Source organism: Saccostrea echinata, unplaced genomic scaffold (assembly GCF_033153115.1).
Source record: "Saccostrea echinata isolate AGI-Se365-2 ecotype Australia unplaced genomic scaffold, CSIRO_AGI_Sech_v1 ptg000058l, whole genome shotgun sequence".
NCBI classification, from domain to species: domain Eukaryota; kingdom Metazoa; phylum Mollusca; class Bivalvia; order Ostreida; family Ostreidae; genus Saccostrea; species Saccostrea echinata.
The window spans coordinates 1,142,708-1,214,796 of record NW_026889807.1 but is presented as its reverse complement, the minus strand read 5'-3'; the positions used below and the strand labels follow the sequence as shown (position 1 = coordinate 1,214,796).

Genomic DNA, 72,089 nt, shown 5'->3' with positions numbered 1-72,089 from the left:
AATAATCGTTCAATTGTAAAAAAAAAAAAAAAAAAAAAAAAAAAAAAAAAAAAAAAGAAAAGAAAGAAAGAAAAGAAAAGAAAAAGAATAATAAAAAAAATTTCCAAAGATTCAGACCATAGGAAACAAATCCAGAGCTGCAGTTACCTCTATCACAGAGATATGGCTAGTCAGTTCCATTATTAACTCTGAAATAAATATTGATGGATACACTATCATTCAAAAGAACCAGAAGATGGAGTGGAATTTGTGCCTTTATACGAGAAGACATAGCATTTATCCAAGTAGAAATAATGGGTGGGGATGCTAAGAGTGATGAAGTGTTGTTCCTGGACATCTTATTACCAAAACTAAACCCATCATATAAGAAACTTGTTACAGGCCCCCCACAAAATCTAACTTCCTACAGAGACTTGAACATTTTCTTATTCAACTACGTCAATTTTACTTGGTGATTTTAACACATGTACTTTTAGTGTTAATAACTAATTTTCCCAATCCTATCATCAAGTTCTTACCCTCTTCGGTATAACCCAAATTATCAAAAAACCTACTTGAATTACAAACCCATCTAGGTCTCTTATTGACCACATTATCTGTAATAATACTAACAAAAATATCAAACTGGGATTATTTGTGTTGGGGTTAGTGACTACTGTCTTATTTATTGTACAAGACAAATAAGTGAAACCCTTTTTTTGAGAAATACCTTATTTTATTAAGATAAGGTCAACCAAAAATTATGATAAAGATAATTTTTACCAGACTTTTAACTGAGGCAGACTGGGAAAAATGTTTTTATGCTAGCAATGTCTGGCGTCTGGTGTGCTTTTACAGAATTTTTCATAAATATCATAGACAAAGTTGCTCCAAATAAAATAGGTTGGAATAAAAAAAATGAATCATGGATTTAAAGTGATATTTTGGAAAGTATACAATTACGGGATCAACAGCTTTGAATTTTAGAAAATCTTAAAATCAAGATGATTATAAAAGTTATAGTAAAAGTAGAAATTTGTTTCAAAGACTGTAATAATGCCAAAACAGAATATTTTAATGACAAAAATAGAAGAAAATAAGGACAACCCAAAGAAAGTTTGGTCCTGTTTAAAGAAGTTTGGATATCAACAAAATAAAAAAAAGAACCAAATGGTAAAACATGTATCACATTATCTATTAATGAAGAAAATTGCAAACCATTTTAATTTTCATTTCACTACAAAAGCAGAAAAACTAGTCAGTCAACTACCTACCTACTATGGTGTTTATAACTCTGTTTCAACGGCTGTCAAACATTTTTATGAAAAGAGGAAAAGTTATTATTTTTTTTTTTTGTTTGAAACATATATCTGAGAGTTTTGTTTTCAAAGAGCTACGTCAAATTAAAACCTCAGAAAGCACAGGACTTGATTATATCCCTGTCAGATTTTTGAAAGATGCTGCCCCTCAAAAAAGATTACCTATTACATACTTAATCAGTGTGTCAATATATGAAGAAACTGTGCCTGATGATCTAAAAGTTGTTTAAATAAAACCCTTAGTCAAAATAGGGGATGAATTAAAATCTGAAAATTATAGACCTGTAAGTATTCTACGCATTGTTTCAAAGATAATGGAAAAGGCATTTTACACACAGTTTGAAACTCTCCTCTTTGAAAAAAAAAATTGCTTTATGAATTCCAATCAGGATTTAGAAGTTCTTTTTCTGCTGACAGTTGTTTAATTTGCGTAATTAACAGATCACATCAAATCTAAAACAGCTCTACTGGAATGTTTTTTTTTAGATCTTCAGAAAGCCTTTGACTCAGTAGACCACTAAATCTTATGTGAAAAACCCCAAGTCATTGGTGTAAAATCAGTTGGATGGTTCAAACCTTACTTATCCAGTAGAAAACAAATTGTAAAAGTTAACAACACTCTTTCAGTTGTCAATAATATTTTCTGACGGGTACCTCAAGGCAGTATACTTGGGCCTCTTTCATTTTTATTGTATGTAAATGACTTCAGTGTCAGTATTGAATCTGAAAGCAAAGTTCTTTTATATGCAGGTGATACAGCTTGTTTCACACACCAATCCAGAAGGCTTTAGTAAAATGCTATCTGAGATGTTATAAGAATGCAAGAACTGGTTAGTTGATAATAAGCTTTCTCTACATTTAGGAAAGACAGACAGTATTTCATTTGGACCTCCTAGAAAATTGAAGTCATATAATATAAACACCTTTTCAGTAGTATGTGATGGAATCAAAATTGAATGAAAAAATTGTGTTAAATATTTAGGAGTTATTTTAGACAACTTACTATCTGGTGAGAAAATTGTAGAAAGTATTATTAGTAAAACAAACCAACGGCTTAAATTTTTATATCGACAAAAGTCATGTTTGTCAATGCAATCAATATAATATTTGTGTACTGCTTTAATTCGATGTCACATCGATTATATTATCACTTGTTGGTATGAAGGACTATCTGAAAAATTAAAAAAAATAGACTTCAGGTTGCACAGAACAAGATTATTAGATTTATTCTTGATGTTTCACCTAGATCAAGAGTCAGTGTTAATGAATTTAAAAAATTCTTAATATCAAAAGTAGATTTTTTTTTTCAAATACGCCTCAACCATTCTACAAAATATTTCACAATAAAGGTCCAAATTATATGTGCAGCAATCTTAAGCAAAATGTTTCTACAAATTGTACAAAGTCAGGTAAATTTAATTTTTTTTTTTTTTGTGCCAAAGGTTAAAAAAAAGGGAAAGTGAAACTTTTTTTTACAGTGAAATTAAAGATTGGAATTCTCTACCTCATCAAATTAAAATAATTACCAATAAATCAGAATTCAAAAAAGAGGTCAAAAATTATTTTATGGAAAAACTTAAGGCAATGCCTTAAGAAGACTTTTTATATTATTATACTTCTGTTAAAATGTTTCCTATATAAAGTTTAAAAGGTAAAATAACTATCTTTTATAGTCTGAAAATTTGCACGTATAGCAAAGCTAAATCCCGGGGTATAGTTTGTGCTACCCACCCCTCGGAAAATGTTCATGCAATTTTTGCCGCCAATTTTGATTTCCTGTAATCAATCCTTAGACTGATGAAGTCATCATGACTTCAGTAGCATTGTGATGTCATCAGAATTTCAGCTCATTCTTTTACAAAGTCTTTTGATGTTTTCATGTTTTGTCTATGAAACTGTAGTGCTTATCAGGTAATTCAACCCTCAGAAATTATGATATACATCAGTATTATAAAACACTTATCCACTGGTGGTGAGTGGGATAGCTCTTTCATCTTTCATCAAACCCTTGACAGGAACAAGCCCTTTACAGGAACAAGCCCTCGGGGAATAGTTCCTGTCGCGGGTTTGATAAAAGAGCTATCCCACTCACCACCAGTGGATGAGTTTACTATTAGATTTATAACCAAACTGATCTTTCTTCTTGTACAATGAGATATGTGGAGATAAGGATCAGTATTCGAGCTCAAAAGTGCATTAAGTATTACAAAATAGGAGCAGGGCAAACACAGACCTCTAAGACATCAGAGGTGGGATCAGGTGCCATGGAGGAGTGAGCTTCCCTGCCGACCGGTCACACCCGCCGTGTGTTCCTTGTATGATCGGGGAATAACGGAAAAATCCCTTGGCAATTCAGTGTGTAAATAATGGCCTAACAGTAAGTGTAAGAAAAGTCAGTCAGCATTTGACTTAATGATAGATTGTAGTTGCTGACAAAGTCATTGTATCGACCTTAGATCTTACGAAATGATTACTTTAAACGAGATTGCTGATATTCTTGATTCATCAACTTGTTTGTCAATAACTTACCTCGTTTTAGAAATTGTTCACACGTACAGGATGCTCTGGCGAATCGAATCAACTGAGAGATATAAACCCCTAATGCAGCTGATAAGGGTAGATTGCTGCTTAAGTAAAGGAAGTTGACGATTGAAAAGTTAGATGTGTCAGACTTTGTGGTATCTTTTATCTCAAGCTCACCGGGATATATCGTGCCGGCATAAGAATGGAATTAACCATTGTTAATTGACAACTGTCGATATATTTATATGTCGAGTTGAAAGGCACAGCAAGTTTCTTCTTCTTTTCATGTAAAAGATTTTGGACAAATTTTGCTTGATATAAATCAGAAAATAGGTCTGCTAATAACGGGCGCAATTGGTATCCATGGGAATTCCAATAGATTGTTGGAAGACCTGGTCTCCAAAAACCACATAGATATTGTCAATCAGAAACTCCAGCAGCTTTTTTAATTTCAACTTCAAGTACTTGTGTGTACAATTAGATTGTTTTTTGACAGTTATTTTGCAATTGACCAATGACAAGGTAAGTAAATTTACGAGTTCCATTTTTATTGAAAAAACAGCTGTCAACGATGTCAGAAAGTCTGGACTTTAATTTATCGTTAAGAATAGTTGTATATAAAGTTGAAAAGTCGTAAGTTTTTATGCTGTTGATTTTTGTAAAAAAATTTGAATTCAAATATTCGAAATGTTCCTTTAAATTTTTCAGTATCGACATCTGATTTACACCACTTCTCGAATATATTATTGCACAGTACTCTTTAAGTTTCTCCTTCACTACTGTTAATATCTTAGTGAGGAGAAAAGGCTTGGTAGAACATTTACTGGAACCCGCTATGTATATTTGTTTGTAAGGACTTTTATGAAGTTTTGGAATCCAATATATAAATTTGGTATTTTGAATTCATTTTGGTTGCTTGGAATATCAAACGTATTCAAAACTGACACATGATTTTGAAGAATTTCTTCCTTAGAAAAGGAGCTCTGAGTATAAGTTGGATTTCCACTTGTAGAATTAAATCCCAGTTCAATTAAGAACTTGTGTTTTAGATGATTTTGCATATTAAGTTTTATTCAAATCTTAAGCCATCTTGTTTATAGTAAGTGTACCATGTATTGTTTATATAAAGGAATGGATAAAGCACGCAGTAATATGATATATTTTTTAACAAATGCTTATAAGCCATTCAAATTTGACTTTTTGACATGAAAGTATGGCAATACGTTACTTAATCTAGAAGAAGGTTTGTAATATCTTAGAAACAACACCGGGATATATTTAAATATTTAATCTAATATGTACAGCCTGACTACATTGGATGTCAGTTAGCTAGAGTCTTTGTACCTAAATAATTTCATATTTTAAAGTCTTTAGAGCGTGAACAACAGGACATTAGATGACTTACTTTCAGATTAATGTCAGTAGGTTTCTGAACTCTGGAAGAAACTAAAAGCTAAATTTGCTTACGTGTCAAATCAATTTTAAACAGATTGTGTAACGTGTAACAATTCTAGTAAACTCTAATACATTACACGTTTTCTAAAGTATAGTTTTTTCTTTAATTTTCGTTAATATTTTTTAAGCCCTTTTACAAATAGAGATGTACATACAAATTTAAAAAAATATATATGCCTATTTGAGGAATAGCAAATTATCTTGAATCTTGAGGTTTATAAAAAAAAAAAAAGTATGATTACATGTATATGCACATTGTATGAAACATTTGAAAGTTTTCAATACAGATTATTTACATATATGACAAGAAAATGTTTACATTTTTTTTTCCAAGTAACTTGAATTTATCGTTAAAGGAGATACATTATATTCTGTTTAACTTTGTCATAGTATCTTTAAAAATGATATAACCCCTTCCTGATTTTCGCGATATATCAATAACTAAGTCTTGTATTTTATGACTTTGTATGACTACTGTACTTGTTTGCTTTAACAAAACACAAGGCAGATTCAAACAAAGTACAAATGTATTCATTGTAAAAGAAATACGAATTGTGCCAAACATCTTATGTGGTCTTGTTTGAATACTAGGCTGAATAATATTTACCATAAAATAAATTAAAAAATACAAAACCTTTTCAATCATCGAACCCCATCGTATCTTTAAAAATGATATAACCCCTTCCTGATTTTCGCGATATATCAATAACTAAGTCTTGTATTTTATGACTTTGTATGACTACTGTACTTGTTTGCTTTAACAAAACACAAGGCAGATTCAAACAAAGTACAAATGTATTCATTGTAAAAGAAATACGAATTGTGCCAAACATCTTATGTGGTCTTGTTTGAATACTAGGCTGAATAATATTTACCATAAAATAAATTAAAAAATACAAAACCTTTTCAATCATTGAACCCCGACTTTTTTCGTTAATGTGTTAAACACTTACATGTATACATTTTTTTTTGGGGGGGGGGGGATAAACAAAGAAAGAAATCAATATTCCCTAAAAAAAATTTGTAAAAAGCAAAAAAAGAAAGTTTTAAAGATTTTTAAAACGTTTTAAACTTTCAGCATATATGTAATATCAAAAGCGTGATATGTTTTGAAATGAAAGAAAAATGCCCCAAATGCGATTTTGCAATTTTGTAAATAATAACGTATAGAACTTAGGGTGAAAGATTCGAAACTTATCCTGGTCTGATATTTATTATTTCAACGTCTTCAAAATTAAGACACAAGAAGAAAAAAATAAAAAAAAAAAAATCACTATGATACTGTAACTTTACAAAGATTGGGTCTTGTATTTGTAATTTCATTTTCTTGCAGTTCTAGAGATTTGAAGGACCTTTATTGCCAATGCTAATCAATATGTTTTTAAATATGTGCTTGAAAATTCGATGCACTTATCAACTAGTTTTGAGTTGGGCATCTCTTTTAACAAACTCGTAACTGAAACTATTCCCCGAGGACTATTTTTTTAAAATATTTTTCAATGAAACTATCATTGTGGCATGGTTTTTATATAAAAAAGGTCAATAGATCAAAAAGAGAATAAACAATGTCTCCATGGTGTTATTTTATTTATTTATTTATTATTTCTTTATTTTTTTTTTTTTTTATTTATTTATTTATTTTTTTTTTTTGTATTTTCCAAAAGAGACTTAGGAGAAAAAACGATCCTTTGCGTTTATTTAATAAAAATTAATGAAGCTATATTTCATAAAAGTAATACATATTCACTTGCTATTAGCGCCTTAAATCAAATTACAAACGTATATATCCATTATATTATGAAAGATGCACTACTCCGTTAACTTTGTTTATTGAAATAATGAATACAACTTATTTTGCAACTTTACCGTTCAAGGTACCTCAGTCGGTAGAGCGCTCGCTCCGTGATCGGGAGGTCGTGAGTTCGAATAGTGCTCGCGACTGATTTAAGTCGAAAAAAAAAAGGGCAGCAACTGCTCCTTTGCCATGTGCTCGGCACTTTGAAGTGAAAGTTCCGGGTCCTTCGGATATCGATGAGACCTTAAAAACCGAGGCCTAGTGTCACGGCAGGCGTTGGCACGATAAAGATCCCTCACTGCTCAATAGGCCTTAGTGCCGAAGGTCAAAATTTGAAGCCCTTCTCCGGTATATGGTGACGTCTCTATATGAGTGAAAAATTCTCAAATGAGACGTAAAACAACATAAAATCAATCAACAATCTATTGCAACTGATTTCATGGTCTATATTCTTCATTTATACTTGCAACACATATCTAAGAAAAAAAATAAATTTTGCGGAATGTGCTTATTTAAAAGTATGATTTATATGATGAAGAAAGACTTAAACATATTTGAACCTCTGTTAGACTTTTCTATTCATGTACGTTTATAAGTAAAAAAAAAAAAAATAAAATAAAAGCAGCAACCTATTAATAATGTGTGTTATTTATCAATGCAGTTGCATATGCCTTTTAAAACACAAAATTTACACTGATACTGTATACAGGGTTATTTTCGCCCCTAGTTATTTTCGCCCTCTCACTCTTGCAAAAAATTTTGCCCCATTTAAATTCACCCATATCATAATTCTGTTTAACAAATTATACTGTGATTTCTTGAATTCGCCCCGATTTAAATTCGCCCACTTGTGTGTAGGGCGAAAGGGGCGAAAATAAAACGGTGGCGAAAATTTCCCTGTATACAGTATTCATAATGTGAAAAATTGTAGATATAAAACTGAGGAAAGTACCGGTCAAAACTATTTTTATAGGAATGAATTTGAGTTACCTAGATCTCTGACAAAAAAGGTGGGGGGATGGGTTGGAACAGTGAGTGTTATTTATTGGCTAAAGCAACACAGAAATACCCTGTGCTAAATGTATTTTAAGATTTCAAACTGTGCCAAAAATATTAATAATGTGCTCCGAAGAACTCAATGATGATGTAATCTAAAACAAAGATAATGTTCAAAATCTTCAGTTAGTTATCTAACGTTTAATGTAGATGTCCTGAAGATAATAGCGAGATTTAAATTTCGGTTTCCAGAACAGTTCTTCACAGCGCATTTACATTTAAAAATTGGATTATTTTGGAATCACGTGTTCTATTCCTGAACTGTCGCAGTGGATCAGATTGAATTGATTCTCACATTTCCTTTAGTTCCTGATAATAGTCATTGGTATTTCCTTCATCATTTTCATAAATTTGTTTACTGTTTACAGGATTACATTTCTCTTTTGGTGTTTGAGATAGTGTCGTTCCCTTTTGTCGCCTATGGAAAAGAATAATTTGCAGATATGCCATAATTCATAGTTTGAGGTTTGTTAAAGTATGCCATTTACTACAATAAATGAAACTTAAAGAAGCAATTTCCCTTTGAAATTGTGCTAATTCTACATACCTCTTTTGACAGATATAAGCAATTAAGACTGCGTTAGCTGTTACTGCAACAAAGAAAGCACCGAACATGATATAAAATCTAAACTGCCAATATGATTCTTCTTCTGTTTTACCTGCAATGGAAAATCAAACTTGGTCTCTTATGTATACCGAACCATGAAGAAGAAGATGGAAAGTTTCTTGCAATCCATGAGAATAAAGCAGTTTCTAATGCTCAACAATATATTGTGAAACTAAAATAAATTAAATGAGATAAGTGCTATGCAACTATATTTGCATATCTTTTCATTTATAATTGGGTCATTTCTGGGTATATACATATACATATATTCAAACTTCTGTAGTATAAACATAATCAAAATTTCTTGCCAGATTCGCACTGCTGTCCATAATACCCGGGTTTACACCAGGAACACACTCCAGTCTCAATGTGACAATAACGACAGTTATCGGGACAGGAGAGACAGCAGTTAGGTCCGTAGAATCCAGTCCTGCAACCTTGCAATGATCAGAACAAAATGAGAAAAAAAAAAGAATATAAATTACATCTCAGAGTTGACTGATATTTGTAATCAATTTTCAAGAACACATATACTGTACACTGTTTATAACTTAACAATTCATACGTATATTTTCATTTTACCAGTGTATACAACTTTGTAATATGTGTTTAACAAAAGCACTTTTGCGGCAATTTGAATTCTACGTCACCTAATCAGATTTTATTTTGATTTCTCTTCTCTTGCAAAAAAAAAAAAAAAAAAAAAAAAAAAAAAAAAAAAAAAAAAAAAAACCTTTTCCAACCTTTTCCAACCTTTCAAAGGTGTTTTTGATACATCTGTGTGGAATAAAAATGCACTATAGTGCACCGTATCTGCTACGTCTTAATCGATTAATCTTCATGTATTTCTAACTCATCTCTGAGGTGAATCAACATTTTGCAGGTGGATGCGTTCACACAAAAGTAGAAAAATAATACGGGTTTCTTTGATCATTTTTTTTTAATTGTAATTCTTGATCTTTTTTTTTATTTTTTTTTTTTAATTTATTTATTTATTTTTATTTTTTTATTTATATATATATATATTTTTGTATGTTTGTTTTTAAAAACAATCTTATTTATAGATATGTAACAATAATTAATTTTAGACATATAACATTTTGAAAGACTATATTGTTGTCTTTCTCATGTCACAGAGAACTAGATTATTCTAAATTTTTGTTTATGCGACAATGCTTAATCCATGATTGAAGACTATTCCTAATTTTTTTTTTTTTTTTCTTTTTTTTTTTTTTTTTTTTTTTTTTTTTGAAAATTATTTAGAGTGTCCCGGGATAAAGGGGGAGTTGGTTAGGTAGTTTTCTTCAAATATTACTATTTAATTGAAAAAAACAAAAACAAAAAACAAAACAAAAGCAAAACAAAACAACCCCCCCCCCCAAAAAAAAAAAAATCGCTTATTTGATCAATCGTCTTCATCACATTTAAAAAGAAATATTTTCCAGATCCTCTCCAAAATATTTCGAAAAAAATATTTGTTTTGTAATCCATTGATTCTGCCCTCTTTCTGGTGAAATCAAAACGATCATTTAATTAGCGCATGATCTAACAACTTTTTCTGCAGGACATTCAATATCAAACAGAATGCGCTTTCAATGGTAGGAAAAAAGGTTCATGTAAAAAAGAAAAAAAAACAATCAGATTTATATTAAATATTACGTTAAACTGCTTATTTATAAGGTCATTTTTACATTTTTTTTTCTTTGAGTGAAAAAAAAAAAATCTTGAAGGGACATTAAACAAACAATCGAACATGTTCACTTGACTAAGTGATAACTTTGGGTCTTTTTTTTTTTTTTTTTTTTTTTTTTTTTTTGAGCTCACAATATAAGTCCTACCATACACCTCCACTTCACAGAGGTCATTGTATGCCTTACTGGAGTATTCATCAGGATATTTATTTTTGGAAAGTCTTTCATTATAGTAGATGACGTATTGCCCATGCACATGGCAAGTTATATTAACAACGGAGGGTATTGTAGATCTGGTATAATTTGTGTCATGGAAACATAGGTAACCATCTAGTCGGTTAGTCGTGTTTGATACATAAACATAAAACCCCAGGAATCTTTTTGTGAATTTGTTAAACTCATCTGAAATGTAAAAATACCCAGTTTAAGAAGAATTAATTTTGTTTTTATTTCATGCTTTTAACTTAAAGATAAATAAATATCTAATGTGGCTATTTTAATCCACATCAGCATTTTTCTCAGAATGTTTAACATCAGCTGCATCAATACATATAAAAATTATATTTTTTGAAGAATGATCTATCTGACCACAATACCGGTTTCATTTGTTTTTTTTTTTTTTCTGTTTGTTGCGTACATTATCAGTCTTTCTATGGTATTAATTCTTTTGAAGTGAATACATTTACTTTGAGATTGCAAAACCTCAGACATTGTAAACATTCTCCAATAAATGTTGTTTGAACCTACCCCACTCCATACTTCCAGTCCTGTGATAAATTCTAATTTCATAAATGCTGTAGACTGATGTCAGGTTTACCCACAGAGTAGCATTTTTGTATCCACCAACTGATTTTACACATTGTCCTCCTCGCTTTGTGCTGATTTCAGGTTCCAGTCCATCCACAGCATTACTGGAGTGGTACTTACTGTCTTGATAAGGATTTGACTGCCATGTCGGTTTATTCAAAGCCAGGTTCACTAAAATGACAATGACTTTTAGTTCATACTTTGCATTATATGTATTACTTAATATAGGCATTAGATGTTTGATAAATTAATTTTCATCCGGCAGTTATACTTTGAAGGAAATAAAAAATGTCGAAGTTTTTCATATTTGTGTTTGTTTTAAACATTCCAGCTTTTGTGCTGGCCTAGTCCTGAACATGGCTTGTACAAACATGTATTTACATATCATTATGAAGTATTAAAATACAACGCATTTTATTTAAATGCTCCATTGAATTTTTCAGATTATATAAATCTTTCCAATTCAAATACGAAGATTTCCGGAAGTTAATGATGTTGTTTGACTACCATGCATGCCTCTGATCAATAGAGTTCTACGGTTAAAATCTGCAGTTCTGCTCTCCTCTAATATTGCACTAGATGGGAGCTGACGCCATAAACAATATTTAAAAATCACTTGCAGAGAAATTACGTAGACTTTATCCAAAAATAAACTTTAGTTTTAAATAAACAGACGAGAAATAGAAAAAAAAAAGAAAGAAAAGTGTGCATATTTGCTATTGAGAAGATCAAGTCAAAAACCTAAACCTCAATTTGTATGTATCGATTAACTTGCTTACATGTAAAGAGAAAATGTCAAGTAATGAAAGGCTTATGGCATTTTCATATACATGAAGTGAGAGTGGTGCTTTCTAGGTTTTCAAGGATTTCTAGGAAAAAAAAAGGTACCAATGCTTTACATAAAAAGAAATTTGAACAAGACAGGAGTCATGCTTTGTATTTAGATGCAGTTGAGCTAAGGTAAAAATGCTTGATTCAAGGTTGAATTTGAAACAAATATTGGTTGTATGTTGCTTTTTTTTAATTTTGAAATTAAATACAACAAGTTTGATTCAAATGCTGGTGATAGATTAGAAATTATAATCTATCCACTATAAGTTTTTTTTGAGCTTAAAAATATGAATAAAATCTCGTCAAAAGACTGAAACCATTTTCGAAGGACATTTATGTTTATTGATTGAAAATAGTTTGATTGTTGAAAAGGATTACTTGATGATTTCAGAAATATTCTTTAAATTTTGTCGTTAATTCATAAAGAATTATTGCATATTTGAAAAATCTACATCATCATGTTCCAATGATCGTTGATAAGTATTTAGCTCTAACTTGTTGAGCATATTTTTTTTCAAGAAATTCCTATATGGTATGCAGTAAATCAGGTTACATTTTAAACTTGTTCAAAACTGTAAAAAGAAATTACCTCCTGGGATGGATTAGTAAATCTTAAATTATTAAATGCTGTTCTTAAGCTATAACAGGATAATGAGTTTCTTAATTTTCTAAGGAAAAATGCAAATAACTCTAACTTACCATAACCATCTGTGCGGCAAATTGCGAATGCTAAGCAGAATATTATCATTATTATCACCAGCATGTTGGTTAAATTCTAATAACCTCGGCTGGATGCTAAACAAGTACAATTCCGCTCTGTGTACAAGGATAGTAGACAATGTATATTAAAACAGTATCTGACAGGAGGAAACTAAATTTCGCAGAAAGCTTCCTCAATAATATATTAGACAATACTTTAAAAAATAAATCTGTCTAGATCGCATGAGCAAGAATCAGTATAGGAAGAGGGCATTTCCTTTATGATAAGCTAATGAATATGCATAACTTGTATTCATTCAAACAAGAGAATGATTTCTTTATTATATCATATAGGACATATCAGTTGGAATACAGTGCACTAGAGAAAACAAGATTGAAAGTTTCTATATTTTTATGTAAAGTTAAAGTTTCTCAAATGCAAGTCAAACTTCAGGTCAAGAGATCAAAAATTCTGGTACCCAAATTAAAGAAAGGTCTTGTCTCTAGGAATATACCTGTGAAATTTGAAAGCCCCAGCACCAACTGTTCAAAAATTATGGCAAATGTTGTTTTTTTTTAAGTAAGTAAAACGTCAAGGTCAAGGTCAAATGGGGCCCTAGGGAAGGTCTTGTCAAAAGTGAATCACATGTTCGTGAAATGTGAAAGCCCCAGAACCAAACGTCCACATGTTATGGCCAAAGTTAAAGTTTTTAAAAGTAAGTCAAACTCCAAGGTCAAGGTCAATGCCAAAATCGTTGGTATCCAAAGGAAAGTTTTGTCACAAGGAATGCATATGTGAAGTATGAAAGCCCTAGCACCAAATGTTTTAAAGTTATGGCCTAAGTTAAAGTTTTTCAAAAGTAGGTCAAACTCCTAGGTCAAGATCAAAAGGTCAAGGTTGTTAGTATCATAAGGAATGTCTTGTCACAAGAAATACACATGTGAAGGATAAAAGCACTAGCTCCAACTGTTCAAAGGTTATGGCTAAGGTAATAGTTGTTTTCAAAAGTAGGTCAAACTTCTTGGTCAAGGTCAAAGGGTGAAAGTTTTTGGTTTCTTGAGGAAGGCCTTGTCACAGGAAATAAACGTCAATTTTGAAAGCCCAAGCATTAACTGTTCACAAGTTATGGCCAAAGTTTGATAAAAATGGATTATGCGTTGCAATTGTGCCAAACAATAAAGCGAAAACTGTTGTATTGTTGTATTTCTTTGCAAACCTGCAATTAAATTAACAAGGTCTCTCTTTTTTTTTTTTTGGGGGGGGGGGGGGGGTATGGGGGTATTTAACATAGTCTTATGCATTTTTTTAAATTTCATTGTGTATTTACTTTCTGTTTATCAAAGGTTAAAGCATTATTAATATCTCATTTTGGTGATTTTTTTCCATTATATGTGATACAATTTTTTACATCTCAGTACATCAATGAAATGTTCTAAATTTATGTATGGAATACCATGATAAGCAATTTTCAAGAGTTCAATTAATATTAATTTAATTTAGTCTTAACAAAGTATACTATTTTCCCTATTTTTGTGAAAGTATTATAAAAAAAAATCAAAAATGTGTTTAATTCCTTTTGTCAATGAATTTTGTGGTTCATAATCAATGCATTGTCACAGACCATCATTAAAAAAAACAAGTGTCACCATTTCTAAATTATTTATTTATTAAGTTTATTAAGTTATTAAGGTTCGCATCGTATGGCCACGGCTTACTGCAAATCGATTAAGATGTGTTCAGTGGGTGCAGACCTAATTGGTTTTTGGCACACTTCCAATCAAAACAAACAATCAAACAATCAATCAATCAATATATAAACTGTACACATGTTATTTTTACACTATAGGCTGGCGGTGCGCCAGTCTTATCATAATTTTTTATTATTGAATGTTTCATAGAGGTTTCATGGGGGTCCTCTTTTAGGTACATGTGAAACAATATCATTTAAGATTACCCCACCCCCCCAACAAGGGGAAAAATAAGGAATACTTTTAGATCAATTTTGTTTAGAGCCAAGAAGATTAAATTTACCAAATATGTTTAGAAAAAAAATAAGGGTTTTTTTATTCTTTTTTTTTAATTCTTTAAAAAAAAAAAAAGTAATCCTTAATTTTAATGTATAATATCTATGCTATCCAATCCAAAGAGCCGTAGGCACACCTGTCGCAGATTAAAATGGGGTCTCTGAGGAGACTTCACCCCGAAATATTTTAATGTAAAAGACTGAATAAAAGAGAGAGAGAAACTATTTTCTTCCCTTTACTAATGCATGTTTTTGAATGATAATAATATACTTTATTTCCAAAACATTTTTTGTTCTCGTCGAATTTTTCTGTCCTAAAAATTGTCTTAATTTGATACTTTTTACCCCCCTCCCTAAACTTTTTAAAGCCGATTCTGCATCTCTGTATATCGTACTGAATCGAACGGGATGGGAGCGTTGCTAGCAATTCAACATTGATAACACCATTTCTTTTTCTTAAAACACACTGAAGAATTAGTATATAGGCCTTAGTTTTGTCGACATGAAAAATTGCGCTGGTATGCATAATATATTGTTGTTTTAAATTGATTACCTTTTAATGAAAGCTATACATGTATCTCTTTGATTCGCTCCCTTCATATTGTCTATGACAACTGTATACAATAGCCCCTAATAAACTGTTCATTTGCCACAATTCAGCAAAAACATACATATATATCTAATGTAATCAAATTCATATTTGATTTAGATAGCAGAAATTTTCGGTATTTGAATTCAATTTGCCGACGGTAATTGGCAATATAAAAAAAAAATATGCATACAACGTATTGTTCCGATTTTTTAAAATTTAAAGTTTGTCCCATATCGTTATCTGTTTATAATCATACTGTATACGTAACATGTGCGTCATTCCAAGGGCGGATCCAGAGGAGTGGTCAGAACCCCCCACCCACCCACCACCACCACCTCCATCTTTTTGCAGACAAAACTACACTTGAGAAATGAACAAAAGCCTTCATAAAAATTAGTATGTACTGATGAATTGTAAGTCTTAAAACTTTCCCATGTCTCCCAAAGAGGAAAAGGAAATGTAAATTGGATGTAGACTGTAAAAACTGTCTAAGCAGTCAGGTTGTGAATTCCCTCTACCCCCCCCCCTCCCCCTTTCATTTTGTGCATCCCCTCCATTTACAATTTTCTGGGTTTAACAATGAATGTGTTGATGTGTCTTAATTAAGGTGAATCTAAACCGTGAACATCTGCGCTTTTTTGTCGCGAGACGTCATAAGTGCAGATCACGTCAAAATCCTGTAGATAGACAAATTAGTAGAACAATTAAACTTCTTCATTAATTCATTGAATATCATTTCTGTTGCAAAACAAAGGAACAGGAAAGTCTAATATGGGTATAATTTTTAGAGAATAAAGAGTTTTTTTGAAAACTTATCAAGTGTTTGAAATAATTGTTTTCAAAGAGTACGAGTTCGGTACCATAGCATTTAAAATCACAGAAAAAAACATTAGAAACACTGTCGAGGGCATTTGAGTAGACAGAGATTCAGTTAGAATTTCGTATCATATTTTGAGACAAAAAACGTTTTGGAACCAATTAATAAAAAGCATAGTAGGAGATTATAGACCATGAGTAAAATAATAGGAATTGAAATATAAATAAGTCTTATAAACTTGGACTAAATAGGGCTAGTTTATATTATGAGACGCCATGAAACCGTGAAAGATTTCCTGTGACGGACAAGTAAAAACATGCGAAATTCCACATGAGCTATTTTTATGCATTGAAATTCATAAAATAATGTTTAAGCAGATCCTTGATACACTCCTTTCAGAATTAAATTGCATATTTTTTTCTGAAATTTATACGACGGACTAAAAAAATCAAACAGTAAGGGTTATATGGAATCACAATGTTTAAAAAAAAAAACATAACGTGACATAGGGGTTTTATATGATATGAGTTTCAAATAAATGCTAAAACGTTTGAAAAGGATTTAAAAATGAACCTGAAATTTTTCAAGAACTCTTGTAAGCATCTGTTTTTGATAGATATTTGTTTAAATCAAATTTCCAGTACTTTAAAAATATACAACACATCTCCATAAACACCCTTACCTGATCAAACTTTGAATTTATCCCCTCTTTTTTTTCCGAAGTCTACCTTCTATCTTCATGCGTTAAAGGGCGTATTCACTCAGATCTAACGATTTTTTACGTCAAATTACTTATGATGTCATAAAGACGATGCTTTTTCCCGCCGACTGATATAAAAACTATCAATATTACAATTTTATAAATCGCTCATATATGTATTACAATTTTGAGTATATGCCTCAAACGTTACCAGTCTACATGTGTGTCTATGCATAAATATCAAAGGTATTAATATCTTAATGTAGATAAAATAAAAAATAATGACATATTTCCGAGTTTCAAAAGATTTTCTAATTTATTTTGAAGCAAAGTACTCAAGAGGTATTATTTATTTACACAATTATAGAGTAATGCATGCCGATATTCTCATTAGAAGGAAAATCAATTCAAAGCGTCACCAACACCGTGCTTAACGTCTTAATAATTTTATTACTTATTTAATATTTTATATACAGAAGACACCCTTTCCCAGTTTATTTCTTTCTCTAGAAGTAATTAAAATGGAATCTTACGACAACAAAAGGAAACGTGGATGCAAACAATGAAATACAGAGTTTAGGTGAGCGTAAATAAATGAATCCATTGAAATTGTATTATTCATCATTTAATTATCATTGTATCAAGACATTTCAGAGTTATCCAATAATTTGATTCAAATGTTTCATAAAGTAAAGTTTTCATCTTCCAGTACGACTGAACACAACTCTGGTCAAAGAATCATTTTTTCTCACATCTGTCCGTAGGTGGAGGTGGCGGTCGTGGTCGTAAAGGGGCTTTAACTGGACCACTTCCTGAATGTCCAGCATGTGGCCGTGGTAGTCCTGGTGTGTTTAGCTTCGGGACGCTTCCGGCACCTCCAAAACCCTCTGGTAAGTAAAATATAACTTTTCAAAATCATTTGTTTGAAATCACTGTGCCCTCTGGTAATATGAATTCAGAATAAATTTATAATAAAATAATGTATAAAGCTAGATATACTCGGATAGATATGTATTTAATTTGTATCTAATATGTATTTAATTGCAGCATACTTAAGCCTTCTTTTCTGTTTATTTCTCATAATCCAGATCTGACACTTAAGAGAAAAAAATCACACATAGAAAGAGGACTTGATTTGAAAAAAAAAATGTTTTCTTGACATGGAAGGAAAGTTGTCTGTTAAGCTACGTATAGAATAAAACTATCAAGCATTTGAAAAGTCGTTTTGATTATATATTTTATAAATAAATGAATAAGACAACAAACTAAATGGCTCTGGGAAGAATTGGTTTAAGATGATAGAGTTAAGGATATCTAATTTAAATATTAGTTTTATACCTCAAAAGAATGAACATAAAGTTATTCCAAAAAAATCAGTTTCATATGTGACATCAAAGTTTATTGATTCGATGTTTATACATTTTCAAGAAATCATTAAAGTGCGTGTTTTATTCTCTTTTTTTTTTTTTTTTTTTTTTTTGTCCATCGTTCAGTTTAGAGGTTGAATTGTATCCAAAAGACTTTGATGTAAGTCATGTTTATTTACCTGAAATGAATGTTTAACCATGTAGATTTTATTTTTTTACTCTCAATTTTACAATTATGTTATCTAAAGTGACTGCGATTTGAATAGATTAATAAGGATGGTTGCAGAGAGGTAGATTTTTTAGCTTCATAGAAAGTTTCCATTTTATAAAAAAAAAAAATGTTTTAGGAATCTGTTATTTGCATCATTTACAACCAAAATAGGTCCAAAAATAAATACTAATCCAGACATTCCTTTTTATTTGTTTGTAGCATCTGTCCTCACTAAAAATAAAAACACTTTAAAGGAAATATGACTGGTCAAAATACTCCCACTTGCCCAGGTGAGAAACTATAAAGAGATACGGTTTTTGGAAGTCCAGACAAAATGTACATTGTAGCAGTCAATCTTTTTAAGACACGGATTACAATTTACTTAAAAATATAATTATACCTTAGCGTACTATTATATAAGCAACATATTGAGAACTCCACAAAAACAAGTAATATAGGTGCCATTTTTCATTGACTGAACTTGAACATATTCATATTTTTTTTATTTCTTTAGAATCATTAGATTTGATATGAAAATATTTTGTAAGTCAAGTATACACATAATGACAAGAAAAGTGAAAGTAAAATGAATTATAGACTGAAGAAGAAAACGTCACTTATCGATAAAAGTGATGTACTGGATATTTGTTAAATGCTCACATCTTTTGCAAATGTTCACGAACCGAAATAAACTGGACACAAATTAAGGAGAAAATAGAAGAAGATATGCAGTAAGATATATATATATATATATATATATATATATATATATATATATATATATATATATATATATATATATATATATATATATATATATATATATAACAAAATGTCAGGAAGAGCAAATGCTTACTAATTGAGAAAGGCATCGCCAACTAAATTATTTCCTTCACAGTAATTGTTTAGTTAGGGACACCTAAAAAAAGAAAGAAAAAGAAAGAGCTGATTGATGAGGTGTGATTTTTTTTTAAAGGGACTCTCATGCATATTTCCGTTTTCTACAATGTTAAAGATCATTTGAGATTTACACTGCCTGATTTAAAAAAAAAAAAAAAATCAGATTGAAATTTCTTATAGTAAATGAATGTACTGAATCTCAATTTTAATTGGTTTTGAAATGGAATATTGGTCTTGGCTAGTTAATTTGTTTATGAGCAGGGGTTTTTCTTATATACAGTGTATAAAGCGAACCTAGCTGTTTAGAAAATAATAAACTTTCGTTTTGACCATTTCTGCAGAAAATAAACGGTTTTTGTTATTTCACTGAATGCCATTGAAATAAATTCTTATGGTTCAGTCACAACATATAAGATTTCTCTGACGTAGGTTAAACAGATGCCACTTTTCTCAACCGGTCATTTTTGTTCGCTAAATAATTTATTGTCCTTTTCCATTCAACTAAACTGTTTATTGTTTGGGTCTTCTTTAAGGCAGATGATACAAACAAACTCATCAAAAATCTTGAAATTAACAAGTCAACTGAATATTAGTATATTAAATATGTTTAACCGCCTATATAATTTTACAATTTTTCTATCAAATTTTCACAATAGTTGGATATAAAGTGAAAAAATTGCATAGATTAATAAGGATGGATGTAGACAGGTGAGATTTTGAACATCGTATAGGTTTAACAATTTCTTAATATCAAAAAAATATTCTAAAAATTTACAACTAATATAGGTCAAAGATATATACCAATCCAGGCATACTTTTTGTGTTTTGAATCATCTGTCCTCAACTTCAAAACCTGGTAACTAAAAGATGCCTACAATTTTAAAAAGTTGAAGACATGAATTATTTTGATGATGCGCGTTAAAAAATTCACTATATCTTGGTAAAATACGATATATCGGAACATATAATTTTTACGTAAGCTCAACGAATAAAACAATTTCGAATTCTTAATCCGTCATATTTAATGAAAAAAATGAGGAAAAATCTATTATAAAAATGGGAGGTAGAGAAATGTGTCCAGATTGCCCATATTCTCTCAGAAAACGGAACATTGTACTTTAAATTTTCTTGACCTCCTCTTAAAGATAATACTTGAATATATACGTAGGTGCCGGGATTTCCTTTGGCAAGATTTCAACTTTAGCTCAATGAAAAGGCTTCTTTTTTTCTACATTATTCTATTAGACCTGTAGCAGAAGAAAAATTTATTTTCCCTTTTATGTTATATATATGGGCAAAGTTATAGGGTTGGGGGATTATGACGACTCAGTTTTTCGGGTCCCTGTTAACTATATAATTATATTTTTTTAAAATTATATCTTGAGTATACATGTACTTTTCACAGAAGACTTAGTTTGTTTTAACTAAGATTCACTAATTGATATATTCATTAAAAAAAACTTTATTTACTATGTTATACCACTAAACTTATTATTTATATAGCATTAAAATGTCGTTGAACAAGGGACGTCTCCAAGAGTTAATCTAAATTGATGTTCCTGTGATCTATAAGGATTATTGATCTTTGTAGCCAAGGTGGACATGTATTTGTTTAGGTCAATGTCAGGGAATTTAATAAATATCGCGAATTGTCATAAATTAAAAGTACAATCACACGACACTTTTAAGAGAAGATTAATAAAGGTCATGAATGTTTTTACCAAAAGTAAATATTTTAATCATGTTTAAGAAAAAAAGAAGACTAATCATTCTTGAAAAAGATTTGTTTTAAATTGAAAGAAAATAGGATGAACAATTGAAATATATTGCTTGTTGCTTGTAATACAAGTATAAATTTTCTTAGTTACTCTTTGAATGGAACAAAAAATGGCTAAGTATTGGTAAGTAGCAATGAATTAAAGAATCTATAAATCAAATTAAGTAAAAGAAGTAGCACCTACCTATGATGAACACAAACCAGTCACAATAGTCGGTTTAAAGGGAAGTCCCCGCTTGTTTCGTGTATACTAAAAATAGATGTTTTATCAAGGACATTTTTATCTATAAATAGTGCATAAAAAGCTGAGTAGAATGGAGTGAAGTAGAGTGGAGTGGAGGTTTGTGGAGTCATGGAGTCTGCACATAAAGTTAAAAAAGTTAAATGCAATGCTTTCTTTGCAACCTCATTTTGGATTTGTGAATGAAAAATGAAATCGATGCAGCCAGAAAAGCCAGTGACCTTTAAATGCCATACAGAGGATCATCTGGAATATTTTTTTTATAACAAAGGCTAAGAATTATGACACTGTACTCCTATCCCAAACAGACAAACCTAGTAAGAGGTGTTGACAGCTTTAGTATCAAAGAGAGAAATAGCAAACAACTACACTTTGGATTGAATTATAATGATATATAATTATTTTTATTATTATTTATTAATTTTGGTTGAAGTTTTACTATTAAAGTGCAAGCTGCCCTCTTTGTTGATATTTGAAGGTCATTCTTTTCTTATATCTCATTTCATTCTTTGTTATTTCTCCTTTTGTGTAACTATTTACATATCTCCCTTTTTGGGGTGAGGCGGGGAGGTATCGGTGAATTGTAAGAGACACTACGGAAGCTTGGATGTTCATGAAGTTATGGCAGTTGAAAAAAAAATATTCCTGCCATTGAACACAATTCCCCCTCCTTCCCTCTCTCATTTCGGTATACATTAGCTATAGCTGATGTCTGCGATCCCTCAGACACTTGGAAACTCCCTGATTTTAGAATAAATGTTACAATTAGTCAGACACTAGTTCATGTTCTATGAACCATATTGACAATGAAGTAAATGAATGAAGGAGTAAATGAAAAAAAAAATCAGGACCTTCAAATGTCAACTCAACAATGGGAATAGTTTTTTTTTTTTTTTTTTTTTTTTTTTTTGGGGGGGGGGGGTGTTTACAGAGATTAAGCGACCCACATGCACTCCTATCCCAACAGGCGAGTAGTCTTGACCGATTTAATTACTGCATTAGAAATGTTTGCACAGTTGTTGCTTGTCAAAACAAATATGCTTAAAATGAACTGAATCAAATGTAACTTGTTTTGCTTTTGTCAGTATAAAACAATCTAAAATTGTAGTTGGCCATAGTTTACAATTTGGTATCAATATATCAGAAACAGGAAATTACAGTAGAAATATAATCACACATTCAACACGCAATCAATTTTTCAACTTCGACAATATTGGGTCACATACATGTAGGTACTTTTTACCTAATAAACATTTCCTTATTCAATATGTCCACTAGGTTATAATTTTACAACAAACATGAGCTGTAGTGAAAAAAGAGCATTTAATAACTGATAAGATATAATTAACTTTTGTACCAAATCTTTACGGTCAGATAATTGAGACCCGATTCTTCAAGGGACAATAACACGTCTGGGTATTTCAAACAATGAACATATTTGCAGGAAAATCTTCCTATACATTCTTCGAAATAGGGGAAACAACCTCATAAGACTCCTTGTGTCTGTTTCACAAAAGAACTTATATGTATGACTAAGACCAACATATAATATTGAGATTAACTTATTGGTTTAAAGTCAACATTTTGGAAGTTATATCGTCGATACAAAGACCTTCTCAGAAAAAGCAATAGATCATTAAGACGAATGCTAATGATTTTTTCTTTCTTTTTTGCATACTAATTCTTAGGTCAATCATTTACACACTGAATTATCAACTGAGTTATCAAACTTTTGGTTAACCCCATCATGACAAGGGCATATGGTAAGCACATGGCTATCGACAGGAAATGTTTATTCCTCCATGCATATGGCATGAAATCCTGCCTCTGATATTGCAGAGGTTCGTGTTTCATCTTCTCCAGTTTTAATGTCTGCATGGACTTTCAAGTTTGTTTATTATTTGTTATCTCCATATTTTATTTGTAAAGATTTATTGATTGTATGTTGCTTTACGTCACGTTCAAGTATATTTCACTCATATATAGACGTCAACATTTACCGGTGAAGGACCTCAGATTTAGACCTTTAATCGGGACTCAGAATCATTGAGCAGTGGGTTTTTTTTATCGTGCTATCGTGACACGGGGTCTCCGTTTTTTAAGGTCTCATTAGAAAGACAACTTTCACTTCAAAGTGTTGAGCGCTTGGCGAAGGAACAGTTGAAACTTATTTTTCATCGACTACATGTAGGTCAGTCGCAGCTGTGATTCGAGCGCACAATCTTTCGATCACTGTGCTAGCCATTGCAAAAAAAGATACATTTCAAATTTATTTTTTTTTCTTTATTAAACGACCTGAAAGGCAGATATATTTTTAAGGATGGTAAATTTCAAATGTTGGTTGAGCTTTATTTAAGAGTTGTGAATACCTTTAGGGCTAGCAGTCTAGGGAGATCGTATTGTCTCCCTATTCCAATCTTTGTCAGCTGATTCTTCCGTTCCTGCTGAATTTATTTTAGTTGTCATTATCTTGAAGCTACTTTACTGTATGAAAAAAGGACAACGCTATCGGAAGTAGCATTAAGCTAGCGGAAATAGAAAAATGATAAATCTAAGCATTAACATTGCTTCATATCATTTTATCATTTGAAGTTTTTCTTATATCAACAGTGTTGTATTTGACTGTATTCAATTGTTTACTAAAAATGCCGTTTTTTTTTAAATACATAAATACTGACTTGAAGAAAATCAATTCGATTATGCTTCTTATATTATTTTGCTTTCTGATGCTGATCCTGGCAATGACATTGAGTTATATTCACATCATTCTGTTGCTGTTTTATGTATCAAAATTAAATCCCTGTACTGTGCAAGGCAAATTGAATATAAAAAATGTTTTTATGCAAATTTGAAGATCAAACGCTTTATTTGAAATACATCTGAAAAAGAATAATGATAAAATATAAAATACATTGTATATCAATCCTTGATTTACAGATAAACCAAACTGACACTAATAGTTTTTCTACAAATAAGTTTTAAATAAAGCGATTGCAATATTACTCGAAATACCAACGGGTGTTCCTAAAATGCTTAAAGAAGTGGAATTTAAATGTAAAGTCAGAAAACATACTTCAGCATTGCAAAATGCAGATTACATAGAGAATAAGTAGAAAGTCTTTAAAGAGATGTGTAAATAAACATGTTAATCAATTTGATTAAAATTATTGCTTTCAGACATGGAACTTTTTTTTTTAAGTTAATCAAAAATAATAGTAAACATTAGAGATATTTGTGGCTGTATAAATATAATGCAGGCAGTGTATCAAGTACAAGTGATATCTACTTCTGATTAGAGATTTTCTAAAATATTCCTTGAATATATTTACCTTTTATTTACAAAGACATTTGAAAACTAAATTTTACCAAAATCATATCATCAATTTATTCTTGTCTGAATAAAATAAAACCTAAATATAATATTGTTCGAATAAAATTAGCAGTTTCTTGCTTATTGTCCTCTTTAGATTCGTCTTCTCATTGGTTGTAGTAAATACTAGTCGCAGTGCTTTGAATGTGATCATAAACGGCCTTGATCACCAGGCAATATTCATTCTGAAAGGAAAATTAATGAATAAGTAATAGTAAGTATAACCATCAGAGGTATATTAAGAAACTTAAAATATCGTTAACATCTTTTATGGGATCTAAAAATTAAAGGCCAGGTTATGAAATATGTTCTTTTTTATTGACTTCAGTTGCTTTTTTTTAAAAAGAATAACTGTCTAGCTTTTTTGGTTTTATCATCTGATCAATTCATTGCCTTGCGTGATAATTTGTATAAACGGCCTATATCCATAAAATTATCACGCAAACATCATCTTCATAAAACCAAGAAAAAAAAATCTGACAGTTATTCCTTATAATTACATGATTCCGTGAATTCACACTCCTTCTCAGCACATGATTTTTTTTAATCCACTCTAATCAATGAATTCGAACCAAAAAAATTGTGAAGAAATAAATAAATGTTGTAGATAATTTTTCTTTAAAAATTGAAAGGTAAATATTTATTAATCATAAATCCGACCAGGGATATATTATTGCATAAACAGCATTGTCTCAAAACAACTCACAAGGTTGGAACAAAATTCAGGTCTTCGAACTTGTAGCTGTCTGACAGCTGTGAAGACGTCCGCACTGTCATCGATGTTAATTTGTTGTATCACGTTATGGATGGCACAGAAAACACCACACAAAGCTGCACCATCACTAAGAAAAAATTTGACTATTTGATACTTCAAAAAGGAATATCAAGAAGCGTTTTTCATCAATATCAATTTTAAAAAGCATTATTAGCATCATGTAATAACATTAACAAAATTGCAATTCTTTCTTTAATATCATCGATGAGAATTGCATAAAGTAAAGGAAAGGAGATCTTAATTTAACCGGTATATCTCTCTATAGTTAAACTTTAAATATAAGCTTGACTAAAAATTCGAATTGTAAATAAAATATTAGTAAACAAAAAGAAATAAACCTGCTGACAATAGTGATAGGGTTATCTGTCTCAATGCTCAGTGTGGCAGAAACCAGACTCCGAAGTTGAGAAGTGTCAAGAGGAGCCTCTGATGTTTTTATGCTGACTTCCAGTTCTATTATTGTCACGGGATGAGCCTCCTCTTCATTCTAAAGAAATTCGCCATTGTTGTACTATTACATGAGATGTCCTTCATTTTGTTTCCATAAGCACATATCAAGTTTGAAACATGTATCATTGAAATGTAATTGCATAATATTAACACAATGTTTAGGTCCAAAAGAAGAAAAAAGATAAAATATGTATATAACTAGCGAAAGACAAATTTTCCTTCATACATTTTTCTCCAGAATGTGAACAGTAGTGCTGTTGATGCCATTCTCAGATCTAGTCGTCTGGAAATGGACGGTAAAAGGGGGCACAGTTTTTAAAGATGAGGGACTTGGTAACCACGCCTTACTCTATATTGAAAATTAAAAAAAAAAAGATTGTATAATGAAGGTTCGAAGCTTTACAATCGGCAAACTATAGAATATTATACACTATGACTAGGATATACTACTTACAAATAATATTACTATCTTCATAAGACCTACTGGTAAAATGTTGAAATATTCTTGATTTAAAATTATTGCACTATCAGATGATCTTAATCCAAGAAAATAAAATTCCTATTCTTAACCAGGTTTTTGAAGGTTATGAATGCTGAAAATGTCTTTTTTTATTATTTTTTTTAATGTAAAATAATAATAACAAAGGAACATGCAAAATATTTAGTTCCAGCTGAAGTTTCTCCGAAATGTGTTTTAAGAAGATGTTTTCAGCATCCAAAGAGTCATATACGGGTCTTTTGCGTATAAAAAAAAATCTTCAAAGGCAAGGACCTTGAAAAGAAAGTTAATAATCAAATTATATACATCTTTTCAAAAAGAAAGTTATCCTGGAAGATTTACAATGTAAATACTTTTACCTTTGTGACGCAGCTCTCAAGAAAAGAGACACATTAATTAATATATTTTAGATTCCGTCCAATTAATAACGTTACAAACCGAATCAATCTTGTCCTGTGGATCCATACAGATGACGGTGTCAGACTCATGATCATTAAGCAGGCGCAGGAAATCGACAGTGTCTTCTACCAACGGATACCTTGTCACTATAAACGCTCTTCTGTTAGTGTACGACTTTAAAGAAAAAAAGAAAACAATACTTTGCCGAGAAATATTTCTTGATGTGAAATGGTATTAGACAAACATTATTCAACTAATTATCTTTCTTTGTGAATAATACAAAAAAAGAAGAAAAAAAACACATTGTAGATGTAATACTAGAAAACCACCGTAGCTAAACACTTCTTCTAGTTTTCTAAGAAATGAAAGGGGGAGTTTCGATAAGGCCGCTTATCGGCCCACTTATTTTCATAAAAATAAATTTCGTTTTATTTTTTGAAAATTGGTTTAGAATTCAAGATATATATGTTAATTTTTGTTATTTATATTTTAAGAGTTTATATGAGATGAATTCACGCCTTAGTTGAGTGTCGCGTGTGCACTTCATATCCAAAAATTTAAAATTGTCTAAAATGTGCATATCTAAAATTAGAAGCTCCTGGTTACTTGATCTTACGCCGTGTTAAAATACAAAGCCAAAAGTAGCATATTTTTTTTTTCTAAACCAAAGAGAACTCTCGAAAATATTAACATTAGAAAACATAATCGTATCCTATAGTTATTTCCATACTTATTTCGTCGCCCGCTTATAACGTTAACGTCACATATTTAGCTCACCTACACGAAGTTGGGGAGCTTTTGAAATACCGTCCTTATAGGCGTTCCAGGTTATTAAAAGTTTTTAATCAAGTTTTTCATATCATCAGAGTCGCCTGGTCTAGTGTGTTTTCTTGTCATCCGTCGGGTTTCAGATGCTGCATTTTCAGTATAAGAATGTCCAGGTTAATGTTTTTAAAGCATGCAGGTTAATGTTTATGGAGCAGTGCAGCTATAAGCACTTGTTGAGAAGATGTGCTTCATGATGCATCTTCGGATGCACACTGTCAGACTTGCTTCAGACGCTAGATCTGATTTTCTTGATGAATGCTCAGGGTATATATTTTGGAGCATGTCTTATTTTCATGTAATTATAATCCCTATCTTGAAGAAATATGCACCGATGATGCATTTAGGGTTTCACATTACCAGAACTGTTACAGATGCCGAATCTTAGATTTTCCGAATGACTGACTGAACTAAAGAGAAGTTTGAGGATTAGTCCATTCATTAACGTTCTTTATCAAGGATATGGTTATAGCCATTCCTTTGAATAGAAACCCTCCTCGCTTCAATCTGTTAGAGAAGGTTCACATATATTTCTGTGTGGTCTACATGTAGGAAACGTAGAATACTTTTAAGACTGGATGTTGATTTGTACGTTTCTGCAGGATATGATTTAACACATACATTTGGTATTTACAAATGTATTTTAAATTGCGGCTATGGTCTAGCAAATCAAATAGTGACTAAAGTTGGTGAAACAACATAAGCATCAAAAGGAAGTTGGGAAGCGCGAGGAATTTCATGTAGGTCCTCGCTTTCCTGAATTGTCTCATTTTTGCTGAAAACATAATGCATCTCTTTAAGTGCGTAAATACTTTTAAGTTTAAGAATGAATAGAAGACATGCACTCAATGTATTTAACTTTTTTTTGTCATTTGGCTATATATTCACGCATTCTGTAAGCACTGCATTAGCACTAATAGTCCACTATCGGCACACCAAGCATAACCTGGTTTCCATTAAAAATTGAAAATGCCCTATTTGAAAAATCATTGAAGCGGAAGAAAATGCCAACTTGATCTATAACTCATATACCAAAACAAAAATCAGCTCAATATATGCAATTTTTATTTTTTAGAAAAAACAAAACAAAAAAACACCGAACCCCCCTTTTTTTAATTTGTAAAGTGCGAAAAACTAAGTGGAACAGACTGACAGATAGACAGAGGGACGGACGGACAACGGACAGACGATGTGGAAACCTATAGACTCCTCCGGCTTCATCGGTATGGGACTAATAATTACTATCTTGATGAAATATTTTGACTGGTAGTAATACGCTTGGTATTATTAAATACAATGTACATTGCAGAATGATTCTTTTAAATATACTTTAAAAATATAAACAGCTGCATTTTTTAATCGTACCGAATTCCGAAATCTGTTTATTTCAATTTTTTTAAAAATTCAATTTAATGATATTACGGTACATTTTATTAATACTATAATTAGCACAATAACTTTAGTTGACAAAAATGTGTTGCAAACAGTGTCAAACACCTGTCAATTACAGTTTATGTTTATCTATCTCTTGTCTATATATCTTTACATTTACTTTTCTACGTACGGGAAAATGTTATATATTGATTATTAAGTTTAAGTATAAACTATCGATTAATATTTTTTTTTGAAAATTCCTGTCTTTATTATTCATATACGTTTTATATGTTACATTCATCCTCTTTGGATGAAGAGTTACAATTAAAACACGAGAAAAATCTTGCACCTTAAAACGCATTCAAATAAAATAAATATCATTAATTTTCTGTAAAGAAAAATATTGAAATTGGTTATTTGATGCCTGTATTCACATTTGTAATATTTCATTTATGATTTTGACGTTAAATAAACTCCACTACCCCTTTTAAATATGACGCCTCCAAAAATCTAGGGAAGAGGGTATACTTAAATTTTTAATTATCACGTGACCAGAAAATGTGCAGTATAATTTTTTTTTTTTTCATATTTTTTGGAAGATAACACTTTTATCTACAACATATCACAATTTCATTATATTTCTTGAGGGGCCGAAAAACAGCCTTATCGACCCCCCCCCCCCCTCCCCCTTTAACATGCTACCTAAATTTTCAAATATTATGAAATTTAATACTTACGGGAACAGTTACTGCATTGATGAAGTTTCCTCGTTTATGGACAACAGACGACAGATGAACGCTGTATTTATCCACTGTTTTAGAAAAAAAAAATTATAACATTTTCTACAAAATTACGAAAGTATATTAAAAGTAAAACAACTGATCCATAAACTTGACAGTCACCGGAGTATCTTGAGTCTCTCTCTCTCTATATGGCAACTCCAGCCAACATTTAAACTTGAACTCTGGAGTCATCGAGAGAATGAAAATCAAAGTGAACTTGGTATTATCTTTTCATTTAAATAACTTGCCCAGAAGTGAAGATCTGATGCTTTATATAATAAAGTTTATAATTTGCCAATTTGAACACACACTTGGGTATGTTTATCCCTGGGAAAGAAAAAAAAACGCAACTTTTTTGTCGAAGGCTACCTGCTTACTACAATCATGTCCAACTACATATATGGATCCAATGGAAATGGAGAACATGTCACAGATGCAGTGTATACGTACTTTCAACTTATGAACAACTTGGCCACACCTTGGACCTGGGCAATAGAATTTAAAAGTTTGGGAGAGGGCTTACTGTTTCTATTAATAATTTAGAAGTATATCAAATCAATACCTATGTCTCGAAATTTTTCAAAGATGCAAAGCAAATTCCACGTTTACCAAATTAATCATACTCTGTGGTCCGAACAAAAATGGACCCAGAGGACGTGAAACTACATTGTTGTTAAAATTTAGTACTCGTTGTCATATGATCAGTTTGCCAAATGTATATCCTTAAGAAAAGAAGAACAGTTTTAACGATGCATTTTTATATAATACCAAATTAAATCCCTCAATTGGGCATTGGCCGAGGCCCATCATTTGTACAATTTAGAAAACTTCAATGCACTTTCAATGCAGTGAAAATATTCTCATTCGTTAACATTAAGTTCTTTGGACCGAACTTTACTGGTCTTGGGGAGTAATATTGTGGGTAAATTGAATATACAAAACATTCAATGAATCGATACCTTGGGTATTTTTGTTTTTGTAGGGATAAACTTCTTTGGGTAAGGGTACCAGTAAATTCATCGAACAGTGGACCTCAAGAAACAATGCTTTTCCACAGTATACGACTGATTAAGCCCCGACTTTACGCTGCTTACGACCCATCACAGGATGAAATTACACCATTCAGTCGACGGAATGGTAGCTGAATGCCCACTGAAAGGTCACTGAAAAAGTCCTTTCCAATAACTTTTTTCCGTGGTCTTTCAGTTACCATTCAGTCGAATGAATGGCGGATACATTTCAGTGACCTTTCAATTATCTTTCAGTTGAATCTTTTTATTGATAGTAGGCTTTCTTTAACCTAGGAATTTTATTTCACGTTTTCTTATTATAATGGTATTTGATTAATCTATTTCCGAATTTAAAAAAAATGAAAAAAAGTGAATATAAGAAAAAAAATCGTGTACGAAGCAGGGGTCGAACCGAGGCTTCCCTCGTGATAGTCCGCGACTTTATCCATTACGCCCTGAATAAAACGTGATTTTAAGTCAATAAATTTGTAGAAATCGAATTGGGACACTTAGTTCACCTGTTGTATCGAGGAGCTAGAAATGTGTGTGTATCTTGTATACATTTTGTATATTCTATGTTAATTGCGCGGATTTTTGGGGCTGACTAATTAAATACACATCTCTTATTGGGATAATGACAATTATCGGGGACGGACACCTGCTTTTTTCTTTCTCAAAAGAAATAATTCAAGATGGATCTTCACCCTGAAAAACATTGTAAATTTTTAAAGCGATTTTAAGGTATGTCACTCGTCAGCCTTTTAGAAAATTTCAGTCAGAACCTCTTACTTAAAACCTATTTATTACAATTCAATCTTTATAACATATTTAAATTAAACAATGTAAAATGTTCAACATTCAATTAAAAAACTGCTCAAAAATTCACAAAGAAGCAAGATTTATAAGGGACTATTTCTTGTGGCGGAAGGATATTAAGCAGAAAATTCTGCAAATCCACACATTTATTAAATTTAATATCTTGGAATTTTAGCCTCACATATTTTCACTCAGAGAATATAAAATATATATGTCTCAATTTATATTTTTATAACAAAATTTACACCTTCGCTCAACAAACATCCAAGAAATGAAGATATATCAAGGAAGTCGAGATAAAATTTACACAGTTTTTTGCCTGAAAATCGCATATTTTTGACCACTATTTCAAAATTTACATCACTGGCCCCAACTTTTTCTTTCATTATTTTAAACTACTCGATACTTTTGACCGATCAGCACTTAAGTCGTAAAAAGTTTGATACAAGAAAATATTCTATTGCCTATTTAGATTTTTAATACCCAAATATGAAACTTTTTTTAGTGCAAAAAGATCACACAATAATTTACGCGCATTAATTTGCATGATTTGTTCAATGATAAATATTATTCAAATTATTTTACGTAAAATAAGATTGTTTATAGCCATGATTACATCTTATAAAATATGATAGCGGTTTAAGTGATTAACCAACGAGTTACAATTCAAGTGCAAAAAGGTCATCTTGATTGTACCGTAGCTCAGTTAGATGCACACTGACCCCCCATTTTCTCTGCAATTTTGAGTCATACTATATGAGTACTTATCCAAAATATACTTCTTAAAAAATCCTTGATATAACAAATTTCACGAGTGACATACCTTAACAAACAAGAAACAAAATTTACAATATTAAGGTTTTTCCACAAGAGGCATAAATAATTATGTCTGTTGATGTAAAATAATTTTAAAACGATATCTTTTAGAAGCTAAAATATTATGCGATATTAACAATTAAGAAAAAATTACAATATTGAAGTTTCTTCTTGAAAAGACATAAATAATTAATTCTGTCTCGTTTTTCATAATCAGATATTTCCATAAAAACTAACCGCATTATATACTGTTTTAGATGGATATAAAATAATGAAAAACTATTTTAAAGCTGAAAAAAAGAAAACTTTTTTTCTTCTTTATTTTAAGAGCATTTTGACCGATATTCTCGATTTTTTTTTCCGATGGACTGTCTGTTTATTCATTTAACAATTATCAAATTAAATGAGCTTGTGAAAATATTCGTCACATATTTAGAGATTTTAAAATAAGAAGAAAAATAAGACAATTCTATTCCCACTAATTAAATTGATACGAATATTATTTTTCATCATTTGACTATTTTTTTTTCTTACTCAATTTTCACGAAACAAATTAGAAATTCGAAAATTATTTTGAATTTCATAATTCCACTGTTGAATTGTAATCTTCAATGTTAATAATATCATATATAGACATAAATGTTATATTAAATAATAACAATTTAACATTTAAGTAAATAATTTAAAGACAATTGAATATCTAACCATTACCAGTACTACGTATCTGAATTTTATCACAATAATAAAACGGATCTGAATTTTATCACAATAATAAAACAAAAACGTTTAAATATGTGACTAGTTTTATTTATTTTTTTTTAAAGAATAATTACTGATAAACTAATGAAAAGCCGATGAAAAGGCCGTTAAATAACGACTGAAAGGTCACTAAAAAATGACGGAAAGGTCACTGAAAGACGACGGAAAGGTCACTGAAAGGCGATGGAAAATCACTGATAGATAGCTGAAATGTGTCCGCTGAATGGAGACTGAAAGGTTCCTGAATTGTTGCAGAAAGGTAACTGAAAGGTCACTGAAATGTACCTGTCATTCAGTGACTGAATGGCCAGTGAAAAGTCACTGAAAGCCGCCTTTCAGTTTTAACTGAAAGGTCTAGTTTCTTCCTGTGCATGGTCACGGATTTCACATTTGTTTTTTTTTACAAAAATCTAAATACTCATGACTGTTGTAAACAGATGGCATCTAAATATTCAAGAACAAAGAGGAAACGGTTCTGCAATTTAGAATATATCCATATATTATCAACTTAATCCATCCTAAAGCCTGGACCCTAAACCAAGAGTACACGAATTCTAGTAAAATTAACATTACATGTATAAGAATGCAGTAGAGTTTGCCGCCTACTTGTCCAGGAGTAAAGGAACATATTCCTGAAGATTACATGGGTTTTTATTTTTTGGCCATATCTGACAAGTTCCAATGAGGCAGAGATCATGCAATTCACAATTTTTGTTCCTCTTTTCCAAATATATACCATGCATCAAAATTGTTTAAAATTGATACGACTATTCTCCATGAAAAGGACGACACGGGAAAAAAGGAGACGTATAAATGTAGATCACATTAGTCACTTAGGTGGCCCGAAAATGTTTTCTTTCCTCAAGATCTATACCATGGGTTTTGAATAGAAAGTTCACCAGCTTTATATTTATCAGTACACTGATATTTAAGCTTATAGATGAAGTTTAATGTTTGCCGACCTATATCATAGTTCTGAAATTTATATCAGAATGAACCTCTTAAATATAACTTACGGGGCAAAATACCATTAGAGGATATATCCCCACAGCTTTCACTTGCTAGCTTGAAATCATCATCGTTGTATGCTGGTCGTATTTTCATTAAAAGCTGATAAAAGAAACAGATGGAAAAACTGGTGAAATGAAATGATATTGATGAAAAAAAAAGCATTTGCAATAGCGATAAAGATATAAATCATCAAGAAGAAATCATCTTGTTTCAACTATTTCAGTATTTCTTGTAAGGAAGGCGTTGATCTCCATTTTTCAGTACTTACGTGTAATTCTTCAAAAATAAATATAAACAAATATATAAATATAAAAGGTATATTGTAACATGTTTTGTTGAAATTGGCTTGGGAAATTTTAAAAGAAAGAATCTATTCTGAGAGAAAAAAAACATATAAAAGCAGACGGCAGAGAGATAGATTTAAAACAAAATAATTTAGAAATTTTGTTCTTTAAAGTGACAATCGGTTTTTTAAAAATCTAGATGTGCGGTGTATCCATAGAAAAAAAAAATACTTCAAATTTAAAATAAATAGCGATGTGACTTTCCTCATCTGTCATATAATTCTTTTGATGTACTCAGACTGTTTATGCATTACCAATCCTGACGTATATTGTAATATTTGTATTAACCTATCTTTCATTCTCTCAGACCTTTCCTTATTTCAATCAAAGTATTTACCATCATAAAATCATTATTATTATCTAAAACATTGCTCTTATTACTATTCTTTCTTTTTCAAAGAGAAGTTATTGTCAATATAATATGTACCTGAAATTCTTTTCGTAATATACTGTGATTGGCTGGTTCGTCCATCGTCATGGTTTTAGCATTTTTAGTAAATTCTTCAATAGTACTGATGTTTACTGGTGATTTCAATATTTCATTCAAAGCAAGGAAAATGGTCATATATTGCTCCTATAAATATAAATTTGTAATGACAAATCTAAAGAGAAAAAAATAATTCAATCTACATGTATTATTTTCAGTTTTTTTTTTTGTTTTTTGTTTTTTTTTTGTTTTTTGTTTTTTTTTTTTTTTTTTTTTGTTTTGTTTTGTTTTGCTTTGTTTTTATTTATTTATTTATTTATTTTTAAATATTTTTTTTTTTTTTTTTTTTTTTTTTTGTTTTTGTTTAAGATATTTGACATTTCAAAATTACAGCTATAAATTATTTAACTTTAAAAAGTTCTTGAAATTTACAAGCTAACTAACTATTATCATCATTATGACCTTTACTTGAAAAATATAGTTCATGACTCTAATGAATTACGATCACTAAGTCGTTTTCATTTCTGAACGCTTTGCATACTATTTCGCTACATGCAATTTTCACACTTTCATTTCTGACTTCAAGTAATTGCACATTTATTCAGAAGGTCACTTGAAGGAAAGAGATATAGAAACAAAAGATAGGTATAAAATTGTAGAAGAAAGTATAAAAATAAATAAAGGGGCTTTAATTTTGGTGGGGATACTTACCTCATTCCATTAATTTTTTCCGAATTTAAGTGGTAAATTGAAACACGGATATCAAGACATAATAATTTTTTTTTTTTTTTTAAATTAGAAATGGAATAAGACTAACGTAGGTCTGGACCATATTCATCCTGTTTTCTCTCATCTTCTTGACATATTCCGCTACGTTGACTTTCCCTGTATTTCTTCCTATCTGGTTTAAGACGTCTATTGCTATGTATGTCCCCGTTCTTCCTATTCCTGCACTGAAGTAAGGAAAATATTTTTTTTAAATATAATAAGTATATTACACTGAAAACACTCAAAAATACAATCGATTCAAACCATCGAGTTAACAATTTGTTTTTGAACTCATATAATTTTTTTTTTCTGTATAGGACAAGATTAAAATTATTAATCATTATCTAAACCATCCTTTAACATATAAATACTATATGTTCTGATGTAATTATTAGGTGGTAAATAATTAATAATATCATTTTTAAAACAATTCATTATTCAGTTCTACCTGCAGTGGACTACTGCTGGATAGTCTCTCTGATTGGTCTCTGTTCTCGTCACATGATAAAGGAAGACAACAAGACAGAGAGGATCCGGAGTTCCATGATCTGGCCAAGCAGTATAATGGTATTGTGTCACCACACGTGACCTTTTTATCTGTAATTTGTAAAATACTTCAGTTGGTATAGTTTAATTCTCATCTATTTTATTCCCAAAATAATATTTGTGGACGGAGTTAGCCTTAGTGGAATAACATTTATTTATTGGTATTTTTTAAAGGTGCAAAGGGGGGATTCTTACTATGAAAATAATTCCCACTAAAGGAGATTTCGTCATTTTAGGTTCGCAATGAACCTAAACTAGCTATTTGAGAGTTCTTATAATTAATTATGCCAGTAGTTCAAGAGGCAAAGTTTCCATAGTCTTTTAGATCATAATGTTTAGTAATCAAGTATTTAGATGATTGAATAATCAAAATCACTTTAAAGGAAGTTCGGTTGCGGATGCTTCATTGAGAGTCATTGGGCAAAGACAAATAAGATAACTGATTGACACAACAGATAATCGTATCGTACACCTATTAAAGATTGTGTGTAACAAAAACGTAGATCATTTGATTATGTAGGCGGATTTTGCTGCTGTAAAACTACATTTACGTATCTACATGCATAAACCAAGTCTTATCAAAGGAATTATTTCTCAGCCTTTTGCAACCCTTTACCAACATTATCATCATTGAGTTCGAGATATATATATATATAACGAATTGGCTGTCTTACATTATGGTTGAAAAACTTCAACACAATAGATTAATTTTAAAAGAAATAGATTTTACTCTGCAATATTGTGTTCTGATGCTAAATTTCTTGACTGCGATGTTTAAAAAAAAATATCTTATTTTTTTTTTTAAGTTTTTTTTTTTTTTTTGTTTTTGTTTTTGTTTTTGTTTTTGTTTTTTTTTTTTTGTTTTTTTGTTTTTTTTTTTGTTTCCTGCATCACATATAACTTTCGTTAATGTCTTTGTAGTTACCTGGATCTTTATGCAATTTTAACACCAAATCTGACAAGCGTGACATGTTACCTATGAAACTGATGTAATGAAGGAATATTATTCATGCATTCTCTTTACTATCTTACCTGTTTATGATTCACATTCAGTATACGAATATTGTAGAATGCGTACTCTTTTTCCTCAATCATTTTCACAGACACAGTTCCGTAGTTAATGTGTTTGTTTGCATCCGGCCAGTACTGGGTACATTTGGTCTAGACATGAATTAAAACAAGTAAAATTGAATTTAAAATAATTTTGTTTGTTCTTTGTTCGTTTTTCTTTCTTTCTTTGTAATAAACATTCAAATTTATTAGATAAGTAAACAATAAATGACAAAGAAACCATTTGATTTTAAGATCAATGTTACCTTATTTCCTTCTTTAAGGTTGGTCAGCATAACAATTGTTGTGACGTGTTCTTGCCAAATCATTGTCCAGAAATCAACAACCGTGTTCTGTCTCGGTCCTACACATATAAAATTGAAATTTACATAAAAAAGATATTGAAGATAAAATTCGAAAAAATTACATACTGACATAAATAAAAGTGTTCAAAATAAAGACTGGGTAACATAAGATACATGTATATAGTAGTCTTTTTATACAGATTAATTCACCAAGAATACGTTTAAAAATGTAAGTCGCAAAACAATGGATACATCTCTGCAATCATTAAACATTTTACAAAGTTTTATTGTGTTTTCAAATTAATTTACCTTGTGTGGCAATGTATTGTTTTCCTTGCTCTGCACCCTAAAAAACAACGATAATTATTGATTCCTGCATTGAAAGCCATTTAAAAAAGAGAAGCTTTAAAAACAGAAATAACGCTTAACACATACAAATAAAAACTAAATTTTAAAGATTTCTAAATACACTTCAAATGAAAAACCGATTGCTTTTGGAAAGGTATAATATAATTCAGTTTTCTAAACCCCGATTTTGGATAGAAAAAAAATAAAGTTATGTATACGTGTTTGCAAAATGGTTATTATACATGTACTAAATTGGTGATTATCGTTTTGGTTCTTGATCAAAGTATGATTGGCATCTATGGTTTAAGGGTATTTGTTGACATAAGTATGTTTTACCTCTATGTAATTAGCGTTAATGTAGTCAGATCCTGATTCAGTTCGAAGTATTACTCTTGAGTGGTCATCTAAATAAGAAAAAAATAGCTACAATGGTGAACTTATTCCACCAATGAAATACATATACTTGAACCAATTCTACCAATGAAATACATATACATACACTTGTGGAAGCGAAATTTAAAAAAAAAAATCCTCTAATACTCAATACTTACATGGAAACGTTGTTTTAAATCTATTTTTAACCATATTTTCTTTATTCTTTCCAACGTCACACTTGTATCTTTCCCCGTATGGTAATGTCTTAAAAAATCAATCAAAATACAATAAAAATAAAATTAAATAAAAGTCTTGTTTCAATGTTTTGCTTTTTTTTTTTTTTTTTTTTTTTTTTTTTTTTTTTTTTTTTTAATTTCTAATATTTTTTTACCATAAAGAAAAGGCAATGTTTCCTAAAACATTATTCAAAAAGATGTTTTGTTTTGTTTTTTTTCTGAAAAAAAACATCCATCTGTGGTTTTAAGGGCGTTTAAATGGTGATTGCTTACCGCATATTCTCTCTGAAACCCATCATCTTTTTTCTTTCTCTTTTCCGCTATATAGGTTTCCAGCTGATCTAGAGGTATGTCCCGAATTGCTGCTTCATTAGCATAAAAATCTCCGTAAGGATTTTCAGAGTGCTTTTGCTCGTCGACATCTTCATCAGCTTCATCATTCAGTTTTTTAATGTTTAGTGGTTTTAACATTTTGGTTTTAATGCTTTTGTTTCCATGATCAAATGATGTCTCAGGTTTTGAATCAATACTTGAGAAATCTGTATCAAGCACTCTCCTTTTAGCTAAATCATAAATATAAAATTGAATTTATTCTTGTATGACTATCCTGTAAAAAGGAATCAGAAACAATGAGAAAAGCAATTAATCACTCACAATTTTTTTGGCTGTCTTTGTCTGCATTGCCTCTGTTATTCTTCTGTAAACTGCGCCTTCTATTTATAAAGACGAAAAGAAAACGAGAAAACGAGCAATTTTGAAATGGATGAGATAATACAACAAGGAAAAGACCTACATGTATAACAAAAGAATGCCAAAATGAAACTGTTTTCAAAAGTATGCTAACCGTTTTAAAGTAATAAATGCTATTACAACGACAATGCATGCAATAGCAAATCCAGAAATTCCACCAATGATTGCCCGAATATTATCACCATCGCTGTTTTGAGGAGACGTTTTCTGAAATATTGACAAACATAAAGATCATTTTCCAAAAGAGGTAAGTTGAGCTTTACCTCTATAAAGTTAATCATATTCATTTTACTTATATGGAATGAAATTTACCTATTCTAGATACTTATTATCTTTTGGAATAAATAATTGTATCTGAGTGCATCACATATGTTGACTAATTATTACAATAGTAAGGTGTGTTTTTTTTTCAGTTTGCTTAAAGGAAACTTGTAATCAGAATCCGCTGGACCGTTTTACCATCAGCTCACGACAATTTCCGTTAATTGGGTCACATGAATTATTAACGCAAAGTCTGCTGCAGTTCTTCAAGCAGTCGAAGCCATAAGTTCCTGGGCCACATACTTTTAATTAAATTAATAATTAACCATTTTTAAAATGTTTCAGTAACATATTAAAATATTAATGTACCTCTATCACAGAATCGCACAAATTCTTTTTTTTTTCTCAGAAATAATATGTGTTGAAATAATTATTATACCTGTTGAACAAAAAATGCCTTTATAACCCTGGATACATCCATTTGAACATGTCCCATTAATATGGTGACATTTTCCTCCATTTCGACAGTTACCACAACGTCTACTACAGTTTCTGCCATACATATTATAAGTGCATTCTAAAGATAATATAACAAAAAATATTATAGGTTTTAAAAAGAAATATTTTTTTAAAAGCATTATGCGTTTCTTGAACACTCATGACCCCGTATGACAGTTTATGGCGAAGGTTCAAGTTTCTCAAAAGTAATTCAAACTTCAAGGTCACAAGATATAAAATGTTGATACCTAAAGAAAGCGCTTGTCTCAGTGAATATGTCTGTGAATAATGAAAGCCCAAGCACCAACCATTCAAAAGTTATGGCCAAGGTTTAGGTTTTTTTTTTTAAAAGTGGGTGAAATTTCAAGGTCAAGGCTAGAGGGTCAAGAATAATAGTAACCAGGGGAAAGCCTTGTCATAAGAAATACACATATGAAATGTGAAATCCTTGGCTCCAACAGTTCAAAGGTTTTGGTCAAAGAATTTTTTTTTAAAACGTAGGTCGAAGGTCAAGGTCAAAAGATCAAAATTGTTGGTATCCAAAGAAAGATCTTGTCACAAGAAATACACCTGTAAAACATGAAGGTTCTAGTTATAACATTTTAAAAGTTATGGCGAAGGTTAAAGTTTTGCAAAAGTGGCCTAATCTCTTAGGTCAAGGTCAAAAGGTCAAAAATATTTAAACCCATGGAAAGGTCTTACCTAAAAAAATACACATGTGAAGTACAAAAGCCCTAGCTCCAACTATTTAAAAGTTATGGCCAAGGTTAATTTTTAATAAATTTTTGCAAAGCGCCTCAAACTGCAAAGTCAAGGTCAAAAGGACAAATATGTACCCGGGGAAAGAAATTGTCTTAAGGAATACACTTGTGAAAAATGAAAAGTCAATGCTCCATCCAATCAAAAGTTATGGGCAAGGTTAAACTTTTTGCGGACAAACAGACAAACAAACAGAAAGACCGACGGACGGACAGGACAAAAACTATGTACTTTCGAATCTTTGATTACGGGGGCATAAAAAATTGTTCTTTTTGCCTTATAATTCTCAATGAAATATTTTTAGTTCTCTACAGTGTTGTACTTATTTACACAAGCCGATTATGCATAATAAGCATGTACATTAATACCATTTTGGCATTGAGGTCCTTCCCAGCCAGGCTGACAACCACCTTCACATTCTCCGGTTTCTTTCTTACAATTTTTTTGTTTTCACTACAGCTCCTAATACAATTTACACCAAATTTTCCACTCGGACAACCTGATTTGAAATCCAAATTGTATTGTCAGTTAGTTTTGAATATAAATGTCCTTATAAAATTTGAAAAAGAAATAACAATAAAACTACCTGTAATACCTGTAATACAGAACACTCCCATATACCCAGCATCGCAACCTTGAAGACATGAACCATTGATATGATGACATTGTTTATATTCCAAGCAAGCTCCACATCTCTCCCGACAGCTATCCCCATATGTCTTATTACCGCATTCTATTTTTAGAATTAAAAAAGAGAAAGCGAAGCAAACGTTTCATTTATTTAAGATATTTCCTTTATGTTAATTTAAATACATTTATTTGATCTTCAGACATTTGGTAGAAGATCTAAAGGAGATGATGACCATTTTCCGTGAAATATTGATAACTTTTCAGAAAATACGTCTTGTACCATTAAAAAAGAATTAAAATATGAATAAGTAGAGCATATTTTAATTTTGTTCAAGGGGTGTGGCCAAATCGAAATTTTTACTTTTAGTTCGATTCCAATCTCTAAGCACCGACTACCACAGTGGAAATTAGGGGGTATACCTCACATAAATTAAAAAGAAAAAGATTTTGTATTGCTTTTGTAAATACGAAAAAGTTAAGAAATGTTAATGTTCTGTCTATAATATGTTATGTTGTGTTATGGTGCAAAAAAGTACGAAAAACTCTTGTTAAACGAGACCGCATGCAGATGCAATAATATATGTCGACTTTTTGTATTACATGTACGTGTACTACGTTCCTTAGTCCTGGCCCAAGACTTTTTCCTTACGTAGCTTATCTCTGTTTAACTCATCAATATGCTGAAATGTTTAAAATAATAATTCCTAGCCTATTTAATCGTATTTCATGTTTTCCAAACTACCGACTCCTCGTCACCATGGTCACTATGTAATCAAAGGGAGATCACCCGAAAAACGTGTACATCAGTGACGGAGTCGAAATAGCTACGTTACAAGTTGATTACATCAGATGCAACTTCCAGGACTTATATATAATGATTGTTTCACCACCTTACAAAACATAAATTATGTATGTCGAGAAGTTAGCATCGACCATCTTCGCTAGCCAAGGGACTCTCGGATCAGAAACCCTTAGCTAGCGAAGATGAGCATAGGAAGGCATCACAAACGTCATAAAAATGGTTAACTTTGGACAATATTCCATACTTACATGCGTTTCAGAAATTGCCGTTGGCATTTTAAGACAAACGATTGATTAATATTTATTAGTGAAGGCGTTTATGCAAATTATCACGCAAGCCAATCGATTGATCACATCATGAAACCAAAAATTTAGACAGTTATTCCTTAGCTAACATGCATTTTTTTTTTTTTTTTTTTTTTTTTTTTTTGGCTGCCGATTTGATGCTTTGCATCAATCTTAACTTGCTCAAAAGTCTGTAGTGGCTTCTTTCCTAAATATACTACCTTGTGGAAAGCCCTCAAACTTCATCATTTTTCGTGTATTTCGATCATGTACATGTATTTTAATACAAATTCATTTGAAATGTCCGGGAAATGCCTCAAATTTCGAAAGTGTAGTGAAATCTTCAGAATGACAATATAATAGATGGTCACTTCAAACATTCTCATTTTTAATGCAACTTTTTTTTGAATTTTATGTATTCCTTATTAAAGAGCACTTGTGAATTCTTTTATAAAACCTCTTTTTTGTATGTACGCCATAGGACCATACTACAACACATTAAAGAACGATAAAATCTTTATCCATGGCTACAAGTGTATATTTTACTACAAAATTCAGTTCAACTCAAATATGATAGATTAACACTTGCTGTAATTTTCAGTTTAATGTGTCCCCTATTTCATTTAAATCGTGCTACATATATCCACGATTTTACGAGACAATTGTTGTAAATAAATATATCGTTAAAATACAAATAGATTCAATTTAAATATAAACCCAAAAGTTTTCAAAACTTCTTGAAAAATTCATAATAAAATGTTCCTAAAATTTTAAAGAAGAGCATAATTATTTTGGTGATTTTTATTCCATTAACGTACATGTGTTACTTTCTTATGCAAAATGTCAACGTCAGGACGTTAAAGTAAGTAACGTCAACGTAATTACGTGATAGTTTTATTAAGGAAAACAATACTAAGTTTAAACGTTTGTAAAAATAAAACCAGAAAAGATATTGTTAAAAAATAAATTGTTTTACAACAAACAAATCCTAGAGTATTATGTGAGAAAGTTTCATTTATTTTGATGACTGAACCGATTTTGGCACTCCGTGGATTTAGCTCTTTGATGGTGTTCAAAGATGTGGATAAAACTTCGACTACTTTGTCAATTGATCTTCAAACAGAGTATGATCTCAGGTGTTTCTGCTAGATAAACTGCACGTTGTTCTGCTTGCAAAATTATATTCAAATCTTAACGTTTTGATGACATAAAAATAAAGGAATGCTCTGTATAAATGATAGGGTAATGCATAGGAATAATTAATGTCAATTTAAAAAAAAATACTATACACACATAGCCACATCTTTTAGAAACTAATGTGTATTTTTCTAATATACAGTCTAATAATGTTTCATGTTTATCAAATTAAAAAGAAATTTACTTCATAATTTTAACATTCGCCGACCTACACACTGATGACTTTGAGATTCCAAGAGTATAACCGATGACTCTCTGTTCTGTTCCCGAAGCCAAAAACCTTAGAGCAGCGAAGAGCTGTAGGGATGCTGGCAGACTTTGTGATCGCTGTGTCGGTCTTTCCAACTGCTCTCCAACAATGTCTAAAATTCTTAAGATCGACATTCTGTCCAAACGGAACCTCTTAATAATTTCGTCATCACTTTATGAATTCAGTGGATTCAACCTGTCTCTAAATACACGCTGCCGCTGAAAACTTTTCCGAGACGCTTGATCGTACACCCGCAAAAAACCTGCCATTTTCAAGTACTCACGTTACGACGTAATTTTACGTCACCTCCGAGGTGATGTAAAATTACGTCGTTACGTTCGACGCAACATGACTTAAGACGCTTTCGTGAAAGGCCGAAATTTATCTACGCATTACTTACGTTGCACTTATGTACTAAGTAAAGCTAACGATGCTTTTGTGAAACGATACCCAGGCCTTTAAAAATAAGTAAAGCATGCGCAGATTTCATGTAAGGGTTTATATATTGATCATCTAAATAGGTTTAGTTTTGTTTACTTACGTAGTTCACATTGAAGTCCCTGATACCCAGTCCTACACTCCTGACAAGCACCTGTCTCTATGTGACAATAAGGATGTTTACAGTTCCCAGGACAGGGAAGGGAACAATTTGGTCCATAGTATCCCTTTTCCTCGCACCCTTATGATTAAAGAAATCATAATCTAGTTTCAAGGAGTGCATTTCTTGACATTTAATATTACTTCATTCTTTTGTGACTCTTTACTATGTACAGTTGTTTATTTGCTTAATCTATATATATCTGAAATGTATTTTCATTTAGCTATGTCGACTATATTTATCAATTAACAATAGTTATTTCCAGTCATATGTCGACTTGATTTATCCAAATAAACTTGAAAAAAAAAACAACAACAATGTCTGCCACGTCTGTTCCATGTGTGGATGTTTTACTGACTAAAGGCGACAAAGGCAACTAAATTATTTGACACCTCTTAGGTACCTGATCCGACCTCTGGAATTTCTGGATGTCCTTTTATGACGTATTCACAGAATTATGTTGTTTATAGTTTTTATGAGATAGAACATTTCTTGTTATCTTCACCTTTTTCATTGTAGTAAGAGGGGTGATAGAAAGTTTGCGAACTAATTGAATAACTTCCATAAAAGAAATAAAATTAGATTTCGATGTTTATTATTATTTAAAGTAGTCGTCTTCAATTTTAATGCGCATCTGCAACCGCTCTGCCCATGCGCGAATCATGTGATCCAGGCGGTCACGTGACATCCTTCGCAGCGTTCTGTTCACAGAAGCTAGACTATTTTTACGAGTCTTATATTTCTTACCATTCAAGTTATTTTTTGAAACAAGAATTGTCCATTTGTCATAAATAGCCAAATCTCGGCGATAGGAAGGGTTGATAAAGATATCTTTTCCCACTTTGAACATGGTATCTATCACAACCCGACTTCTCTGTCTTGGGTACCTCGTTTTCCATTGTGGATAAAGTATAGACCCCTTCTTTTTATCATATCTGATATGTTTAAAGTCTAAAGTAAATGGTACTTTAGGGATTTAATAATTATAATATTATTTAAATATTCAACTGCATTTCTATCTGTAACTTAGCGATCTTTCTTAACAAATTTCTCAGCTACGGACAAATCTCTTCCCCAGCCTACTTTCACTGGATACCAGAATAAACATCATTATTAACCATCTCACTTCCTTCACTAAATAAATCAGTCCAATTAATGATTCAACTTCTGGCAAGTCATTTGTCTTCATAAACATTGTACAAATTACTATATGTTACTGCAAAGGAATTCCCAAGATGTACGTTAAACTTTACAATCTTTCGTTGCTCGAGTACGACTAAGTCAGCCATTTTTTTTTGTTACAAGTCACCTACATATTGACGTAATTTTCACATTGTCACTTCACAAACATGGAGCAATACATTATGTACCATCTGCTATCTGTAGAACATGTTTATGACTATCTGGGTTGCAAATTTCACTCTGATCTGAATAGTGGGTTTGTAAAGATACAGATAGTTCGAGAACTTTTTGATCACCCCTCCTATAAGACACTCATTATGATTGTGGAGTAGGACAGTATAAAATAATTATTATTTCTCATTACACCAAAATATTTAGTTATTATAAAAATACTTTCTTTGTTACAGATGCATGATATAAAATGATCGAATCATACCATTGACCTCCACTTCACACAATTCATTGTGTGCATAAGGGGATAACTGAGTGGGATATTGTGGAATCTGTGGTCTTTCGTTGTAATAGATGACGTACTGTCCATGTATAGGACATGGTATATCTATGACGGCGGATATCGATGTCAGACTGTAGTTTTTGTCATGAAAACATAATTGACCTTCAAATCTGTTTGTTGTGTTTGACACGTAAACATAAAATCCCAGAAACCTTTTCTTTAAGCCAGATATAGAAGGCGAACCTTAAAAATAAAACATTTTATGATATGAATCGACAATTTTATTGCTCTAGTTAGCTGAGATCTAGCATTATAGAAAAAAAACCTTATGTTCACCCGCACGTGACCTTCCAGGTGAACATAAGGATAAGATTATTTTTTTCTGTATTTAGATTGGACTAAACGTAGATTGAAAAGTAAATAAAAGCAAATTAATACAAAGAGTTCAAAGAAAGTATTTAAGTTTCATGCATATTCCAATTGCATAGACATAACAGTCATAACATTCACATGGAATAGGATGGGGTTGCCCCAACTTGCAGCACAAATTTTGTTATCAATTTGGTATCAAACTATTCATTGAAAGGCTTAATTATGTTCCCCCACCACCACTTCTTTCTAACATAGTACAGGCAAATGCCTCGTACATCTGTCCCTACCCCCCCCCCCCTCCCCCTGTAGTAAATGAAAAGAAAAAGAGTTTAGAAAATTCTACTTTTTGCTTATTTGGCTCCTCTACTTTCATTGCATTTGGCTAGGACTTCAGTTAATGTAATTGTGACAAGTACCTACCCCCCCCCCCCCGCCCCTCAACAAATGAAAAGAAAACGAGTTTAGAAAATTCTCCTTCTTGGAGGTGGAGTGGAGGGTTGGGTTTGTTCAGGGATTCCTCTCTGGTCGCCATTATTTTTTTATTATTTTTTTTCATACACTCTTTTCTTTTTAATTGACCCTGTATGACTGACATTTTTTCTCCATCGAATCTTAAATAAATTAAGAACTTCCAGAGGGGTACAACTGAATATGCTTATTTAACCCTCTCCTTTCAGTGCATTTGGCTAGGACGTCAGTTAATGTAATTTTGACAAGTAATCATTGAACCATTAAATAATATCATAATCATTACTGTTTTTGTGGTCAATATGAAAATTTAGCCACCTTTGAGGTAAAATATTTAGTGTTGTCTTTCAAATAATTCGATCGAATTACAGGTAAACAAGTCAGAGAAAGTCACATATTTATTTTTTTTTTCTTTCTCTTTTTTTTAAATCGAAGTGTCTTATATCATACCTAAATGAAATAGTTTTTTTTTTTAATTATCATTCCCATTAACTTGTAACCAGAATTTTCTTTAATCCGAGGGCAATGATGTTATTACCAGCTGATTAATAGATTAAGGAAGAGTTTTACCAGCAGCTGATCAGTGCCCAATAGGTACAAACGTTACCCAGTGGCTGCATTAACGTTGGTTGGGTATTTTTGTTTTATTCAGAATACGTTTTATTTTTTAATAGAATTTTAGTTGTTGTGGATCTGCTATTTTAAATTCAATGTTTGGAGCATTCATTTCCCAATCTAAAGATTTTCTAAACATATTTGCTATCTATCTGCATTCATCATTGACAACAAATTCCTCAGATTAGAGAGCATGATCTCTATTTACAGAGGGTAGTATAGTGAAGGTTTTGGTTAAAGTTTGATCATTATGACATATTCTTTCATAATACACAATGGTATAAATTACGACTTATTTCTAGCAAAGTAGTACAAGAGAACCAGTAAGACAGAGGAAAGTTGCATTTGACTTAAACAACCAGAGTCAGCAGCACCTAAAACTATATTGACTATGAATGATCTGTATCCTCAAAGACAACTCAAGTACAGGTATAAAATTGATGTGACAAAATAAATTCTTGGGGTTACATTTACTCTCATAATACTTAGCACATCAAATTAAAAAAAAAAGTTATAGTTATATTATGTACGGGATACAACACATACTGAACCCTTTTGTCAGAATGGAGCTGAGCTCCAATTAATGTGACGCTGACAAATATTCATTAATGGACCTCCATATCCTGAATGAGCTGTGATCTTTTGTGGGAGTGTAATACTTTAATATATTTTTATGCTGAGAAGAAAGAAAGCTGTGAAACTTGGCAGTCTTATTTTTGGTTTTCTTTACTTTTACTCGTGTTATTTTTTATTTATTTATTTATTTATTTATTTATTTATTTATTTATTTATTTTGATAGGAAAGTACGGATCAAGCACAGTGGTTTACAATCAAGAACTAGGTTTCATTTCACATTTTCAGTGCTTTATTATACTTGAATATGTTTTAACCTGATGTGTTTGGCTCTGGAAGAAACCAGTTACTTGTGCATTTAATATAAGGGGTTGAGCAATGTTGGACAGTATGTTGGTCCAATTAATATTCACAATTGTCACATGCAGTAACCAATTTATCATCACTGTACATGACATATCTCTCATGAAACATCAAAGAAAAAACACCACACCATTGGACAAATAAGTTAGATCTTGTATGCATTTAATTATTAAGTGCACTAAATTTTATCTAAATTTAAGCTATAACGGTAATAGCAATTTCAAAGAGCAATATAATTTTTCAGACATATGTACAAATTTGGATTCATACCCTTATTGCATTAATTAAAGTTCACTTGTATATAGATGTTGTAAACATTGTTTTACTGTCTCATATAGCTTGTAATACTAATTATACTACATTGCCTTAGTGCATACAATTTAAAAAAAAAGACAATCGATCCAGTGGGGAGTTTCTCGTGAAAGCAATGGTATTACAGATCACTGTAAAGCTGGAGGAGTTACAGTATTATTACAGTACAACAGACAAGTAAGCACTGTATACAGGGAATTGTGTTGCCCCTGTTTTAATTTTCCAATTTTGCGCTTGTCGAAGTGGGGGAATTTTAAATGGGGCAAATTCAGTGAATGCAGCAAGATCTCTTTTATATAACTGTGTCTGGGCAAATTTTAAAAGGGCAAAATTTTTTATAGGATGCAAGAGCGAATATAAAATGGGTTGAAAATAACAATTTTTACAGTTTACATGTGTAATTATGCTTTTCTCTTTTCCCAAAAAACGATTTTTTGTGTGTAAAGGGACAAATTTTAATCTAAGAAAGGTTTCCAAGTCTCATGTAAAAACATTGCAAACTTTGAATAAAGGTTCAGATTTGTATCAAATAAATATTTGCCAGATTTAGAACTTGTACTTTGGCAGCATCTAAATTATTATCAGTTGTGCATATGGCTGTAAAAAATTCAGCGTCATATTACAGAATCTTGCTTAAATACAGGCATATGTCTTCACGTCTGGCAATTTTGGGGCATCAATGGTTGGTTTTGTATAAGAAGATTACAGAGGTTACATACACTTCCAGATTAATGACCAGCCAGTTGCCTCACCTGGCATTATCAAAGGTAAGTGCTCTTTCAGCAAGGGATCTGACAATGCAAAGGCTTGCTCATCAATTAAAGATATCTGTTAACTGATAGGTAATTTATTCGATTTTCTGTAGAATGCAATGGTATGTATTATCCAAACAAAACAAAGATTTTCATTTAAATCAACCCCGCCTATATTTCAGTACTTTATGACAGTGGATGGACAGTGCTCTTAATTACTGCATCAGGAATCATTCCAGGTTATATTCTTGGGAATACAATAAAGCATTATCTGGAGCTGCATATGTCACTGCTTTAAAGATATGTCTGCTTTTATATCTTCTAAAGGACAGTGATAGGTTGCGATACCTGATATCAGAGAGGGCATCCTGAAAAACTCTAGTAGCATTCATCGCTACATGTACCTGCGTAAATACGAAAATTTCAAATGATTTTTGCATTATCCTTTTGCACTTCATATAGCTTGGAATTTCAGTAGCCTTTAGCATCCGTCAAACAGATGGAGTACCAATTCGCAAGTGTAAAATGTTTGAAAAATACGCTTGTTCCAAATGAAACAAGGAAGTCAATTCCTTGCCAATTAGCAGTGTCATGAGCAATTGATTGACGTCACATTTCCACCAGCATAGTATATTTGAAATTGAATGGTGCCATTAAAAAAATATTTACAAGAACCAGGAAAACATACGTTGGAAAGGAGCATCTACAAGAAAAACAGTGAACACTATCTTTAATTTAGCAATGATATAACATGCCCATCTACATCCTTTATATAAACTAATTTACTACCAAATCAGAGAGAATTATATACTATATTGTGCATATGTGTATTTATAGTGTATTAAAATGATTTTTACTAATTTAAAAACATTTATGTGTTGTTGTTGTTTTTTTTTTTTATCACAGTCATTAACTTTTCGAAAAAGTAGTACATATAACATATTAAACTTACACTATAGTGCTGTGAGTAACCATGGTATGTGAGGTTGTAAACTCAATGCTGAACAAAAGTTCTGAATATTGTAATAAAGAAATACATAAAGAAATAAGCAGCCAATACTTTACCTTCCTGATTTGAAATGAGTTCAATCATCAAGAATCACTAAGAAGTTCTCATACTTGTCATGTGTATAATAACTATGGGATCTGCCTCAGTGGCAGACACAAGGATAAACATTTAGTCAAAGTACTGTCCTTTTTTTCAGTACCTTGTGCAGCCCTGTAATATATAATGTCAAATGGAGAAAATGCTCATTTCTAATCCTAGCTATTTCAAAAATAAAATGTTTATTTCATAATTGTAGGTGTGTGTGTGTGTGGGGGGGGGGGGGGGGGGGGGTCATGAAACACGGCAGTTAATAGGATGCACATGAAAGATATGCCCTCTTCTTGGGAAATATAAAAAAAAATGATTTTTTGGAATATTTGACATTTTCTGGATAGAGAGAGTAGACAAGAATAGACTGATTTATATTATCTATTACAGTTATTATTTAGGAACAATATTATAAATAAAAAAGAATGTGTTTTTAACAAGGATCATGATTTATTTCCGCTATATCAATTTTGTTTTTCCGTTGTTGATGCATTTATGTATATCTTTTTTTCTATATACTTTCAATGACGTCTCATTTAATTTACTGATCTCATTCTGTACCTGTCCAATCCCACAATATAGACGCTTGTTAGCTAAATCAATGTTATGAATCTGTACGTAAAATTACATTTTGAATAAAGACTATTTTAGTGTAAAAACGGTTTAATTTTCCCTTTATGCTTAAACATTCTGGCTAATCTTTCCCATTCAAAATAGCCTGTATTTATATCATGTAATGAAACAATAAAGGAATTAACCGCTATTTACCTGTTTATAGCAATTCATTTTATCCTCTTCTTTGCAACAATCGCGAAGCAAAACAAACTTATATGTTTATAATTCCACTGCCATGTTTACAACCAAATGCGAAGCAGTAGTTTATCGTCTCCAAGAACGCTCATTTACCCGGAAGTTATAAAGCGAAAGTGAAAATCAACGAGACTTACTTATTACCGTATTAAAATATTTTCCTCCATTTAATCAATGCGGCATTAATATTATGTCAGAATGGATTTTTGCAGTGCTGTAAGATAATGCTTTTCATAGTGCTCAGCTAAATTAGAATGATTCGAAATTGATTTGAAACAAATATAATTGCAAAGGATCCTTATTACATGTACACAGGTAAGCATTGAATTGCTGTAAAAAAATATTCTAAATTTAATTCCTTGTCTTACAAAATAACCTTTATATTTCAAGTTTCAAGCAGAAAACAGTGTTGTGACAGGAAGTAAAATACTTACCCCATTGTGAATTGTCTGTTCTGTAATATATCTTTATATCATGAATGCTGTAGATGGATGTCAGATTTACCCACCAGGTTGCAGTAAAATACTTATCAGCTGAAATAACACACTGTCCCCCAAAGGCTGAGAGGTTAGTTTTCAGGCCATCAACAGCATTACTTGAGTCAAATATTTGTTCTTCAAACGTATTACTGATATACACATGAGATTGATGTGTGGGCTTATATAAAGCTATATTTTCTGAAATTGAAGAACATTTTGAAAATATTGCTGTTTTTATTTGATATACGCTTTCTGTACATTTCGTGTTATCTTTACTACTACATATTCTTAAAACAGATTCAATGCATTTAAATATTGATGTAAACATTTCATAAATATTGTTAAACATTACATTTTTTCATCATCACATTACATTATAATCTCTTTGAAAAAAGTCATACCATATCCATGGATAATTTGCAGAAGTGTTAATATCGCACTTGCATGTAGCATGTTGCTAGAGCACATTCAAACCTATGCGGAAGTAAATAAATGATGTTCATTATCCGAAATCCTTGGTTGCTACCTGATAAGCAAATATCACTAAGTGTTGATCTTTTTGGCAGATGTCTGTCCTTAGAAACTCTTAAATTTAAAGTCAACATGCGTTACAATTGTAAGTAAATTAAAACTGCTTAAACTACACCTGTAAGTTTTTTTATGACATTGTAAGCATCCTGATTTTTATCATATCTAAACCACATGTAACGCTAGGGGGGAAAGACTGACCTGAAAATGTTCAATGTTGTTATTCAGTACACGTTTAGTAGAAATAGATGATAAAAATATAATCCTCATAAACATTGATCATCTGATAAACGTAGGCACACTATCAAACAGTACACTATTTCTGAAGTGCTGTGTTGTTGTCACGTGCTAACTAAAATATGAATATAATATTTAATTGTCTTTCTGTTTAAAAAAAAAGCAAGTCGTTGTAGAATTTATAAAAATCAAGATCCTAAGATTTGCAAAAGAAACAGTTCATACTTCTTTCAATATTTCAATTATACTCTTTACGCAATAAATTCATTTGAATAAATTCAAGTTTGAAATCACATCATCTCCTCCATATTCATGAATCACTATTTACATTTCTTTATGTTTGATCTCCTCTCTTTGAAAGATTCAGCAACCATCAGTGAGAGCATCCACAAAGAATAGGCATGGGGTGTACAGTTGCATAATATCGCCCCGACTTCGTTTTAGTTGCCACTGTAAATAATATTCATTGTTGAAGATTTCTAAAAAGATTGTTTTAAATAGGGCATACCAGTTTCTTAAAATATTTATCTTTTAACTTTTGAGGAAGTGTAGATCAAAACCCTTAAAGAACTTATCGCATGTTTCTAAATTATTTGAAATTGAAAGCGTAAAACGATCCTTATGACCACAGTTTATAAATTTTGTGTTTTGCTGGTAATAAACCGCGGTAATTAACCAATTATTGACTCAAATGAAAACCCCTGAATTAAAATTAGATAGCGATAACGTGACCCTGTGGCGTCAAAGGCGACGATGGCTATCACGCAGGACTGTTAAGACGTACTACGAATAAATCAATGGAATATATATGTGCATAAATACATACCTTTTTAAACTGAATTTATTTTTGTAAAGCTACTATATTATCACATGACTTTAATTTTAATTGAAATAAGATTGTATACCCTGCTCTGTACGGACTTTGGTTTGGTCACGTTATTTGACGGTCATGTGATAAATGCATGAAATGTGTACTGTATGTAGGTCATAAACAAATTTCAATATCGCAAGGGCATACATGTACCCTAGTTAGAATTAAAAAAAACAGTAATAGATTGTATCTATATAACATGTAGTTTATGAAAGTGCTGCTGCTTTTAATAGAATTCGCATTTTAATAGTTTAATTTTCTAGTCGATATATGTTTGACCTTTACCATGCATTTTATTTATCTATTTAGTAATGCTCTCTATTTCAGAAAAGTAGCAGCCCTTTTCAAGTTAAAGAATGCTTCAGTTATGCATATTCAAAAAATGGTCAAGATCTATTGATTGTATGTCCTTGCGAAAAGGCGATTTAATAAGGCATCTCGGCGTGAAACATGCACACCCTGTATACAAAAGCACGGTAGAATTAATTCAATACATTCTCTCGATAGTTTTTGAATAATGGCACTAAACAAAGGTTTCATATTTGTATTAAAGGCCTACCTAAGATTTGCAAATAATATTCTACCCCGGTATTTAATAATAAAATGCGTTTTTCACTGTGGAAAAATTACATGATCCGCCTCTCCCTGCACATAAAATGCCTCAAATTTTACCATGATGACGTCATGTCGAGAAGTGCATTGCGATCAGTGACTTGTTTATATCTTGCTGTGCGGGATTTAACTAGCAACAAAAATGAATGCAACGGTAAGTTTTGATGTAGTTCATCACTCTTACGCAGTTTAAAGCTGCAAATTATTTCATTTTCTGTTGTTGTGAGGAATTGCTATATTTGTGTGATGTCACAGTAGACATTTTCTGTGTAAATTAGGCACCGCCCCCTTGATGCAGCCTTAACTGAGCTGCGCAGCTCCCCTAATGTAGATTTTCCGTAAGATCCGTGGAATTCCATAACAAATTCCGTGGAATTCCATGGAAAAAGTGTTCATGGAATTCCGAGGAATTCTCAAGAGTATTGGGACGGAACTTTTTCGGAATGGTATGGAATTTCAAATCTAGCCTGGAAAAGAGCGGAACAATGCCAGAATAGAAATTTGCGGAAATAGCTGGAAATCCATGGAATTCCAGGATATTTGGAAATCTATGGAATTCCACGGAAATCCAAGGAATTCCAGGAAAATACAAAAAAATGAAATAATCAAAATAATTCAAGGGCCAAATAATTACAAAAAAATGACTATATGACAATTTTTTATAAATCAAATCTATATTTTCAGAATAAATAATCATTTTTGCTTTACAATGTCTTTGGGGACAAATATTGCATACACACTTCTATGTATAATGTAAGCACAAATTTAAAAAAAAAAGTATTATCACTGAAAGTATTTTACATCAAAGGATACTTAAACAATCTTAAAAATCCACAGAAAAATATCATTACTGGATGATCATCTTGGTTTAATTAATGAGAATTATTATAATATACATGCATGTTCATGTAGTAAATTACAGTCTGCATGAGAAACAAATGACTTTTGTTTAAAGAAAATCCTTTGTACCTAGAGTAATCCCAAACATATGACATTTTTGATAATAAAACAAATTAGATTAAAAAAAAAAAATTAATTATGACCTTTTGCTTCATTAAATGAATTTGGGAAAGGTCACTAAAGCCTTAAAAGGGTATATTTGCAACATTTGTATACAGTTACAATGATCTTCCAGTGGTCCATAGACATTTACCATACAAAGTTAATGACTAGAGTGACAAACATAGGTATTAAGTACACAAATATCTACTACACAACTATATTTGGAAGATCCCATAAAATCAACACATGCTATTTTTTTCCCCAACATGCCCCAAGATCCTTATTATTGAAGGTCCTGAACTTCTAAAGTGTTGGCTAGAATCACTTCCTCACTGGTTCTGCTAGAGGATGGTCAGATAATTGTTGTCACAAATGGGTTTACTTTTGGTACGACGGCTTCGAAAGCTCAGCAAGTTTGATGTTGATCATTCCCAAAGACACTTCAAACTTTTCTTGCTCAATTTCTGAAAGAAAAGATTACCATAAAAATGTATGATATCTATCTCATAAATAAATATATGACAAATAATAAACTAAAGCTATACAAGACAATTGGTTCTTTCAACCTGGCAGATCAGTTTGATACTGTAAAATAGGAATTTATTATCTTGTAATTTTTTGTTCAGATTAGGATTGATTCCTTTTTAAACTAATAGAAGTTGTGAAATTAAAAAAAAAAATGTGTTTGTGAAAGATTGATGCCCACATATGGCAGCTATGGCTAAGGTTTAAGTTTGTCAAATGCAAGTCAAACTCTAAGGTCAGGGTCAAAAGATAAAAATGTTGTTACCCAAAGAAATGTCTTGTCTCAGGGAAAATAACTGTGAAATATGAAAGCCCTAGCACCAAACATTGAAAAGTTATGGCGAAGGATAAAGTTTATTGAAAGTAAGTCAAATGTCAAGGTCAAAATTAATAGTGCCCAAGGGAAGGTCTTGTCACAAGAAATATACTTGTGAAATTTGAAAGCCCTATCACCAACAGGCCTTTCAAAATCTGCCGGTACCAGGTACTTTTACCCGGCTGAAATCATGATTGTACCGGCATAAGTATTTGATGGGGGAAAATTCTTTAACGTATTTTGTATTTAATTAAAATCGCTTCCACAAGGTACCTCTTATTGTTGTAAAAGTACCATCTGTTTCTGATCTTTTTGAAAGCCCTGCGCCTACCATTCAAAAGTTAAGGACAAGGTTAAAGTTTTTAAAAAGTGGATCATAATCAACGGTCAAGGTCAAAATATGTCAAATTGTTGATATCCAATGGAAGGCCTTCTCACAAGGAAACACTTTATGAAGTATGAAAGCCAAACCTGAATCCCCTTCACCCAAGGATGTTTTGTGACAAGTTTGGTTGATCCTATGGTTCTGAGAAGTCAAAAATGTGAAAAGTTTACAGTCGACAGACTAACACCAGACACTGATCAGAAAACTCACCTGAACCTTGAGCTCAGGTGAGCTAAAAAGAAAATGTTAATTAACTTAGACCCAATCATGTCTCTTTGTTTATACACTTTAAGTATAAATAAAGAGACATGATTGTGTCTAAGTTAATTAACCTTGAATATGAGAGAGAACATTGTAAATTACATAAACTATGTACCCTTAAAAACATTCAGCAAATAAAGTTAAGGTATGAAAAAAAGTACATTAGTAAATATAATTTATATACCCTATAAAACATTCAGTTTTGGCTTGTCAATGGCTCGTCTTTTGTCTCTTAAGCTTCTGATTAAAAGCACCTTGAACAGGAGTTTGGACGCCTATGCTGCCTTTGATATATTATCCTCCATATTTGCAAAATCCGTTAACTGACCCTTGAAAAGAGGAAAAGACGAATCAATATGCAGATGTAGTTGCTTTAAATGCACATTGGCATATTTACAATGTAACAATATAGACAAAGCAAATAACATAAAGTGAATATATAGAATACATTTGTTCTAAGCTTCAAACATGCAAATACATGTACATATACATGTATTTTTTCTTTTGGAAAAATTAGAAAATATTAAATAACTGTTATAAATACATGTAACTTCCATCCATCAACAATTCAGTATTGAGTAAGATAATATATTAGTACATGTATAGATGTACTTCTTTATTTCTGGAAATTTATATCTGCAACTAAGATTATAGGTTTGTGTGAGAATATGATGAATGACATTGACAAGGCGTAGGTATAAGCCTGTGAACAGGACAGAGAACTGACATGGGAAACAAGTTAAAAGCAACAACTTCTTAAAATAACTAAAATATATTTGAAAGAGTGGAGTCTAACGTTTATAATAATTTTTCTCAATGCCTGGCTAACATTGATAAACACATAATTTCAATTCTTTTGATTTTATTGATTAGGAAAATAATTAAAAAATCTCCATTCTCACAAGCTAAGTGACTGAATGACTTAGCATCTACACCTACATATTAGGACATTTCTTCAAACTTGATGATTATATGCCAGCGCTGTGCAAATCGAGTACTTCAACTATAAAATAATAAAAGTAAGTGTTGTGAATGATCGTGAACATGCATTAAAAAATAGATATAATTATTTACATTGTACTCTGTAAATGTAAGTAGTACATGTACTAAGGAATGTTATTAGCTAATAATTTGGACCAGAGTTCTGAACTGGCCCCAAAGAGGCTGCCGACACCACTGAGCATGGAAGAGAATTCCATAACGTCCCTGCATGGGGGGGGGGGCTATATCTAAATTATCTGTGCAAGTACTAAAGTTCTGAAAGTAAGGAAGACTTGAAATACCTTTGTTGGTGGTACTTGTAGTCTGTGAAACTAAATAGAGGCTTGGGTCTACCGCAACTAAGTTGTGCACAACTTTATATCATATAGAGCATTATTAGTCTACCTCCGTCTACACGTTTTTTCTGCATTGTAAACATGGTAAAGATAACCAATTTGATGTTGCAACATGTTGGAGACACTAATAGTGTTATGATGTCTGTGTACGATGTAACATGGACTGTCGTGGCGCAATTGGCAATGTGCCACTCGCATCTATAGCGAGGTCTAAGGACATGTAAGAACGGAGGAAATTCGGGTTAAAATCCACACATTGTTCAAACATATTTTGATAAGAGATGTTTAGAGTTGTACAATAATTATTACAGAAATGAAACTGCGCTCGCCCTAATGGTTTCACCGTCGGGCATTCTATGTGTGTGGTGCCCAGACTGAGGAACAGTAGCAGAAGCAATTATCCATTCAACTTCAAGGACACATAAAATACTGTACATTGTACCTACCGGTTCTTAAAATGTCTGCATCTTTTGTCAAAATACAAATTCCATTCCAAGCTAATGATGACAGCAGTTCCCTTCTTCTTGACACTCTCTTTCCTTCTGTCCAACAATACAACATGGCAGCCGAATTGTTGATTTTTTGCGGGCTGTTGTTTAAATTATTTGTTCATCGAGCCCGACATCGAGCCCGACGTAATTGTACTATGAGCCGACAGTTTAAGAAAAAATTCTAAGTTATTTTTCATAGCTTTCCAGAGCAGAAAATGTCTAAGTTTCTCATTTTATCAGGTTTTCCATAGAATTCCACAACTTTCCAAACCTCAAAATGTCTAAGTCCAAATTTGTTATTCAAATTCCAAAAGATCCCAAAAACTTCCAAAAACACACTAATACTCTTGTATGGAAATGTTTGGAATTCAATGAAATTCCAAAACTTTTCCAAACCCTTTGGAAAATCTACATTAGGGTCTTCACTTTAATCTTACTAAAATATACGCGATGCAATTAATGTTCTGCGTTTTGGACGAACAAATCATTGATTTTATCGATATGAAATTGAATATCCAACCTTATGTTTTAGATTTGTCAGCAAGAAAAAAAATTGAAAAGTTTGTTAACATTGTAAATAGAGCAGCGACGATACCGAAGGAGACGAGGCGAAGACGAGGAAACTCGCCACCACAATACAATTTGATTTGTCATCTTATCACATATATTTACTTATTTGATTCACAAATTTAATATTGTATAACTTTGTGAATCTTCATTCTTAGCATAACATTAATTTATTTATGTTTTGTAAAGGATGGCAGTCTTGAAAAATAATTTTCCGATCACAAAACATTGCCGTAATCGGAGCTGTACAGATTCTAAATGTTTCATTTAAAAAACGAAAATATCTCAAAAGCCTTATACCTTAGAACTAGTTAATGTTTCTATAGTAATTCAAAAGCATGCTAGGAATTAATTTTTTCAGCATTTTTCGTAATTTAGCTGCATTTGTCGTTGATTACTCGGTAATTAGTGTGCATACAGTATTCTCATCTCTCTATCACTGAATTGTCGCCTATGACGTCAGAGCAGTATTTTGCTGAAATCCGACTGAAATATGCATATTGCTGTAATTAGTTTGCATATTCTCATCTCTCTATCACTGAATTGTCGACTATGACGTCAGAACAGTATTTCGACGAAATCCGACTGAAATATGCATATTGCCGTATTTGAATTTCAACTCTCAATATCTCTTAAAATATGCTTTCAACACCGTTTATTGTATTCAGTATTTTAGTAAACAAGGTTGTAGATATTTTTCATAAAATTACGATTTTTGAAAGATCATGCGATAAGTTCTTTAAAATCAAAATAATCAATCATCAACTATATTTGTAAAATATTCTGGTGGAATAAATGAAAATCTACAACTTTCCATCGTATAAGAAAGAAAGAAGAAAATCTCACAAAATCGTTAGAAATAGATCTAATATTCCTTGAGAAGGAAAGATATTTAGAAGAAAATATCTAAATCTAAGTATTTGTTTCCTTTCAGACGTTTTCTTCTAATCATTCCCCTGTTCATCTTTGGCAACCACGATTGGTGAAATGCTTGCAAAAATCAGATACCTCAGGTCCCAGTAAAATATATGTATAAAAGGATTTAAACGAACAGTATTTTCATTTAAAATGTTTTGATCAGAGTGTTTGTTTTTGTTTATTTGTTGTTTAACGTCCCTCTCGATAATTTTTCACTCATATGGAGAGGCCACCACTTGCCGGTGGAGAGCTGCAAATTTTGTCCTATGCTCGGTACTTACGGCCATTGAGCAGTGAGGGATCTTTTTCGTGCCAACACTACTGCGACACGGGACTTCGGTTTATACGGTCTCATCCAAAGGACCGGTCTCCACGTCCCACAGTGGGATTCGAACCCGCGACGTAAGAATCAACTCCATACCTCGTGACTCTAGAGCAGACGCTCTAACCACTGCGCCACGTTGATCAGAATGAAAAAATAGCATGTTCCCAAACATACTGATATTATCTTGTCAATTTCCGTTATGACAACGAGTACACAATGTACACCATGTATTTTAGAGCTCTCTCATACATTATTGTTATATTTTTGTAGAAGTATGCATATTGATTTAATTAAAAGTTGGATTTATTTATGAATAGTAAACCTTTGGAACTTTCTGTTAAAACGTCTGAATGGAGACGTTCCGGGTAAAAACGTTTTGTGTGCTGACGATATAAGCTGTATTTAGATATGAAGTAGCGCATATATACTTAAATTTTATGAAACTGTTAAAGGACTTTTGAAACCAAAAATGTTTCTTAAAAAGGCGAAGACCAATGTAAACGTAGCTCTACATAAACTTACAGACAATCTCTTAAGTATGTAAACGATTTTTGGGAGGTTAATATGACCCCAGCAAAGCTCTTGATGATCTCGAAAAAAAATCTTTCTGTTTGCTACACATATTACGATATTCAACCAAAAAAGTTCATATTTAATTTCAAAGACGCTTGACCAGCAGAGAGGAGTTCCATTAAGTACACAACACACAGTAATATTAATTCAGTTCATTAACCTTTCAATTATTAATTAATCGCACTGAACATAAGTTTCACATCTGCATCAAAAAAATAAGAAAGAAAGAAAGATTCAAATCTCTCTGCGCATAATTATAAAATGTGTCAAATTTTACCATGATGACATACTGTCGACAAGTGCAATCAGTGACTTTTTATGTATTGCTGTGTGGGATTTAACTAGCGACAAAGAAACAGTGGTAAATTTGAAAACGTTAACTACAATTTTGCTATTTAAAGTAGCAAATGTTTTAGGCTTTTTTTATTTTTGGAATTTTATATTTCATATCAGATCTAACATTACCTGTTTAGATAAGGTCCCGTTCCTTTATGCAGCCATTACAGAACTGATTAAAATGTACTTGTTTTCTTAACATCTTATATAGAAAAGAAAGTTACACCTACCTCTTTCATATCAGCATTGTTAAACGCCGATAATTTCAGATAATGTCTCAGAAACTATTCAATGATATATGCTAAGAAAATATTGTTTATATTGTGAATGCATGTTTAATTTATAATGCAAATAATTGTATTTGCAAAGACTATATTGAGTAACATTCGCTGCAATTCGTTAGAAAATGAGGAACAAAATTCAAAAGAAAGAAACATTTAAAGATTTATGTAACGAGCATTTTTAGTGTAGGTAATTTTTCCTTATTCATATAAAAAATATAGATGAAATAGTTCCTGCATATGAAAGAAAAAATGATCCTTGATCATTTGAAAGGGAATTATTTAAGGTCGTTAACTTCTTTTCTGTTTATTTTTATATTTATTTATAGGTAAGGTAACGATAAGCATATTTAAAGAGTAATGTACTATTGTAAAGAGTAATGCAATTGGGTACTCTAAAATCTCAAGATCTGTAATTTTACATTTACATGTACAGAAAAAAATATTGGTCTGAAAAGTTCTTCCTAGCATTTTCCAACAATCGTTGTTTGGATTAACATCGACATTAAAATATAACATTAACATGACATCATTATATACATGTAATCAAGTGCATTGTTGAGATATTGTCAATTCCTATATCAACAGATTTTAAAGATTAATGAAATGAAGTTTGAAGATAACGAACACTAAACATGCTCAAAATCTAATTAAAAAGTACAAAATTGTAATCAGAACGGCCTCAGTTGTCATGTTTAGAGTGAGCATCTTCTGTTGATGGGTCACGGCCACCGAGAATTTATTTTCTATGATCGGGTAAAGGAAAGAATCTGTAGACATTAAACTGTGAAAACACTGGCTTATCAAGGCATATAAGAAAACATTGCCTTGTCCATTTGGCTGGCCTTGCCTCTAAGTTGATCTGGCTTCTATTTTGGTCTCCATTGTTTGTTTTTTAAACAAATTTTTTTACCTGGCCTCAAATTTGGCTTTTGTCAAAACTTGGCCTCAATTTTGGTTGATTTTATTGATTATCTATTGATCAATTTCAACTTTGAAGACTATAACACAGGCCATATAACTTTACTTTCAATGCAAAAGCTCCACAATGATTAAGTTAATGTGACTTTAATTTTTGTTTCATTGCCAATGCATGATTGATGATATATACACAGTAAAAAAAAATGCAGTATAAATTATCTTTATCAACACAAAAATTGATAAGTGCAGGATTACAGTATTTAACTGGTTAACTTCAACCTTACAAGAAACTCCCTGTCATGAACCGTGTTGAAGATATATATATATATATATATATATATATATATATATATATATATATATATATATATATATATATATATATATATATATATATATATATATATATATATATATATATATATATATATATATTCGATAACTAAGGATTTGTTTAAGATTTTGTGTGGAAATCCAAAAGAAAAAAAAAATATTCTCTATCCGAATTTTGCTTTTTTGATCGAAGAAAGGGAGGTACCGCTTATAAGGGGATGAATTTTGAATCCGGTATTTATTCATATATATTTTGTTTATAAAAACAATACCGAATGTAGCGAGGTCGTTTGCATCAAGATTCTGCTTATAAAGAAGTCAAAGCTGTCCCAATTATTAAAAAAAGATTATCGAATAAAACGAGATACTAATGACACGGATGACAGCACTTGCTAGTCCCTGGTAAATAACAGTAAAGATGTTTTAGAGACCGAATTCTTTTTGTTCGTTTTCTTTATATTTCATTCAGTATGCTTTCTAGATTTAGATGACAACCTAAATAAGCATAGTAGTTCTCAATAGTCACCCAACCCTTTGTTTATAACTATTGCTATTTTTTATATACTGAAAGGAAAATAATTAAACTCTTTCTTTTCAATTGGTCTACTACAACTGCGTCTCATCATGGTTAAAACAGTTCTGAATTAGTTCAACAATGATTCTGGCTTGTTCGACGTAAACATGAGTAGCTTACCTTTGAGCTTAAGGTTGAAAGACATGTAGCTAAAATTTGGGATAAGTTAAATAGTCATGATTTATGTTTTTAAAATGTCCCGTGAGAATAGAACGAAAAATTCCATGCCCTAGTGAAAATTTTAGAGGTATGAGCATTGCCTTGCTAATGCAAAGACACCATCAGAATTAAATTGGTGACCAATTTAATTTGTCCCTATGCAGTGTATCGCAGCTAGAACGAAAACTTATGTTAACAGGAAGCATGAAAGTCCGCAAAGAAGAGACGTTTTCAGGTAGCAACAATACATCCTGTTCTATAGAGATAAGTTAAATCTACCAATGAATCAGATTGCGAAATACAAGACAAACTGCTAGTAACATTCCTGTAAATCCTAACGACAGAATTAGAGAGAAATCTGTACCCAAAAATTTTGCAAGGGTATATGTACAATGAAAACTCTCTAATCCGACACCTGTGCAATCCGTCACTCTATACTCTGACGTTAAATTTCGCTACCATTTTAATACTTTCCATGTTTCTTTACACTGTGCAGTCCGACACCCTGTCTATTCTGACACAAAATTCGTCTCCCAGTGCATGTCGGATGAAACATGTTTCACTGTATATGGCTCAAAAAAGCAGGCCATAATTTTAAAACAAGTGTCCCCATTAAAAAAAGACGTTCCAAGAGATATTCTTGTGGCCAACAGCGCACGGACTCAGAGTAGTAACTACTTAGTCCCCTATTTGTCTCCCAAAAAGCAATTATGGGAAGAATTCGACCTTGAGGTCCGATTTCAAACACCACTAAGGAACTGAGGCAAAAGGAATGAAGCCTCATTCCTAATCGAACAATCAACCATCTAATCAATTGAATTCCATTATCAAAATGATACCTGCTGCTGTACATGCAGGGCGACAAAATGCGCGAAAATGACTTTAGAGATTTGGATTTTAAAATTCAGACGCAAAACTCTACAGTCAATAACTGGGGTGCTTGAATGTTTTTGAATCGATTTGTTGCCTTAGTTTATGCCAATAATGAAATAGAATTATATCTGGCCATCACTGTATTGAAAAATAATGAATGCAAGCGTTATATATTAGGGATGCATTTCCTTTTCCTTTCAGTATATGTATGATTTAAATGAAGTCGCAATATGTACACTGTATCTTAAAACAAATCTTAGTCATCTAAATTAAGTCCATACCAATATAATTCCAATCTTGAGATTAAAAGTTCGAATAGTTCCATGTTCATCAAAATTGATATAAAATAGATCATATACAGATACCGCAGTTAAATAGCATATAATTGGGATACACTTGGTATTGCAAGGAAATTATCATCATAAACATATAAATATTTAGCTAGTTATAATTTGTACTATTAATATTCCAAATAAGCCTACTATCAAAAATGTTTTGAATCTTGTTTTTTTAGAGTCAAATATGGAGATAACGAACAGTATTCAAGTTTGACGTCCATTCAAACAATACAAATCGGGAGCAGAGCAAGCACAGACTTAAAGAAAAATAAGTGCGCAGGTATGTTAAGGCAGTACCTAGATCATATTTCGGCGAATTTAGACTTTTTTCGTAAAATGGAACATTGATAAATCGGAAAAGTCATAGATAAAACATTTACTATTATTATCCCTTGTATAGACGTCATTGAGTCTTAGGCTAAAAGAAGCACTCCACTACGACGTCATCACGTGACGTCTATAAATAGAAAAATTGCCTTAATGAAAAAGTGAAAAGTTCAACACTACCCCGGAACTAAATCATTTCTTTTAGTGAAAATAATTATGTAAAAACATCACTGAGCCATGAAAAGTGCTGCTAGAATCCTACTCTCCCGACATAGAAAAAAATATTCCAAAGTTTCACATAACCTTACCAAAATTTTTACATTTTATACATACGATCAAGGAATTGTTATCAATTCATGTTAACCACACGACTCTAGCAGCACTTTCCAAGTACTATAGAATACAAGCTTTCGATACAAACAAAAAAATTGTTTCAAAGTATGCGGTGTAGTGTTGAACTTTTGCATCTTTGTTGCTATAGAACGGCAAAGGAAAGGCGGATCGGGCTTTCAAAGCACTGCCTGTGTTCATTATAAGAAAACATGATAAGAATATATCTGCGTACCTGATTCTTAATCTTTAATTCCTTATGAATCACACATAACATTCACGGTAAATGCTTTAAAACTCCCATTTCATCTATTTGTTTACATGAATTCTCGTCACATTTCATTTCACTCGGCAAATATTTGATCAATAGTTATGAGGTCATGGGTTTGGTATTTAACCCCCGTGCTAAATACTTAGCTATTTATACCACCCAAAAACGACAAGATTTAGTTTATATTATGTTTTGAATGATTCCATTCATTTCTTTGACCTGAAATTAAACTTTAAATATAGATATTAAGAAATCATTATTTCTAAAGATCACGTCATACAGCTTACTATGACGTCATATCATAAAGGCAAGTGGGATATCTCTGGGTGTAGCCTTAACATACCCGCGTGGTGGGATCAGGTGCCATAGCGGAGTGAGCATCCCCTGCCGACCGTCAGTCAGCATTTGACTTAATGAAAGGTTGTGTTTGCTGAACAGGTCATTGTATCGACCATAAAACTTAGAAAACTATGACTTCAAACGAAACTGTTGATATCCTTGTTTCATCAATTTCTTTGCCTTGTTTAAGAAATTGTCCATACAACAGAGTCTCAACTAATTTTTTATTTGTCTAAACTATTTTTTATTTAAATATCATCTTTTCAAGGTTTGATTGTTAATGGCTCCTTCTTCAACTTACAAAAAACTGTCCTGAAGCACAAAATTGAAATGATAAAATTTCACTTTTCAAATTTGAGCAGAATGTAGCTGAATTGGTAAACAAATTTTGAAATTCCAGATCGAGAGGTTTTTACTGAAAATATTTTAAAAATTTTCTATCGTCTTACCTGCATTGTTGCAATGCCATACAACTTGCACAACTATATGCAAATGCAGATTATAAATTTCTCAATTCCTCAATGCAGGAATTTCATGACTACGTAGTGTGAATGCAGACTTCATGTATGTTGAATTATTATGTCTGTCATTGCAGGCATTGACCGACTCCAACGTCAGTGAATGCAGGCATTGGCTTACTATACAGTCAGTTAATGCAGGCATTAGCCGACTACTTAGTCAGTCAATGCCTGCATTGGTCAACTACACAGTCAGTCAATGCAGGCATTGGCTGACTACACAATCTCTCAATGCAGGTATTGGCCAACACCACAGTCAGTCAATGCAGGCATCGGCCAACACCACAGTCAGTCAATGCAGGCATTGGCCGACTACACAGTCAATGCAGGCATTGGCCGACACCACAGTCAGCCAATACAGGCATTGGCCGACAACACAGACAGCCAATGCAGGCATTGGCTGACACCACAGTCAGCCAATGCAGGCATTGGCCGACTACACAGGCAGTCAATGCAGGCATTGGCCAACACCACAGTCAGTCAATGCAGGCATTGACCGACTACACAGTCAGTCAATACAGGCATTGACCGACTACAATCAGTTAATGCAGGCATTGGCCAACTTCATGGTCTTTCAGAGGAGGCATAACCTGACCCCTCAGTCTCTCAATGTAGAACTTGGCTGCATTTTACAAGGTTTTTTTTCTTTTTTTTTTTTTTCTTTTTTTTTTTTTTATCAAATAAGGAAATGTGATCATTAACAATTCTTACGTCATGGATCAGTAGAATGATGAACACTTTCAGAATCATTTGAAATTAATAAGTGAATAATATGCAGCCAAGAATTTTTTAATACATTGTTGAATAATGGACACAAGAAATATCTTGTGAGTTACATTTGAATTTTTTTACACTATAGTTTGATATAAGTTCATTTCATACATTAAAAGGATGCCACCATGAAAATGATCCTAACTACTAAATATCTACGAAGTACTGTGTGTGCTTAGTACCTGATAAAAATCCACATCATTTCACTGCGGGGAACTTGGTGATATTTCAACATGAATGAAATATTTCCGAACAAACCGTACACAAATAATCAAATAAAACAGAAATATCAATTGGTTGTAAAATAGTCGAAATTTTCCTGCAATATATAAAGATTCGGGTCATATTAAAAGAGTTTTTGCTCCTCTGTCATTTTCTTTTCCTTCGGTCTGCATTGTAAATTAAAGCCTGTGTATACCTGAAAAAAAAATGCAGTGTTGGTAAAGTTATCAAGAAAATTTGATCATAATTACTCTTTGAAAAAAAATATTTACGATAATTTTTTCAGATATATTCTGACAACCATTTATTTTGACTATGTTTATGACTTGGAACAGTTGGATTACCAAGTACTGAGTAGTTTAAATAATTGTTTAAACTAGAGATATTATTGGAACAGTGGTGGCATTTTGTTTTCTAAGTTGGATTAATAATAATTAATAAGTATTTTCAAACATTCAGTATTTAACTGGTTTTTGGGAGTTCATTATCATTTTATAGGTACCGCAGTTCGATTTCCAGTCTCTGTTATATTCATCATAAGGAAGAGATTTAGCATCAATTTCACATTTACCGTGGCAAGCCTGGTCTCCTAAAAATAAAACAAAAATATTTATAGCCTTTTCAATTCAATCTTGGTGAAGGAAAAACCTTTTGAAATCACATTGTATTTAGGATTATTAAAATTTATCATAAACAATTTCACGGTGGTTCAATCTTTTGAACGCCTCTGTATTAAAAGTGAAAGTAACATGCGTATGTTTTGAGATTGTTTATAAGTAAGTCAAAAGCAATTTTATTTATTACTGGTTAATGAAAAGACGCAAGAAAAATTTACCCATGACGATCGCATACACTTAGTCATTATAATCTGCTGATCGGAATAATGCGTGGGCTTGATGGATATACATGTACATACAGCTGTAGAACGTAAATACGTATATTCTTTCACACAAATACACGAAAATGAAATCCCCTCCTTTCTTTCCTTGTATTTAAACGGCCTTCTACAACGTACTACTAACGTTTCGCGGAGTTTAGTTTGTTTGAACACGGTTGAATTCATTGTACGTCAAGTCATAAAGGCACGTTGTGTTACTCTGAACAGTTATTTGAAGATTGATCATTCACTCAAATAACAAAGATGTGGGCGATTACAAAAATTTGGAATTATCATTATGCAGTGAAAAACAACACCCAGATGTTTTTTTTTTTTTTTTTTTTTTTTTTTTTTTTTTTTTTTTGAAGCAAAGCTCTGTCCTCCATCTACACGTGCGAAATCCAACCTAGTTCTAAGACCTCTTGATTGTAAGTAATACATGTATGCATTTGAGTAAATGTGTATATAAATATACATATACATGTGTATATTTGTGTTTATTTGACAAATGATTATTTCAAAATAACTACTGTATTTCCAAAGTAATTTCTTAATCCTTTAACAGCCAGATATTTTGCATTTTTTTCTGCAAAACTGCCTAAAAAATTTCAAATAGAATTTTAGACATTTTCTGGTCACTTTTACATATACATGTACTACGTAGAGCATGCTCTTGCGTATCGAATCAACTGAGAGACATAAACACCATATGCAAGTGACAAGGGTGTATTGCTACATGTACATACGTAAGGGAAGTTGACGATTGAAAAGTTTAAGTAATCATGTTTTATCATAAAACTTTATTCTTAGGTTACCATTCATGTTTTTATCTAGTAAAATGGTAGAATTGTCTATAAGTAATTATTGTGTACTCTTTGCTGCTCCTTCTCTGAACTACATGGTGCATGTATTTTGGACGTGAGTAAAGAACACGCTGAAAATTGCACGTTTAATTGCCTCCTTCTTTTTATTTGAATTGCAAAGCAAAGAAATAAACACTTCACTAAGTCTTTGTAAGTTAAACGCTAATGAAATAGTTTGTACCGTAAATCTGGAAATGTTTACGTAGATTTATTTTTGCGAATCCGGGTCAAAAAACTGTTGATTAATTTTTACGTTTCAAAATTTTGCGAATTGACATTTTTCACAGGTAAGTTAAGGCAGTACCCAGATCATATTTCGGCGAATTTAGACTTTTTTCGTAAAATTTAAAGTTGATAAATCGGAAAAGCCATTGATAAAACATTTACTATTATTATCCCTTGTATAGACGTCATTGAGTCCTAGGCTAAAAGAAGCACTCCACTACGACGTCATCACGTGACATCTATAAATAGAAAAACTGCCTTAACGAAAAAGTGAAAAGTTCAACACTACCCCGGGGATTATTCATTTCTTTTTGTGAAAATAATTATCTAAAAACATCACTGGGTCATGAAATGTACTGCTAGAATCAAACTCTCCCGACACAGAAAAAAATTTTTAAAAGTTTCGCATGAAACCTTACCAAAATTTTTACATTTTGTACATACGATCAATGAATTTCCATCAATTCATATTAACCACACGATTCTAGCAGCACTTTCCAAGTATTATAGAATACAAGCTTTCAATACAAACAAAAATTGTATTTAAAAGTATGCGGCGTAGTCTCGAACTTTTGCATTTTTGTTGTTATAGAACGACAGAGGACAGGCTGATCGGGATTTCAAAACACTGCCTGTGTTCATTTTAAGAAAACATGATAAGAATAAATCAGCGTACCTGATTCTTAATCTTTAATTCCTTATGAATCACACATGACATTCACTGTATATGCTTTAAAACTCCCATTTCATATATTTGTTTACATGAATTCTCGTCACGTTAAGTTTCACTCGGCAAATATTTGATCAATAGTTATGACGTCATGGGTTTGGTATTTAACCCCTGTGCTAAATACTTAGCTATTTATACCACCCAAAAACGACAAGATTTAGTTTATATTATGCGTTTGAATGAATTCAATAGCTTCTTGGACCTGAAATTATACTTTAAATACAGATAAGAAGAAATCATTATCTCTGAAGTTCACGTCATACAGCTTACTATGACGTCATATTGTATAGGCATGTAGGAGTGTAGCCTTAACATACCCGCGTTGCTAAAATTAAGAAGCGCTGAAAATTTCATAGCAGTTTATAAGTTACGCACGTGATACGCATGTACATACAATATTAAACGATGGCAACATTCAATAATCGGATTATAAATTACGCCAGTATATACAATAAATTACGCATGTACATACAATAAATTACGCATGTACATACAATACTCAACCATTCCAATGTTCAATAATCAGATAAAAATATTAGAAGAGATAAAACATCTAAACTATTTAATTTTTTTAAAACATTTTAAGAAATCACGCATGTACATAAAATATATAAAACGATGTCAGCTTTAATAAACCTTCAGATAAAAACGTTTGTTCTTAGATAAAACAACTGGCCTCTCTTTCTTAGAGAAATAATTTAAAAGAGACATACTGCCTGTCAAACCATGGGACGATATTGAATGTAGTGAAGGCATTCTCAAGCATGGATTATCACGCGTAATTAGCTTGTAGTATAAACTGTTTTCTTAAAATTACTAATGCTTACGAACACCTGTTCATCTTGTTAAAAGTAGCAAATATTTTTTTGTTTTCATTTTGTTGTTGTTGATTTACTTTTAAGAAATATATTTTTGCGAATGCAATGCACGCGCAAATTTGCTAAAAATTTATCTAGAGTAAAAATTTCCAGATTTACGGTATTAACGAGTGATACTCTTCTATGCACTTTTTAGATAAATACGTACCTTGAGTGTTGATGGTTTACTTCAGGCACCTCATGTTTTATTTATTTATCTTTATACCCCCCGCTTGAAAAGTGGGAGGGTATATAGTGTTCGGGATGTCCGTCCGTCCGTCTGTTATGCTTTGGGGTACCCATCTTTTATCCGCAACTCCTCTTATACCACTGAAAGATATTTAATGAAACTTTCACAGAATCTTTGTTACATAATGCCATTGTGCATCTCTAATTTTACTTTTTGATCGGACACATATTTCGGGTTTCCCATAGCAAAACATGGACACTGCCATTTTTTCTATAATATTGAAGGGTACCCATCTCTTATCCGCAACTCCTCCTATTCCACTGAATAAAATTTAATGATACTTTCACAGATTCTTTAATACATAATGCCATTGAGCACCTCCTATTTTACTTTTTGATCTGACACTTATTTCGGGTTTCCGAGAGCAAAACATGGACTTTGCCATTATAATCATATGGGAGGCAGGGGGTATCATTTAGTGAGCTCAGTGCTCACAGTACCTCTAGTTTTTTTTTTTTTTTTTTTTTTATAATAATTTTTTTTTTCATTTTACTTTTAATTATTATTATTTTGTTCTTTACTTTTTCTTTTTTGTGTTTGTTTGTTTGTTTGCTTTTTTTGGGG

The 72,089-nt window shown here is 31.6% G+C and overlaps 3 protein-coding genes and 1 long non-coding RNA gene across 4 annotated transcripts; all 4 read right to left on the bottom strand.

Moving 5' to 3' along the window:
- Positions 1–8,418: 8,418 nt before the first annotated feature.
- On the bottom strand, positions 8,419–11,464 carry LOC133174521 (uncharacterized). Its single transcript, XM_061309633.1, has 5 exons — positions 11,169–11,464; positions 10,573–10,802; positions 9,043–9,171; positions 8,675–8,786; positions 8,419–8,545 (listed from the first exon to the last, which is right to left on the bottom strand). The coding sequence occupies exons 1-5, from the start codon at positions 11,462–11,464 to the stop codon at positions 8,419–8,421; spliced, it is 894 nt and encodes a 297-aa protein (XP_061165617.1).
- A 13,398-nt stretch (positions 11,465–24,862) lies between these two features.
- LOC133174519 (receptor-type tyrosine-protein phosphatase T-like) lies at positions 24,863–39,147 on the bottom strand. The gene is made up of 16 exons (XM_061309632.1): positions 38,950–39,147; positions 38,617–38,704; positions 38,402–38,469; positions 38,027–38,063; positions 37,679–37,776; positions 37,395–37,523; positions 36,265–36,413; positions 35,866–36,001; positions 35,049–35,195; positions 34,283–34,376; positions 29,821–29,894; positions 26,924–27,058; positions 26,213–26,335; positions 25,875–26,023; positions 25,468–25,603; positions 24,863–24,946 (listed from the first exon to the last, which is right to left on the bottom strand). Exons 1-16 carry the CDS (start codon positions 39,145–39,147, stop codon positions 24,869–24,871), a joined length of 1,839 nt encoding a protein of 612 aa, XP_061165616.1. The 3' UTR covers positions 24,863–24,868.
- A 131-nt stretch (positions 39,148–39,278) lies between these two features.
- Positions 39,279–52,635, bottom strand: LOC133174518 (uncharacterized). The gene is made up of 8 exons (XM_061309631.1): positions 52,584–52,635; positions 52,138–52,380; positions 46,324–46,584; positions 44,649–44,786; positions 44,070–44,219; positions 41,540–41,578; positions 40,127–40,264; positions 39,279–39,283 (listed from the first exon to the last, which is right to left on the bottom strand). Exons 1-8 carry the CDS (start codon positions 52,633–52,635, stop codon positions 39,279–39,281), a joined length of 1,026 nt encoding a protein of 341 aa, XP_061165615.1.
- Positions 52,636–55,364: 2,729 nt separating this feature from the next.
- LOC133174452 (uncharacterized) lies at positions 55,365–58,788 on the bottom strand. Its single transcript, XR_009719146.1, has 3 exons — positions 58,703–58,788; positions 57,104–57,248; positions 55,365–55,896 (listed from the first exon to the last, which is right to left on the bottom strand). It is a non-coding gene; the product is annotated as an uncharacterized LOC133174452 (long non-coding RNA).
- Positions 58,789–72,089: the final 13,301 nt, after the last annotated feature.

Excerpts from the sequence above, each read along its gene's own strand:
- LOC133174521 (XM_061309633.1), bottom strand. The coding sequence starts at position 11,464 with ATGCCTATATTAAGTAATACATATAATGCAAAGTATGAACTAAAAGTC. Across the intron at positions 10,803-11,168 it reads GGAAGTATGGAGTGGGGTAG|ATTCCTGGGGTTTTATGTTT; the intron begins GTTCAAACAACA and ends ATTCACAAAAAG. Across the intron at positions 8,787-9,042 it reads TGGACAGCAGTGCGAATCTG|GTAAAACAGAAGAAGAATCA; the intron begins GCAAGAAATTTT and ends TTTCCATTGCAG.
- LOC133174519 (XM_061309632.1), bottom strand. The coding sequence starts at position 39,147 with ATGTTAAAACCACTAAACATTAAAAAACTGAATGATGAAGCTGATGAA. Across the intron at positions 36,002-36,264 it reads CCAGCAGTAGTCCACTGCAG|TGCAGGAATAGGAAGAACGG; the intron begins GTAGAACTGAAT and ends TCCTTACTTCAG. Across the intron at positions 26,024-26,212 it reads TTCACATTCTGGAGAAAAAT|AATGAAGAGGAGGCTCATCC; the intron begins GTATGAAGGAAA and ends GAATTTCTTTAG.
- LOC133174518 (XM_061309631.1), bottom strand. The coding sequence starts at position 52,635 with ATGCTACATGCAAGTGCGATATTAACACTTCTGCAAATTATCCATGGA. Across the intron at positions 44,787-46,323 it reads GTGTGAAGTGGAGGTCAATG|GGTGCGAGGAAAAGGGATAC; the intron begins GTATGATTCGAT and ends TTTAATCATAAG. Across the intron at positions 40,265-41,539 it reads GGGAGTGTTCTGTATTACAG|AATGCACTTATAATATGTAT; the intron begins GTATTACAGGTA and ends TATTATCTTTAG.